At 40.3% G+C, this 72,089-nt stretch overlaps 3 protein-coding genes across 10 annotated transcripts; all 3 read left to right on the forward strand.

The window, feature by feature from the left end:
• Window positions 1-11,121: 11,121 nt before the first annotated feature.
• On the forward strand, window positions 11,122-18,588 carry LOC122033456 (probable protein phosphatase 2C 32). Of its 8 annotated transcripts, none has more exons than XR_006126552.1 (5): window positions 11,122-11,781; window positions 15,121-15,303; window positions 15,643-15,717; window positions 16,843-16,974; window positions 18,058-18,588. XR_006126552.1 is itself a non-coding variant. In XM_042592479.1 (5 exons), exons 1-4 carry the CDS (start codon window positions 11,658-11,660, stop codon window positions 16,864-16,866), a joined length of 375 nt encoding a protein of 124 aa, XP_042448413.1. In that variant the 5' UTR covers window positions 11,122-11,657; the 3' UTR covers window positions 16,867-16,974; window positions 18,058-18,588. The 8 variants fall into 8 exon arrangements, 4 of the variants coding, with proteins under 4 accessions (XP_042448413.1, XP_042448410.1, XP_042448412.1 ...); XR_006126553.1 differs by having other exon boundaries at window positions 16,848-16,974; XR_006126555.1 differs by having other exon boundaries at window positions 16,898-16,974.
• A 3,865-nt stretch (window positions 18,589-22,453) lies between these two features.
• Window positions 22,454-24,109, forward strand: LOC122034504 (cationic peroxidase 1-like). The gene is made up of 4 exons (XM_042593788.1): window positions 22,454-22,732; window positions 22,820-23,011; window positions 23,090-23,255; window positions 23,613-24,109. The coding sequence occupies exons 1-4, from the start codon at window positions 22,502-22,504 to the stop codon at window positions 24,002-24,004; spliced, it is 981 nt and encodes a 326-aa protein (XP_042449722.1). The 5' UTR covers window positions 22,454-22,501; the 3' UTR covers window positions 24,005-24,109.
• A 45,555-nt stretch (window positions 24,110-69,664) lies between these two features.
• Window positions 69,665-70,366, forward strand: LOC122033814 (extensin-like). Its single transcript, XM_042592978.1, has one exon. The coding sequence runs from the start codon at window positions 69,665-69,667 to the stop codon at window positions 70,364-70,366; it is 702 nt and encodes a 233-aa protein (XP_042448912.1).
• Window positions 70,367-72,089: the final 1,723 nt, after the last annotated feature.

The following is a 72,089-nucleotide window of genomic DNA, read 5'->3' on the forward strand; positions in this document are numbered from 1 at the left end:
CGACCTGGAATGCTCTGGGAATTATGCGCCTGTTGTAATTCTGCTTCATTCTTTGCTGATACGCCATCAGCCGGACCGCTGCTTTAGCTCGCGCCTCGTCCACTAGGTCCAGCTCCAGCTGTCTTCGCTCGACATTATCCCCATCGTAGTTCTGGATCCGATCAGACTCGATTCCGACTTCAACTAGGATGACCGCCTCGCCTCCATACACCTAGTGGAACGGTGTTACCCCCGTTCCCTCCTTTGGGGTTGTGCGAATGGCCCATAGCATGTCGGGCAGCTCATCCACCCAACTTCCTCCCATGTGATAGAGCCGAACTCGAAGCATTCGCAGGATCTCCCGATTGGCTACTTTGGCTTGCCCATTGCTCTAAGGATATGCCACGGAACTGAAGTATTGTTCGATGTCGTATCCCTTGCACCATTCTCCGAGCTGCTGACCAACGAATTATTGCCCGTTATCCGAAATAAGCCGACGAGGAATGCCAAATCGATAAATTATATGCTGCCAGATGAACTTTTTGACCATCTGCTCGGTTATTTTGGCCAGTGGTTCGACTTCGACCCACTTAGAGAAATAGTCGACCGCCACTAACAAAAACTTCCGTTGTCCGATCGCCATAAGGAAAGGTCCTACTATATCCATACCCCACTGGTAGAACGGGCAGGACACAGTAGACGCCTTCATCTTCTCCGTTGGCCTATGGGAGAAGCTGTGGAACTTCTGACAGGAAAGGCAAGTAGCGACGGTCCGAGCGGCGTCTTCCTGTAAAGTTGACCAGAAGTATCCGACCAGCAGGATCTTCCTAGCCAACGATCGCCCGCCCAGATGACCTCCACAAGATCCTTGATGTACTTCCTGGAGAATATATTTTGCGTCTTCCGAGCTGACACACTTCAGCAACGGGCGGGAGAACGCCTTTTTGTAAAGCTGATCCCCAATGAGTGTGAACCGACCGACTCTCCTCCTTAGTAGCTGGGCTTCCTCCCGATCGGACGGCGTGGCCTCTGAAAGTAAAAATTCTATTATGGTTGTTCTCCAATCACTCGAGAATGTGAGGCCTTCCATCCGGTCGATGTGTGCCACCAAGGACACCTGCTCAATTGGCTGTTGGATGATGATCGGTGATATTGAGCTGGCGAGCTTGGCTAATTCATCCCCTGACTGGTTCTCGGCTCGGGGGATTTTCTGTATGACAACCTCGATGAAGTTATTTATGAGCTTTTCAAAGGCCTCCACGTAGAGCCGGAGCCTTGCGCTGTTTATCTCGAAGGACCCCGAGAGTTGCTGAGCGACCAATTGGGAGTCAGAGTACAGTATCACTCGGTGGGCTCCCACATGCCGAGCGGCCTGTAGGCCGGCTATGAGGGCCTCATATTCCGCCTTGTTATTTGTTGCCTGGTAATCCAGCCGAACGGACAGAAGCATCCGTTCTTCCTGAGGAGAGAGCAGCAAGATGTCGATCCCACTCCCGAGCCGAGTGGACGACCCATCCACAAATACCTTACACAAAGCTTCGGGTTCAGGATTTTGTACCTCTGTTACAAAATCTGCCAAGGACTGTGCCTTGATCGTCGAGCGGGGTTGATACTGGTTGTCGAATTCACTGAGCTCCGTTGTCCACTTAATGAGCCGCCCGGACGCCTCAGGGTTCAGGAGTACTCTTCCCAGCGGGCTGTTTGTCATAACGATGATAGTATCGCCAAGAAATAAGGACGGATCCTCCATGCGGTTAGTACTAGGGCGAATGCGAGCTTCTCGAGACCAATATAGCGGGACTCAGCATCTTTTAAGATGTGGCTCAAGAAATACACAGGCTGCTCTTCTCCACCTCCCCTCACCAGCGCCGAGCCGACAGCATGCTCAGTTGATGACGGGTATATACAGAGTGGCTCGCCTACATTCGGTTTAGCCAGTACGGGTAATGAATTCAGATAGGCTTTCAACTCCTCGAACGCCCGGTCGCACTCCTGATCCCATTGGAATTTGGTTGCTCAGCGTAAGATCTTGAAAAATGGCAAGCTCCGGTCGGCTGTTTTAGAGATGAATCTCGACAATGCCATTATCCGGCCGGTGAGGCGTTGCACTTCCCTCAAATTCCTGGGAGGCGGCATGTCTTGCAGTGCTTTCACCTTGCTAGGGTTCGCCTCTATGCCCCGCTCGGTCACGATATATACCAAGAAGCGCCCGCCTTTTGCTCCGAACAAACATTTTTGGGGGTTCAGCTTGACTCCATACCTCCTCAATGTTCGGAAGGTTTCCTCTATGTCTGTACAAAGATCTACCTCTCGGAGTGACTTGATTAGTATATCATCCACGTAGACTTCCAGGTTGCGCCCGATCTGCTCCCGGAACACTTTGTTCATTAGCCGCTGGTATGTGGCTCCGGTGTTTTTTAGTCCGAACGACATCACGTTATAACAGTAAGTGTCGTCCGCAGTAACGAAGCTCACTTTGTCTTGATCTTCCCGGGCGAGTGGCACTTGGTGGTAGCCCTGATATGCATCCAGCATGCATATCAGCTCGCATTCAGCAGTAGAGTCTACCAGTTGGTCGATTCAGGGTAGAGGGTAAAAATCCTTCGGGCATGCCTTATTTAGATCCCGAAAATCGATGCAGACTCTCCATTTGTTGCCTGGCTTGGAGACCAACACCACATTGGCAATCCAGCTCAGGAATTGCACCTCCCGTATGTGGCCGGCCTCCAGAAGTTTCTCCACTTCAGCTCGGATGATGACATTCTGTTCGGCACTGAAGTCCCTCTTCCTCTGCTTCACCGGCCGAGTGTCCGCCCGGACGTGGAGTTCATGCTGCGCTATACAAGGCGAGACCCTTGGCAACTCGTGGGTCGACCAGGCGAAGACGTCGCAGTTTTGCTGGAGACATCTGATCAGCTTCTCCTTCTGGCTTGGCTCCAGGTCGGATGCGACGAACGTAGTGGCATCCGGTCGGACAAGGTGGATCTTTACCTCCTCCTTTTCTTCGTAAACTAAAGAAGGTGGCTTTTCGGTTATAGCATTTACCTCGACACGCGGTGCCTTCCGGTCGGCCTCGGCTTCGGATCGGACCATCTCTACATAACAGCGCCGGGCTGCTAGCTGATCACCTCGGACTTCTCCCACCTGATCTTCCACGGGGAATTTGACCTTTTGGCAAAAGGTGGAGACGACCGCTCGGAACTCGTTGAGAGCCGGTCGCCCTAAGATCACATTGTACGCGGAGGGAGCGTCGACTACAATGAAGTTAGCAGTCCGCGTTCTTCTGAGCGGTTCCTCTCCCATCGAGATAGCCAGCCGCACCTGTCCGACCGGCAAAACTTCATTACTGGTGAACCCATAGAGGGGAGTTGTTATCGGCAGCAACTCGGCTCGGTCGATTTGCAATTGGTCGAATGCCTTCCGAAAGATTATGTTGACTGAGCTGTCTGTATCAATAAAGATGCAGTGAATAGTGTAGTTAGCTATTACCGCTCTGATGATGAGGGCGTCATCATGCGGGACTTCGACTCCCTCGAGGTTCCTAAGCCCAAAGCTGATCTCGGACCCATTCGCCCGCTCCTGACTGCAACCCACCGTATGGATCGTAAGCTGCCTTGCATGCGCCTTCCTTTCCCTGTTGGAATCGCCTCCGGTCGGCCCTCCGGCGATGATGTTGATTTCACCCCTCGACGCATTGCCTCTATTCTCCTCCTCCCGAGCGGATGGTCGGGGTCGTTCATGCAATGCCTGAGGAATGACCCTGTGCTGCTGGTTATGTTGCCGCTCGGGAGATCTCCTTTCTGTACGCCGGGCAGGACTTTGGTGTTGATGTCGTCGATTCGACGAAGGTGATCGACGACGATAACTCCTTGGTGTAGGATGAGTGATTGGGGGGAGGCTTCGACAGTCGCGGGTGTTGTGAGTTGCTGACTGATGGAGCGAACAAAACATAGGAGTCCATAACTTCCCTTTCGGTTTAGGCCGATCGGCCACTACTTGTTGGACGGCGTGAGGCCTCTAATGAGGACAGGCTACCTCTGCGCGGGGTCCTCTCGGTGGTTGATAATTGGAAGGCGCTTCCGCTCGGCATGAGCTGGTGGCTCGGATGATACTTCCTTTTTCCTCGCCATCTGAGCTTCCTCGACGTTGATGTACTCGTTGGCCTTGTTCAACATGTGGTCGTAGCTGCGAGGCGGCTTTCTGATGAGCGAATGGAAGAAATCACCGTCCACAAACCCCTGTGTGAACACGTTCATCATAGTTTCTGAAGTGACCGTCGGGATATCCATGGCCACCTGGTTGAAACGCTGGATGTAGGCTCGGAGCGACTCCTTCGAGCCTTGTTTGATGGCGAACAGACTGACGCTAGTCTTCTAGTAGCGCTTGCTGCTCTCGAAGTGATGGAGGAAGGCCGTGCGGAACTCTTTGAAGCTCGTGATGGATCCGTTCGGTAGCCTCCGGAACCATCGTTGCGCCGATCCAGAAAGGGTGGTGAGGAACACTCGGCACTTCACACCATCTGTATAATGATGCAAAGTGGCTGTGTTGTCGAACTTACCCAGATGGTTGTCCGGGTCGGTGGTCCCGTTGTATTCCCCGATCGCCAGGGGCGCATAATGCCTTGGTAGTGGGTCGCGCAGGATGGTCTCAGAGAACTGCCTATTGATCCGCTCGGGGGACGAGTCTGTCCGTGGCGCGTTGCCCTTCCTTGCGTCGTAGAGGGGCGCCTCATCGGACGAAGAGCCCCGGTCGAGGTTGGCTTGCGCGACCTCTGAGGGCGTTTGGAACAGAGCCCTATGGAAAGGTATCGGGGCGGGCGGGGCTTCCACCTGAGTGCCGGTCGGACCTTTGTTCTGGCCCCATATTGAGAGCTGCTCCGACCAGTCATCTGGTGCCGCCTGACGGCCTGACGCCAACGTTGCCTGTTGCGCTATCCGATCGGCTTGAGCCTTCTGCTGTTGCTCGACTATCTTGGCCGCCCGCGCTTGGATGAGCGCGTCTAGTTCTTCGGGAGAGAGTGTCATCATGAGTTGGCGTCCAGCTTCTTCCATCATCTCTGCTCGGATTCAGGAATCTTCCCACAGACGACGCCAATTTGATCCTGTCCGAGCGCTGAGTCGATGGATGCTGGAGATGTGGCGCTCTCCGCTATCCTCTGATGATGGTGTAGACCTCGGACGAACCTGCAAAGAAGCCGAGCCGGGAAGGGTTTCCCGGTGACGACCCTCCGACGCTCAAGTCAGGCAACGAAGAAGAAGAGGAGCAAAGTAACGCTACTGTGGCTACAGTGATGAGAGTCGCATACCTCCGTCGAAATCTGGGGGTCCTTATATAGGACCCCGGGGAGGCGCGGACACGCTTCTCGATGTGCACACGCTTCCCCAAACATACCTCAGTAGGGTTGTGTTAGAAAAATATGTCTGACGTCATTCCGCAATCATCCGAGCATATCCCTGACGTAACGGTGGAAACTTCCACCGTATGATACTTTGTTCGCTCCGGCCGCCAACCATGCTGTTTGTCGGCGGCAGGTGTCTCGAGGATGATGTTACCAATTGTCCCTTTTGTCCCTTTGCGCCTCTTGCCTGTTCCCGGGCTGAGCGGACCGGTCGCTCGACGCTCATGGCCTCCGAGAATGCGCATACCTCAGACCGGACGGGGAAGCCTTGCTCATGTGCTCGGATGAGATTGCACCTTATTGTCCTGTGGCTCGGCCGAGCGGCTTGTCCGCTTGGCCCAGAGACTCTTTTACCTCTTTTGAGCATCGAAAACCCGACCCCTGGTCGGACTGTCTTTCGTCCGGCTTGGGAGACCCCTGGCCTGATGTTCGGCCGGTCCGCCGTTCCGCTCGGCATGACCTCTGTCCGCTCGACACAACCTTGGGGTTGACCCTCTTGACCATTGACCTCCACATGTCATTGACCCGCGCCAACGAAGGTCCCCCGTCCTTACCACTGGATCACTATAGATTTAAATCTATCTAACAAATTTATCTAAAAGTGTTCATAATCTTTTATGTCTCTAACAACGCGGTCTTTAAAAACATAGACCTTAAAACTAAACAAAACATGCTAAACTCTAAACCATAAATGCCCTTATAAACAAGTGAAACCCTAAACCTAAAAACCCTCGTACTAACCTTTGATAGATTATTCATGTAGTCAAGTGTTTTCCTTGTGATTGGTGGCGTTTGGTTTATGGGTTTGGGAATGAGGGAATAGATTCATTCCCAAACCTTGTGTTTGGTTAATGGGAATGGAATCAAGATTTTGGAATGAAACCCAAAAATTTATGTATGGATGAAACCCACCCCCTCCCTTGGGTTTTGATGGAATAAGATTGTAAATTAAGTTTTAGACAAAAATATCCTTTGTATATTTGTTCAATTTTTTTTAATTTCACACTCTCTCATCATATTTTCTCTTTCCTTATTTTATCATCATATTTTCTCTCTCAAGATACTTTCTCTCTCTATATTATCTCCCATCATATACTCTCTCTCCTTATTTTCTCTCTCTTCATTCTCTTCTATCACACTTTCTCTCCTATTACACATTTTCTACTTATTTTTTCATCATATTTTCTCTCTCATCGTACTTTCTCTCTCATCATACTTTCTCTCTCCTCAATCTCTCTCAGCATACTCTCTCTCCTCATTTTCTCTCATCACACTTTCTCTCTCTTTATTTTCTCTAATCACACTTTTTCTCTAAGCATACTTTCTCTCTCATCATATTTTCTCTCATCACACTTTCTCTCTCTTCATTTTTTTCTCTCTCAACCCACTTTCTCTCTTATCATACTTTCTCTCTCCTCACTTTTTCATTTTCTCTCATAATACCTTCTCTCTCTTCATTTTTTCCATCACTCTTTCTCTCTCAACATATTTTCTCTCTTCTCAGTCTCTCATTTTCTCTCATCATACTTTCTCTCTCTTCATTTTTTTCCATTACTCTTTCTCTCTCAACCCACTTTCTCTCTCATCATACTTTCTCTCTCCTCACTCTTTCATTTTCTCTCATAATACTTTCTCTCTCTTCATTTTTTCCCATCACTTTTTCTCTCTCATCATACTTTTTCTCTTCTCAATCTCTCCTATCATGCACTCTCTCCTCATTTTCTCTGATCATACTTTCTCTCTCTTCATTTTTTTCCCACACACTTTCTCTCTCATCATTTTCTCTCATCATATGTTTCTCTCACATTCAACTTTCTCTCCCATCAAATTTTTTCTCTTATTTTCCTGTAAGGGTAAAAAAGGAAATTTAGGTTCATTCCGATTGAAAATATTTAACTAACCAAACATCATTTTTAAGAATGATACCCAAGCTCATACCCATTCCCATTCCATAATACTATGATACTCATTCTCATTCCGATTCCTAGGAGAGAACCAAACGCCACAAATAAGGGAATGAATTCTTGAAATTGGGTAATGACTCATTCCCATGTACCTCCCCTTCAATGAGTCATTACCCTATTTTCATCAATCAAAATATTCCCTTATTCCAAAAATACCCTTAACTTAAAATTAAAATTTTCTCCATTAATATCAAATATCAAAATATATTTACTTATTTTTTCTTTCATATCACTTATCTCTCCTTATTCTCTCTCATCATATTTTCTCTCTCATCATAGTTTCTCTCTCATCATTTTATCACACACTTTCTCTCTCCTTAATCTCTCCTATCACACTTTTTTTCCTTTTTTTCTCATTATATTTTCTCTCTCATCATACTTTTTCTCTCCTCAATCTCTTCCATCGCACTCTCTTCCTTCTTTTTTTCCCTCATCACACTTTCTCTCTCCTCAATCTCTCCCATCACACTCTCTTTTTTCTTTTTCCTCATCACATTTTCTCTCTCATCACACTTTCTCTCTCCTCAATCTCTCCCATCATATTCGCTGTTATCTTTTTCTCTCACCATACTTTCTCTCTCCTCAATCTCTCTCATCACACTCTCTCTCCTCTTTTTTTCTCATTATATTTTCTCTCTCTTCATCCTCTCCAATCATACTTTCTCTCACATCATATTTTCTCTCATCATGCTCTCTCCAATCACACTCTCTTTTTTCATTTTCTCTCATCACACTTTCTCTCTCTTCATTCTTTCTTATCACACTTTCTCTCTCATAATACTTTCTCTCTCATCATTCTCTTTCATCATATTTTTCTCTCACATTCATCTTTCTCTCACATCTAATTTTTTCTCTTATTTTCCTTTAAGGGTAAAAAAGGAAACTTTGATGTATTCCGATAGAAGATATACAACTAACCAAACATTGCTTTTAAGAGTGATATCCATGCTCATACCCAATCTCATTCCACAATACAATAATTCTCATTCTGATTCCTATTCCTAGGAAAGAACGAAACGCCCCCTTAGTATTTATTTCTTTAACTTATCAAAGGGTGAGATTTAGCTCGATAAATCAATAGACCCGATAAGTTGGGAAATGATACTACTTATAGTGTGTGTTGTTGATTATAGAAGGAATCTGTGTCCTAGTTATCTAGGTTGAGAATGTCTCCAAGAGGAGCTCATAAGGATTGTCATGTTAAACCCTGCAGGTGGACTTAGTCCGACATGACGATGAAATTGAGTGGTACTACTCTCTGAGATAGATATTAATTTAGTGAGTTGTCAGTAACTTACTTAATTAGTGGGCATTCGTTATCTTAAACACAGGGAGACTAACACACTCATGATAAGAAGGAGCCCATAATGTAATTTGGGACTGGTGCGGTAGTGCGGTAATAACTCTCTAGTGAAATGAGTTATTATCGATGAACTTGAGTTGTGTGTTCGGGGCGAACACGGGATACTCAAGCTCATCGGAAGGCCAAAACCAATTTCTCCTCAAGGTCCCTGTCGTAGCCTCATTAAAGCCTCAAGTCCATCCAAAGAAAGACCCATCTTGGTATCCAAGAAGGGGGACGACCCAATGCTTGGTGACCAAGCAAGGGTCGGCCACATCCACTTCTATAGGGGCTGACCCTATTGCTTAGTGACCAAGCATGTAGGGGTCGGTCAAGATTAATTCAAATAGGAGGGGCGTTTTGAATTTTTAAAAATCTTCTCTTTGTAGAAAACTACAAGTTTTAAAAGAGAGATTTTAAATTTAAAAGCTTTTCTTTTTTGAATTAGGCCACATATTTTAAAAGAGAATTTAAAAGTTTTAAAATTTTCCTTTTTTAACCATCTTCATGGTTGAAGAAAAAAAAGAAAGAGAAGTTTTAAAATTTAAATTTTCTATCACCATGTTAAAAAAGAAAATTTTATAAGAGAAGTTTTAAATTTTAAAACATGGTTTTAATTTTTTAAAACTTTCCTTTTTTAACTACCACTTTAGGAAATTAAGAGAGAGCTTGTAAAATTTTATAACGCCTTATAAAATTTTATTAAAAATTTTATTTTTCCTTTTTCCCTTGATGAGGTGGCCGGCCACCTTACTTGGTGCCCAAGCAAGGGGCCGACTATAATTAAAATAAAAAAAATTATCACAAAATTAATGTTGGTGATTGATTTAATCAAGAGGAAATAAAAGGAAAAATAAAAAGGGAAAAGGAAAAATAAAAAGGGAAAAGGAAAAATAAAAAGGGAAAAGGAAAAATTAGAGGATGATTTTATTTTTTGTAAAAAGTTTTTCCTTATTTGCCTTGGGCAAGTAATATAAAAGAAGGGGTGAGGAGGCCTCATGAGACACAACTCTTATCCTCTTGCTTGGAGACTCTCTTGGTGTGGCCGACCCTCTCCCTTCTCTTTTCCCTTTTGCTCTCTTCTGCTTGGTGGTGGTGGTGGCTGAATTTTAGAAGAAGGGGAAGAAGCTTTTGGATGGTGTTCATCTTGGAGGATCGTCACCCACACGACGTCCAAGGCGATGCGAGGAATACGGCAGAAGATCTTGAGGTCGTTAGCTTATAAAGAGAAGGTATAACTAGTAGTTTTCTTCCACATCATACTAGTTATTTTCTTTGTAAGAATTCTAAATACAAGAGACAATTAGATCTAGTTTATCGAATTTATTTTTCGAGTTTGTGTTTTCTTCTTTTTCGAATTTGTGATTCGATTGTTCTTTTTGGTTAACCTAGAGTTATTTAAGGAAATTAAATATTAGCTTTCCTTAAAAGGCTTTGTCTAGGCGGTGGTGGTTGCTCCCATATCCAAGAAGGCCATGTGCCTCGCCATGCAGTCTTGGAAGCCAATTTTAAAAATTAATATTTAATGGAATTAATAACATAAGTGGATTTGAATCAATAGTGTTAAATTCCACTTGCAATTCAAATCTAAATCATTAAGAACAGATAAGTTAAATTTGGAATCAATGATATTAAGTTCCGTCTGCGATTCCTAATTTAACTTCTAAAGAACATAATAGATTATTTAAGGAAATGTTCGACACTTGTATAAAAAATTTTGTATAGTGGAACCGATACATTTTTATAGGACTAATCAACAAATGTTGTTTTGCTTCGAATAGACATAGAACTCTTACTTTTTGTACCTATCAAGGAAGAGGAAGGAAGAGAGAAGAAGGGAGATCATCAATAAAAGAGGAGAAGAGAATCCTTTGAGAGTTTGATCAACAACAAGAGAGGGGAAGAACATGAGATTATCGGTAAGAGAGGAAAGGGGCATGAAATTATCAATGAGAGAGGGGAAATTGATATGATCACAGACGACTGCAAGGGAGGTACTACAAAAAAAATTACTAATAGACAACACAACAAAGACAATAATTTTAAGAAAAATTATTGTAAATTTGGTAAAAGATAATGATTTTTGATAAAATTATTATCTTTGATGCAACAATTACCCCAAAAGATATTCTTAACAATAGTTGGAATAACGATGCAATGAACTATTATAAATGAAAATATTTTACAACGCTTGGAATAATAATATATAAATCATTGTCGATGTGCTAATAAAATAATGGTTATAAATCGTTGTTAATAAAATGATAATTGTTGTATTTCTTTTTTCTCTCAAAACTCGTGTGAATGAATAGGATTTCTACTAATTCAAAAAATTTTGGACAGAGATTCTTTTTGGTCCAGAAAATCCTGGACAAGAAGATATGGTCTCCTGTTCTAGTGCATTTATAAATAAATGCACTTCAGCCTTCGACCTCGCTTCACCGCTCTACCATAAAACAAGAAAGAGAGAGATAGAAGAGGAGGATGGAGAAATGCAGAATCTCACGGCGGCCGTTTCTTCTTCCTCTGCCTCTCTGCTGTCGCTGCTGTCTTCGTTCTCAAGTTTGAGAATGAACGGGCAGGCGGTGGCAACACGCCCCGGCGGCTGTGGCAGCGGGCTGAGTTTGTGATGAGGAGGCACCCACCGTCCCTCCTTCCTCCTCCCGCCCCTTAGATGACGACGATAACTACCAACCCTACAACTCCTACTCCTATTTTGTCGACTCTAGAAGGCAACTTCGCTTTCCTACCATCGCCCTCTTTTTTCTTCTTTTCTGAGACTGAAACTTCCACGTGAGGAATCAGGACCAACTAGGCATTGTGTTCTGTTTTGCTGAAATAATGTCCTAAAAAGTGTTGCTTCTCGATCCCGATCTTGCTTGCTTTTTTTTTTTTTTGTGGAGTGCTTGGCTTGGCTCTTGCTACACGTTGAAGGGTGTGGACCAGAGTTTTTGGGCCTGCTAGTTGTAGATCCATGACCATGGAGGAGATCAAGGAGCCGCTGATGGGGGACGAGGAGATGCCTCCGTTACTGGAAGACCAAGAGACTGACGCCAAGCCTCACTACATTGCTCTCTTCGTTGAGTCCCTCCCTTCACGTAAGTAAAACACACATGCTTCTTCAGTACATCAAATAGTGTTTATCTTAGTTTTTTCCCTTTTTATTCTTTTTGTTGATTGTCGATGAGTTCGGATCATGAAGCTTGGCGCCCAAGGCGATTGTTCCTTGTTGCTTGGATGGATTTCCTTATGGTTTGTGATTGTTTGTTTGGCCAAATTTCTTCTCTCTTTTTTGGGAGAAAATAAATTTATTTATTTTTCTTAAAAGAAAAATTAGGAGTTGTTTATCATTCTAATGAATGTTGGATATGGTTCCTGTTTGGATGAGTTGCATCCAGGTTAGATGCGTCGATCCTAGCTAAAAAAAAATCATTATCTTCCTTATTAACTACCAAAAAAATTGAATTTTGAGGCTGTTTTGTGATTTGAATGTCTTTGCTACTTGGTTAAGTTTCCTTGTGCTTGATGAAGCACATTATTTACTGATTTATTACCAGATTAAGTTAAGAGATTAAGGGATCTTCGAAGTGATTTCCCTTGGTTGGGGTGATTATTCTTACTTAAGTGAGTTGCCTCTATGGTTTTGGTCCACTTATTTTTGTCTATTTGATTTTGCATGTCTAAACCAAGAAATCTTATTCTAGATGCTTTGGTGATTTAGAGGTGAATATTTCCTGGATGAGGAATCTTATTATCCTCTGTGCATTGTTTTAAATAACCGTCATTGAGAAATTTTCTATCCTAAATTTATTTTATCTCAATTTTAATGTCAATTTAAAGAGTAGTCTCTGCTACTTCAGTCAAACATTTCTCCTAAAATAAAGAAAATTGGGAGTTTTTAATTAGACAAAGTATCTTGTTACTTTTGGATAGATATCAGCTGTTAGAGTGTATACTGAAAGCCTAAGCTTTGTAAACATTCATTATGAATAAAGAATCACATTTGGTCTAATTATCTGCATTTGTTTGTAGTTGTTCATTTAATTTATATTGTAGATAACATAGTATGTGGTGTCACATACAGAAGATGATGTTATCAGTACCTTATAAATTATAAACAGTAAGCTCACGACCAGAATGGAAAGGAACAAACCATTAGAAGGTCGTAGTGTAATTAGGTATTAGTTTATTTTGACTATATAATTACACTAGTACACTCAGAGTGTATTGAGTAGGACCATTTGAGGTCGTTTCTTTTATACTGACTTTATAAAGGAACAAAGACCTCGGTTATTATGGAAATGTATGCTCTTAATCCTAATATAATAACAAGCACATATATTTGATATTTATTTCTTTAATTTATCAATGGGTGAGATTTAGTTCGATGAATCAATAAGCCCGATAAATTGGGAAATGATATCACTTATAGTGTGTGTTGTTGATTATAGAAGAAAACTGTGTCCTAGAGATACTAGGTTGATAATGTCCCCAAGAGGAGCTCATAAGGATTGTCATGTTAAACCCTGCAGGTGGACTTAGTCCGACATGACGATAAGGTTGAGTGGTACTACTCTTGGACTTAGACACTAATTAAATGAGTTGTCGAACTCACTTAATTAGTGGACATTCGATATCTTAAACACGGAGACTAACACACTCATAATAAGAAGGAGCCCAAAAAAAATGTAATTTGGGATTGGTGCGGTAGTTCAATGATAGTTCTCTAGTGGAATGAATTATCATTGATAAAATTAAGTTGTGTGTTCGGGGCGAACACGGGATGCTTAATTTTATCGGGAGACCAAAACCAATTCCTCCTCTCGATCCCTATCGTAGCCTCTTATTTATAGAGTTCTATACCCACCTATACCTACCTTCTATACCCACAAATAAGGGGCCGGCCTAGGTATATTATTGGGTGGCCGGCCCTAGCTTGAACCCAAGCTAGTAGGGCCGGCCAAATAAAATTAAAAAGAAATTTAATTTTAATTTTTATTATTATGTGGAAGATATATTTTAAAGAGAATTAAAATTAAAATATCTCTCTTGTAAAAGATCTACAAAAGATTAAAGAAAGAGATTAGATCTCTTTCCTTATTTGTAGATTGGAGAGATGTTTTATTTTTTCTTTAAAAAATTATTCACATGTTGATAAAATTAAAATTATAGAAATTTCCTTTTATCAACCATGAAGAGATTTTAAAGAGAAATTTTATTTTTTAAAATTTCCGGAAACAAATTAGGAAGTTTTAATTGTTGATTAAAACTTGTCCTCTTTTGTTATCCAATGATGTGGCCATCTCAAGTTAATTGGGAAATTTTGTTTTATTTTTCAATTAATTCATGTCAAGAAAATTAAGGAAATTTTATTGTAATTAAATTTCCTAATTTACTAGGCAAGGAATATAAAAGAAGGGGTGAGGTGCCTTAAGAGACACAACATCTATTATTCCTCTCCTCTCTTGTTCCTTGGTGTGGCCATCCTCTCCTCTCTTCCTCTTGTGGTGGCCGAACCTCTCCCTTCCTTGGAGCTCTTGTGGTGGCCGGATACTACTCGGAGAAGAAGAAGAAGAAGGAGAAAAAGCTAGCATCTCTTGGAGCTTGGTTAGTGTTTTGATTTTCTTCCTTGGTGAAGCTTCCTCTTTGTTGGCCGAACCTAGCTAGGAGGAGAAGAAGGTGATTGGTGGTTTCTCGTCTCGGAAGATCGTTGCCCACAAAACGTCCGAGGTTAGAAGAGGAATACGGTAGAAGATCAAGAGGTTTTTCTACAAGGTATAACTAGTAATTTCTATTTCCGCATCATGCTAGTTATTTATGGAAATAATACCAAATACAAGAGGCTTACGTTCTAGAATTTCGAATATGTTTTTCGAAGTTGTGTTCTTTTGTTTCTTTCTTTTCCTTGTGATTTGATTGTTCTTTTTGGTTAACCTAAAGTTATTTTAGGAAATTAAATATTAGCTTTCTATTAAAGGTTTTGTCTAGTCGGTGGTGGTTGCTCCCATATCCAAGAAGGTCATGTGCCTCGCCACGTCAGTACTGGGAACCTTTTATGGAAATTAATATTTAATGGAATTAATAACTTAAGGAGACTTGGGTCGAACGTGTTAAGTTCCGCAGGAGATCCAAGTCAAAACCTAAAAGAACAAATAGATTAAGTTTTGGATCAAACGTGTTAAGTTCCGCAGGCGATCCAAAATTTAATTTAAAAGAACACATGGTAGCTAGGAAAAGGTTCAGATCTTTGTACAAAATTTTTGTACAGTGGAACCTATAGGTTTTCCGAGTAGCAACCAACAATCAGCAAAACATACCTCATTCTATAATAGCTTCGATAAATTTGTTAAATAGTTTTTTGTTTCTCTAATTGTTAATTGAATTTGATTGACTATTTGTGAAGGTTAATAATGTAGCGTTTGGTTGCATTAAACCAGTTTTAGAGGTGACTCAAGAGGAATACAAGCACATCATGAACACAAACTTGGAAGCTGATTTCCATTTGAGTCAACTTGCTCATACTCTTCTCAAGGCATCTGGACAGGGCAATATCATCTTCATTTCCTTGATTGCGGGTCTCGAAGGATACTCTTCTTTGTATGTCTATGGATCATCTAAGGGTATGTACATACCTTATTTTTTTTCTTTTAAAAAAATCCATTCTAATATCTAAATGCAATATGAAGCTAGGTATCTAACCAAAATTTGGATTGGTTGTCTTTAGGAGCCATGAACCAACTCACTAAATGTCTCCCTTGTGAGTAGGCTAAGTACCGCTTTAGTTATTTTCTCAAACTATTTTGCGTTTTGTGCCAATCTTTATGGCCTTAATGAACTTTACCTTTTGTGTTTTGCTTGAGAAGTGAGTATTGATTAACTTCTCTAGAAAAATTGTTGTTTGTTGTTACATCTTTTCCTTCCCAAAAATGCGGCTTCATTTCCCTTAAATTCACTTGCAGCTACTCTAAAGCAGTTACAAAAGCTTTCTCCAGAATTTCATTGTGTAAGTTGAGGACCTATCGGATGCAAACATAGTAAGTAGGCATTGATTGGATGGTTCTTTCTTCAGTACACTTAACCTTCAATTTATTTGTAGGGTCATTACTTGCAATACTTAAATGCTCTTTATCATGATGATTATGTTGCTACTTTAGACAACCTGCACTGCTACTTCGACAACATGTATAGATTTGTATGTGCCTTTTGACTTTTGGTTGAATCTAGAGTTGGAGTAAATTCTTCATGGAGTGGTTATAATAATTTGACATTATGTTAATTATTCATCCTCATGTTTGTTTACATGAGAGTGGACGTTGATTTACCTAAGCACACAATAAAGCATGGAAAAGGCTGGGATAGTGCACAAGGCTCAATCATTGCCCTGGAAAGGCTTCATATACACTTTAGAGATATGATATTTTGATATTTGTTCCCAACTAAAAGTCAGAAATCGTGGAAGTTTTATTCAATTGATGAATGGGGTTCATATCAGATCTTTTATTGGTATCATGTTTTCTAGAAGAATAGCATGGCTAAATAATATGCTACACTATCCCTGTTTGTTCTATTGAATGAGACACATTGCTACAATGATATTGTTTTACTTAGAAACTAACTGTCTGTACATTATTATATCATTTTCAAGCCTCCTAATTTTTGTTTTGTTTCCATATATAGATATTTCTACAGTCAAGAACCTTCAAAATCTATTTTTTGGTTTCAGTTATTCTCACTAAATGAAGTATTTCCCCTTAATAATGGATCTTTGATTGATATTGTCTCATCATAGCATCAAATGATTCCCACTGTCATGTTTTTATTTTCATTTTCTTCTGAAAGTTAAGAAAACATATAATATTTTAAACTCAATTTTTCTTGCAGTTGTTAAACCCACATCGTTGTATTCATAATATCTTGTGTTGTCTTTATGTGCATGCTTCATTTTATCAATTTAACATGTATATTCTGTTTTTACAAATTCATCCAACGGGCTTTCCCTTCATTAATTCCATCTTAGTAATTCTTCATGTAATGGGAATCACATTTGGTATAGTTTCATGAATTATATTCTTAATGTGCATTACTATTAACCAATATTTTACAATGGTATCTTTGAAAATAAGAAGCCATGTTTTCTAATTGGATACTTCCCCCTAAAGTGTAGAGATGGAAGGACTTTTTAACAGATCAGCTGCTTCATCCTCTGAATTTTAGGTTGGGAAATATGAAACTGCTTTGCTATGTCTGGGCTTGCGCATAGTCATTTTGGCCATCCTTTGAAAGCTTTGGAGGTAATCTCTTTAAAGTCATTATCCTTTTCTTATTTAAACTTAATGTCATTGTTTTGTACTGGACATTATTCTTCTTATAACAAATGATTAGTTTATTTAACAACTTCCCAATATTGGTATTTTGCATCCAACTTTTTTTCTCTATAAGCTTCTTTTTATGCTCAAGATAAATATATTTCGCTTTTGATTTAAAAAAATTGTTGATTTGGTGGATTCATTTTTTATTTCTTGGCCGTTATTCGAAACTGTTGTAATGGGTTAAAATGGTAAAAGGGTTATTACTGGTATTGATATTTAAGGACATGTCTACTTGAGGGGAAGGGAAGGGGGCGTTTGGAGCTTCTTTCCCCACTTTTGGCTCCATCTAAAAATGGATGGAAGAAGGGAGGATGAGAGGAAAATACCGGATTTAACTATCCATGTCTTGGGGTTGATAAATGAGAGAGGTTGTTTTGTCATTTTTATCTCATTTTCCCGTCTTTCCTTTCTTATCATGTAGACAAACCTTCTCCTTCTCTTTACACCACCACTTTTCCTTTCTTTCCCGGCTTTGTTCACTCAAGTACACACACCTTATGATTGTTAATCTAGATTTGTGTAATATTTGTGTAGATCATTATTTGACCTACAACCCAAGTTTTCTCCCTTATTGCAGAGACATGCATCTGTCACTGAGTTTGGACACAAACTTGTAAACTATTTAATGTGCATAATAAATGAAAACAAGTGTAAGGGGTCCATCGTGGCACAACTTCAAAATATTTGATTGCATTAAGCCTTTAGCAATATATCCTTACAAAAAATATTTGCATATATTTGGAATTGATATGGTGAGCATAGGATATTTTTTATTCTTTGAAATGGATAAGAAGTATGGCATTACATAATATATATTTTTTGCAGAATGGAAAGCCTTTCAAATCCTTTCTTTATAATTGAAATTCAACTTAAATTTGTGACTTTGGATATCTATAAATTTGTTAGTTAAGATTTTCCTAAATTATTCACTAAAGGATGGTTAATTCATTATCTTTGTAGATCTTTGACCTTGAATTTGATTTCTTATTTTTCCAATGTTGCTAGGCTTATTTTAGCCTTTTTGATGACCATGGAGGTAAGGGAGCTGTTGAATTTGCTTCAAAAAAGATGGGAGAGTACATTGTGGGTGAAGTGTTGTCGAGCAACAGGGAAGGCTTCAATGATGTAGATCGAGCTATTTGGGATGGAGACTTGAAAACTGATTTAGAGTTCCTAAAGGAAGGAATGGATGGAGGGGCTTCTTGTTTCACTGCCTTGCTTAGAGGTGGCATTTTGGTAGTGTCTAATGCTGGTGATTGTCGTGCTGTATTGTGCCACTCTGGTAAAGTAGAGGCCCTTACATCTGATCGCTGCCCTTCTCGTGAAGATGAAAGGCAACAAATTGCAAGCACCATAAGTATACTATCTATAAAATTTTGTCTAGATTTGTTCTTATAGTTGTTTCGCAATATCTTTAGAAAATGCTTTTGAAGTAATTACTCAAAAGTAATATTACATTAGCTCAGATTAGGAACTTTATTCCAAATAACATTATTATAATAACAATCTGAATTCAAAAATAAGGGACTTATGTATTTGGTGTTCTTGTATTTATTTTATTATCTATAGTTGAATTTCAATTCTTTCTCTTTAGCATCCAACATTTAACACATTGACATTTGACAAAATGAAAAAATTTTAACTTTTTTTTTTATATATTTATAATTCAGAGGATAATATATTTTGTGTATTAGTGCATGATAGATATAAAACTCATGATTACATAGAATAAATATTATGATTAGTTGTTGCTTCTTAAGTTCCTTAGATTGAAGCATAGTCAAAACAAAGAAGGATCTCGACATAGAGGAAGATCACTGGAGATTGGCATGAGTATTGACATGTTACCATCAGTTTGCTTTCAGAAAATATCTGCTTGCACTTGAAATTTCAGAAGATGAAGAGGATTTGTAAACTTGTAGGATTGTATATAATTGTGTATATATGTTTTGCTAGTTTGTATATATATATATAATGGTTTATTGTATATTATAGAAAATGATTTATTATTCTCTAGTATATTGAGAAACGACAATGGTTAAATGGTTAAAATGATAATATTTTAATACAAATAACAACAGTTAAAAATTGTTGTCTTATAAGACCCATAAAAATCATGAGAAATTGATGTGTTGAAAAAGGTTGGGCGTTCCAAGACATAAGGGTATAATCCATTGTCTTTGCACGAAATAAAACAGTTAAAAATAGTTGTGAAAGACCAAAAAAAATATTGTTAATTGACATGTTGAGAAAGATAGGGGAGCTCAAAGACAACAGTTAAAAATTGTTGTCTCTTCACTTGAAACACAACAGTCTTTCACTGTTATGTTTCAAGTTGAACCATTGTGTTTCAGGAAAAAAAAGACAACGGTTATTTCCTAAAACGACAATGGTTTTTAACCGTTATGTTTAATATAAAAAGATAATGATTTTTAGTCGTTGTCTTTGAGCGCTCCTATATTTCTCAACACTCAATTAACAATAATTTTTTTTATCTTTCAAAATATTTTGTAACTGTTGTCTATTAGTAATTTTGTTCTAGTGAGGATATATAAGGGCACACATTTTTAAGTGATCGATTTGGAAGAGGAAGAGTCTGCTGGGTTTAGAAAAACAAGGTATCAGTGTGTAAGAAGGGTCTATTTTTAAAAAATAAAGTATATAAGTAAGAAAAAATTTAATATAAATAATATTATAATATGATGTCGGGACAACCCAGCATGCCCCCTTAAACTTTAAACGATCATAACTTTTGATTCAAGACTCAGAATATAACGCTGTCTATGGCTATGCGTGTAGAATTTAAAAATCGATATTTATTATTGGGGTACTTGTAATCGCCAATTTTTGGATGCAAATTTCACCGTTTAGACGCTCATCTGAGCTTATGAAGATTTTATTACTATTTTTAATAATTTTTATTTTTATAGTATTTATGATATATTTGGTATTCCTGTTAAGTATGTGTCATAAGTTAGTCTAAAACAATATCCTATTTTATTAATTTTAATTTCTATCAAGAGAATTTTTTTTAGAAAGATCTTTTTCTTTTCTACAAGATTGAATTAAGGTCCATATATTATAATTTATTTTCTTTTTTATCTTAGGATTTAAAGTCTATATAAACACATGTCTAATTGTATGAGAATTTATCTCTTAATTATTAATAAAATTTTATTTTTTTAGCAAATGACGACTGTTCTTATTTCTTTGGGTTTTCTTCTTGTCTTCTCCTTTAATCTTTCTTTTTAGTTAGTCCACAGAATAATTGTTATCACGTCCAATGTTAAAATATTAGGATTCTTTATCTTCAATAAAATAGAGATTCTAGGCATAGGCCTGAGTTGGCCCTGTCCATTGTGACAACTTTTTGCAATTAATTTTGACATCTAGGATGATATTAATAGTTGTACGTAGTTGCTTAATAATTTTATAGTGGTCATGACAACAAGTTCAGATGTGGACACCACATGGCTTAGGTAGGATTCGATCAAAGTGTGGTTAAGCTCGACCAAAGTGAAAATGGTTTCTCGCAACTCATCTAAACTATAATGAGTTTGGACAAAGTGACTAAACCTTCTAAAACTTCGGCTGAAGTCCCTCGTGTCTCTTAGTCGATCGATCAATGTTAAGAAGTTGAGTCAAAAATAGGGGCACAGACACATCCAAATATAATACAACTTGTCCTTGTTTATTTCCCACTTCTCCCTTGATGCCAAAACACATTAGTTGTCGGCACTGATGGCGGAGAGAAAGATATATATATACTCCTAACTTTGATTAAATTATATTACCACCATTGTATTACGATCCGAAATATATGAATTTTTATTTCCAAAATAGTTTTGTTGGATTAAGAATATATCAAAAAAATATTATTTCTCAACACATTTAAGTTAATATTGTCATGCATTCTTTGGCTGCTTACAAGTAGGTAAACGTCCACATGATTAATTTTGGCCAAATTTGACCAATTAGTTTCAGCTGTACGTAGACTTTTGCTTGCAAATGTTATATATATATTTTTTGATTAAGATGAAAAATAATCTAATTAATTATATGCAAAGTAGAATATTATTGATCATGATAAATTCAAATTGTAACAGCTACAATTTATAATTACTATACGTTATTCAACAGAATAATTTTGAATTATAGTAATTATGAAACTGTCACAATGTCAATGTTAGATGAAAAAAATCAAAATCCGTATTGTAATAACTAGTTGTGAAATGCTACAATATATATACAAATTATGATTTCATATTGGTACAACGTGGACTTATCTGTTCATATATATAACTGTACTTAGGGAAGCTAGCTAATCTTGCCAAAGCTCATGAGAATCGAAGTCTCTTCATATATATGGTTTTAATGTGTCTAAGTCTGTTGCACTTCAACACTTTGTTTTATGATCATTTTAAAAGAATTGAAGTCGGTTTCAATGTTATTGGACAATTTGTCAGAGAGTTTGAAAAATTGACTGAATTTAAATTACACCATGCCAAATTAAATTTAACTTATCTGTCGAAATGACCTGAGCTGATAATCTCAGGCTATCAGCGGGGGCTAGTTTCTGTTAAGTGCTGAGTGCAGACTGCACGGTAGTGGAGTGGGTAGATCGGCCGAGTAAACCGAGTGGGCAGATCGACCGAGCGGACAGATCGGTCGAGCGAGTAGATCGGTCGAGCGGACAGATCGGCCAAGCGAGTCATGAGGCAGGAGTAGCCAAATAGTAGAGCTGGAAGAGCGACCGAGCAAGCAGATCGGCCGAGCGAGCAAACCGATAAATCAGGCAGAGCAGTCGAACGCCTTCTCCGTTCACATATATCCAACATGTTGTTGAATAGGATAAATTTGAGTGGTAGCAATTACGATTTTATAGTCATAAAAATATAAATATTAGACAAATCAAATAACTACCAATGTTGTCAAATCCATATTATGATAGATATGTAACCATAGTTACTATAATATTTATAACAATTATAAAATTATAATTGCTACAATGTTTATAATTATTATAATTTCATAACAATTGCAACACTTTATTATATATTCAAACAACTGTTCAACGGATTCAGGATTTCACCGTATGGAAGGAATTAATAATATCGAATAGACTTGAGATTAGCTGTATAATTTTATACGACACGATAGGTAGGACGTCTTTTGATAAAAAAAAAAAAAATGTGTTTGGACCATTGTGCTCTATAAATTAATTAACTAGTTAGTGAGAGTGGACCGTTAGTTGAAATAATGCCGACTTGTTAGGCATTGACTTTCTCTATCATTTAGACAATTCCTGCTTAACATTCTCCTTCTATTTTGATTAATTATATTAATTGCTAATTCTGCCTATAAATAAGAAGCTTTTCAACACCATTTTCTTCATGCCCAGCAGTCGATCCCTGATAATTAAGAGTGGTTAATTAATTAAGCTTAATTAATGGCTCCTTTGTACCCTAATTCTCCTTGCTGCAGTATTCTCCCATTGATAGGAGTTTTCATGGCGGCGGTGGCGTCCATGGCGGCCGCTCAGCTCTCGTCGACCTTCTACGACTCCTCGTGCCCCGACGTCCTCACCACCATCCAGACGGCGGTGCAGGATGCAGTCAACCAAGAGGCCCGCATGGGCGCCTCCCTTCTCCGCCTGCATTTCCACGACTGCTTTGTCAACGCAAGTCAACTGATCATTATATATATATATAATTACGTCTGGATGCATGCATGCATTCATTGATTCATACACGTGGTTTAATTGCAGGGTTGCGACGGGTCGGTGCTGCTGGACGACACCGCCAACTTCACCGGCGAGAAGACTGCGCCGCCCAACAACAACTCCATCCGAGGCTTCGACGTCGTCGACACCATCAAGTCGCAGGTCGAAGCGTTGTGCCCTCAAGTCGTGTCCTGCGCCGACATCCTCGCCGTCGCAGCTCGAGACGCCGTCGTAGCTGTAATATATATATACATGAACGATGATGAGGAATTAATCCATTTCAGTGATCGAATTAATTCTGATATTTGTTTGCAGTTGGGTGGACCTTCGTGGACGGTGCAGTTAGGAAGAAGGGACGCGACGACGGCCAGCTTCAGCACGGCGAGCAGCGATCTCCCTTCACCTCTTTTAAGCCTCAGTGGTCTCATATCAGCCTTCTCCAACAAGGGTCTCAGTACCACTGACATGGTAGCACTCTCAGGTATATATCAAATCAATTAATCAGACACTTAATTCGTACAGCTATTAGTACTATAATTACATTTAATTTTTTTTAATATATTAAAAAATTATTATTTATGTAAGTTTTTTTTTACTTAACTCACTAAAGTTCATCCCTCCCACACCCAAAGTCCAGCAGCCCAACTCTAATTATTGGATTCGTCACTAACTATCAATATTATAAATAAACGTATTTTTGGAAAATAAAAAAATAAAACGTACTTTTGACGATAAATAAAAAAATATATATTCTTGCCTTTTGATTGTTTGACTCATGAATCAATTATTTCTTCATTTTGATATTAAAATTTAAATATATATAATATGTTGGAAATAGGAGGACATACCATAGGGCAAGCGAGGTGTGTAACCTTCAGGAACAGGATCTACAACGAGAACAACATCAACCCATCATTTGCCACCTCCACGCAGGCCAACTGCCCGAGTGTGGCCGGCAACGGCGACGACACACTATCTCCTCTGGACGTTCAGAGCCCGACCATCTTCGACAACTTCTACTTCCAAGGTCTGGTGAACCAAACAGGGCTGCTGCACTCCGACCAGCAACTCTTCAACGGAGGATCCACGGACTCGCTTGTCAGCACCTACTCCACCAACATGGCCGGATTCTTCAATGCCTTCGCGGCTGCGATGGTGAATATGGGGAACATAAGCCCTCTCACTGGGAGTAATGGCGAGATCAGGATCAACTGTAGGACGATCAACTGATTGACGATTGCATCATTGAATTTGTATGGGATTAAAGGTTATCCATGATTCATAATAGTTGAATAAATTGATATATGAACCAAGAAATAAGGAATGATGCCTAAAGGAAGAGTTTTCAAAAAAAGAATGAGCCTTTTATCAATCTTTTAAAATTAAAATGATTTGCTAAATCAATACTTCAACACTTCCCCCAAAGACTTAGGCTCTGTTTACTTAGAAGATGAAAATAAATCACACAAAAATTTTCATCATGTAAAACTTCTCTCAATTTAAAACTATATTCCTTTCCCTTAATTACTTTGGAAAAAATAGGAGTTATTTTTATTTCTTTTATTTGCCTAATGGATATGGAAGGATTTATAAATCTATAGGTGGATTATTTTTTCATCAATTTTGCTTTCGCTCAAATCGGGTGGAAAGCAATCCCTACCTTCAACATTTTAATGTGCACAACTATTTCTCAGAGTAGTCACGACTGACCTCACGTGATCGTGATAGGCAACACCGCACGACGTCCTCTTTGTTTGCAAAAAAGGATGAACTATTTTTTCTACTTAATAGACGGACAGATTTAACAATTCGTATGTCCGCGGATCATTTTTTTGATATTTTTTTCGTTCGTCCAAATCGGATAGAAAATATCTTTCTTTCATCCTTCTCGTATGAGTCACGGTCTAATTAAGTTTTCTCTCACCCTTCTTGTGGTACAGTTCGCAAGCACAAACATGCCTCACACATGCACAGTCATGGACAACCTCCCTAAGTATGAGGTCGCCTCGTGTAGCCACCGACAACATCCCTGCACAAGCGCCAACCTCATGCAGTAGACCTCGCATGGATGCAGATGATGGCCATGCATGAGGTCGCCTTGCCGAGCATGAGTAGCGGCCCTATGCAAGTACTTTAGCCAACCATATGGTGATGTTGTCCTTCATTTTTTTCCATCTCTTTTTTTCTTTATTTTTTTATTCTCTTTTCTTTCCTTTATATTTTTTTCCCGTTTCTCAATCCTTTCCCTAGAGATTTTTTTCCCATCTTGAATTGCTTTCCCTTCTTGTTCCATCTTTTAGCCCCCCAAAACTGACCTCAACAAGTCGTCCCCATGGACTAGGAAGGCAAACCAACCTTGAAAATAATACATCCATAAGAATTAAGAAGAGGAACCTTTTTATATGCAAAATAATGCATTCGTTACAAGCACAAAATGTTCATAGGTTGAACCATATTTTTTTCACTGGCTTAGTTTCAACAAGTGTTGGAAGCTTGAAAAAATGAGTTCAGAACACAACAAAATATGGACACTAATTTCTTTTAGCCAATTGGATACAGAGTGAACAAACAAGATGTACTTCATGTTAGAGAAAATTGGGAGGAGGATAAGAGGATAAAGATGGACAAGTGGAGTATAATAATCTCTCACGCTATAATTAAATCATAAAATATGTAGCTTATTTATAAGCTACCTACATAACTTATTACAATCAACTAATTCCATAATTCACCCCACTAACTCAACTAATTCCATAATTCCATAACTCAACTCCCATAATCCACCCTATACTCGGAAAATCTACTTCAACTATTTATATCAAATAAGGAATACAATATTTTTAAGTCGAAGAAAAATATCCAAATAACATGTCTTACTTTTTCAATAATTCATATTTCTAGCAATGATGAAATATTATTGTCTATCGTTCCTCGCCAGTATGATATGATCAATTACAAATATCTATGATTCTATAAAGGACTAAAAACTCTTTGCTTACGTATCATTGGAAAATGCATTAACATAAATACGACAGTAAGAAGAGGCAATACAAAAGTGTGTAAACTATAAAAACGAGTTAAAGTAGATTGTCCCACACTAGCACTTCCACGTAATAACTCTACCAAAGGCGATCCTATTCCAGGAATAGCTTCGGGTACGCCCGTCACAATTTTGACTACCCAATAACCAATTTGATCCCGAGGTAAGGAATAACCAGTTACACCAAAAGATACGGTCAATACAGCTAAAACCACACCTGTAACCCAAGTTAATTCGCGGGGTTTTTTTAAATCCACCTGTAAGGTACACACGAAATACGTGAAGAATCATCATTAGAACATCATACTAGCCGACCATCGATTAACTGATCGGATTAACCAACCAAAGTTAGCCTCAGTTATTATGTATTGAACAGATGAAAAAGCCTCTGTAACAGTCGGACGGTAGTAAAAAGTCATAGCAAAACCTGTAGTTACTTGTACTAAAAAACAAGTAAGTGTGATCCCCCCTAAACAATAAAATATGTTGACATGAGGAGGAACATATTTACTAGTTATATCATCTGCAATCGCCTGAATCTCGAGACGTTCCTCAAAACAATCATGTACTTTATTGAGATAGGTAACCCACAACCAGGAAACTCCCCTCGGAGAACCGTATATGAGAATTTCATCTCGTACGGCTCAAGCAGAAACATACAAATGTTGATTTCAACAGATATATGATAGAAAGTTAAAAACTTCTTAGCTTAGCCGCTTGATTTACTTCGACACAAAGATACAAAGTAAAAAAAATTGGAAATCTATTCTTTGTATTTTTTCTATGATAAGGCCTAAAAATATCAAGTTGACTCATCCGTCTTTTTTGATGTTGATTATTACAGGCCTCTTGAATCTTCTCTTTCCTGTTTAATTTGATTTCTTGTTTTTTTTTTGTAATGTGTATTGACTCTTATTTAACTATTTATTTATCTTCTTTAACTATTATATATATTTAGTATAGGAATTCACTTGTTGAGATCCCATGAATCAATTGAAACTCCATATTCATACTAGAACAACGATGATTTAATAAAGTCAAGCCTCAAGCCAAGCTAAACTCAAGGGTTCTCTGAGTAAGAACAGTTTCATAATCACTTATTCTTTCATAATTACTTATTCAATGAATGTATGTTATGACTCAACAAAATCTAGATCTAGAAAAGGAGTTGTCCTTCAGTAAAAAAAAGTAAGTCTAAAAGAAGAAAAATCGTTTGATTTAGGAAATATTTATTTGAAATTTTTGGAGTCTGGTTTCGAGGTCCGAATATTAGTTATGAATCATAGTTTTCGTATTTCTTTTCTTGATCTATTCTATATTACATGGATTTCTTGTTCCAGATACTAGAATAATTATCCGACAAAATAGACTCATCTTGAAAGAGATGACAGAACTATTCTCTGTATTATTAATAGGATCAATTATAACAAGTCACACACTCATATTCTAGAGATACCGAAACAAATAAATTCCACGGTCGAACTACCAAAATGGTCTAGAAATCAAAGTTTTAAGTTTAAGTAAAGTCATTTTTTTAACTAATACTTCATAGTTCTTATTAAAGTTAACTCATTGCAATTCCATCCAGTAAAATGGAAGAATTATAAATTTCCAAAATAATAGATAGAAATACTGCAAATAGGGCCATAGTGATCCCCATTAGTGGTGTAATCCCCCAGCCCGGAGCTACTTTACCATATTCCGAATTCAGTGGTTTCAATAAATTCCCTATGGTAGTTCGTCTTGGCCCAGATCTAGAACTATCCTTAAATCCTATTTATTTAATCATTGGTTGAGATCTGTTGACTTTGTATACCATTTCATTGTAGTTGTAAATAAACGATCTTATTATAGATCCATTGTATTGTGATCTTGAAATTGTCTAAAAATGGAAATAGCAACCCTAATCGCCATCTTTATATCTGGTTTACTTGTAAGCTTTACTGGGTACGCCTTATATACCGCTTTTGGGCAACCCTCTCAACAACTAAGAGATCCATTCGAAGAACACGGGGACTAGTTGAAGTAATGAGTCTCCCATATAGGGTAGGGAGACTCATTACTTCAACTGAAATTATAAAAAATTATTTTACTTTTTTAGTTGGAACCTTAGGCGGTTCTCGAAAAAAGATAGTGAAAAAAATTATCCCTAAAGTAGAGACTAAAAGGAATGTATAAACCAATACTTTCATAGATTCGATCGTGGTTTACAATTATAGCTTCCACACCTATTCATTTGGCATCATTTACCATATAGTATAAAATATAAATATAAAGAAAAGGAAAAGAAAAGATAGTGATTCAAGTCAAGATTTCTTTAGTACTCTAACCCTATGTCAAATAAAAAAAAAGATGCGAAAGATACCAGAGCAAGCTTGTATCAGACTACTTGTCTCCTCGTAGTTGGATCTCCTATTTTTTGGAATGCTCCAAATTCCACTTGAACATCCAAATCTGGATCAATACCAGCAAAAACATCTCTGAACAAGGTTCTAGGGTCATGCCAAATGTGTCCGAAAAATAAGAGCAAAGCAAACGTAGAATGACCAAAAGTGAACCAACCCCTTGGACTGCTACGAAAAACGCCATCAGATTTCAAAGTAGCCCGATCTAATTCAAAACTTTCACCTAATTGGGCACGTCTAGCATATTTTTTAACAGTCACAGGATCACTATAACTGACTTCATTGAGTTCGCCACCATAGAACTCAACAGTTACACCTACTTGTTCAACACTATACATTGATTCTACTCTCCTAAAAGGAACATCGGCTCTCACAATTCCTGTCACGCCCCAGAGGAGTCCCTGTCCGAAGAAATTTCGGTAGCATCTCCCCTATACGGCGGACAATCTGAAACTTCTACATAACACACATACCTCAGCCACAGGCGGCTGGAATAATAATAATAAATAAAAATAACCACCACGCAGTTTATATAGATATTCAGCCTCTAGCTGTCACAACCACGCAGTTAATAATAGTAAACAAAAATCATAGTACTCTGACTCGAAATCCACCCTACTCCACTACACTCGTAAAGCTCAAATCCGACGAACTCACCTCTTCTGCCGTCCAGGCAGGCATGTAGTAGAATAAAATCCAAATCATACCAAAAATCCATCAACATCTCAAAATCCATACAAAGTCCAAGTATCCAACAAACCAAGTCTATAACATAGTCAAAAAGGAAACAAACAAAACCAGTAGATCCGTAAGTCTTCGGGTCTTCAGGGGACCAGCAACTAGAACTCTCTCCTGACAGCATCATCCTGAAATATAACAACAATGGAGGCGGGGTGAGTCCAACACTCAGCAGGTACAATTGATATGCAAAGTAAAGAAATAACACCTAGCACTAATCATGCGTACAGTCTCCTGATAAAAATAAAGATAAATGCAAACCGAAGTAGACAGGAGAGAATCTGTACTAACCAAGACCCGGTATAAGGACAAACAGTCCAAAAGGTATAGAAGACCTGTATGCATGTCAAACATAGGTATCCAAACAATATGTAGCATATAAATGCAGCAAACACAATCACAAACAATAAATGCATCATGCATATGATGCCAATGTCATGGTCACCCCTGACGCCAGTCAGCCAACTCATAACAAAAGTGGGACCGAGTGGGTAGAGCTGTGACAATCGTGCACTCTGCATCACTATCCCTGATGAGTGACCGAGTGGATGGGATGCTGTCGGAGTACACACGTACTCCTACCCCAAATCATAAATGGGAGAGCGCAATGCTCTCATCTCCAGGTACGCTATGACGGGGAGGGATCTCTAACGTGCTACACGCTGCGTCACACTACCCATGAGCGGACCAACGGAGCACTGGAAGAGCTAAACTGACGTGCTACCACGCTGTGTCACGCTACCTATGGGCGTCACAACGGAGCACCGAACAGTGATGAAACTGGCAATGTGCTCAACAATAATGGAACAATCTATCGCACAGCATGCGATCTTGCAAATGGTGCATGTCACTAAGCATGGTAATATACTAAACCAACCTCTGGACATATAACAATGGGCACCATAGTGAATAAATCATATCAAGATATACTGATCAATAAGGTATCAAACCTAGGTCCTGAACATGTGAAACATGGTTATATCACTACCCATGAGCATGAAAAATCAGGTACGAGATCAATACGAGATGCAAACAAACAACTAATCAAACAGGTAACATGTATTGGGCAGTGATTAACCGAAACAAATAAGAAACACAATTAATGCAACATGTTAATTTCATTACTAAGCATATCAAAGACAATAAGTCAAAAGTACCCGCCTCCGATAAAAGAAAGGTCCAATACCGACTCCGAGATACTCGTCTCGCGTCAAAGTCCTGCGGTATCAAACAAAATGTCTATTTTAGCTAATTCTATAATATAACAATTAGCCAAACTAATTTCTAATCCCACTAATCAATTAGGATTAATTTCGTTAACCTTAATCCTTCCTTTATTCAATTGATCAAGATCCATATATACAAATAAGTATATCCGACCTAACAAAATAAATTCAAGTGTACACGGTAACCAAAAGAAATAACTTTCTCTACATTTACCTCAATTCACCTCACTGTCGTTTCTTGATCCACAGTCTCAGAGTGTGTTCGCTGTTGGAGCTAAAGAGAATTCACAGAACCAATCTACTAGATTCCTTCCCACTGGTCAGATCAGTTTGCGATCAAGAAACAGAGATAACAATTTCCAGAAATGACCCAAATTTTCCAACTCACCTTACCTAGTACAATGTCGTCCCTGTGGACACACTGCCAGGAGATACAGATGCAGGACAATGCTAACTGGAAGATTTTGTTGCCACAAATCTGTTGTCAACACTAAATCAGTGCCTCTCGTTCCCTTTGCCGGCAACTGGTGGACGAAAAAGGTCGTCCCAATGATGAATCTAGGGCACGGGAGGTGAGACTAAGTGCTTGGCAGAACCTAGTGATCAAATGCTGGTGATGCTAAGGCACGACACAGTGGTGGCAGCCGGCTCTAGGGCTCGGCTGGATCGGCGTCGGTGAAGGGGAGAAGGCGTCGCCTAGGGCACGCGGCTGGAGGCTAGGATACCGGTGGAAGTCGGCTGTAGGGCGGAGGAAGGCCGGCGGCAGCACTAGGTCGGTGGCGGCGAAGCAATCTCGGCGGCGGCACAACCCAATTAGGGCACGGCTGGCGCTGTGGTGGCGGCAGAGAAGAGTAGAAGAGGAGAAGGCTTCGGGTGTGCGGCTCGGGAGGAAGAAATAGAAGGACGAAGAACTGCCGTGGCCGGCGGTTAGGGCTCGGAATCGGCGTCGGCGCGCGGGGGAGGAAGAAACGGCGAGGGGCTCGGGCACGGGGTTTTCAGCGAGGCAGAGAGAGAAAAAAAAAACAAATAAAGAAAATTAAAGAAAAAGGAAATGTAAATATAAACATTTCCTCACTTAAATGGGGTAGCCTAAACAGGCTTTTCCGGGTCCCATTTTTTTATCCCCGTTAACTTGTCCATACGAGCTCCGAAAAATTCTCGAAAAATATCCAAAAATTTCGGAAAATTCCCTTATTAATATTCACCTATTTTCGGTATTTTACATTCTCCCCCACTAATAAAAATTTGGTCCCCAAATTTCATTATCTACCATCAGTAAGTACTAACAACAGATATAGAGTATAAATGTTGAACGATAAATAAATCACATACCTCAAGTGGAAAGATGGGGATATCGAGCTCGGATAGTATCCTCGAGCTCCCAAGTAGCCTCCTCGTCCGAATGATACTGTCATCCTACTTTAACCAGCCGGATAGTCTTGTTCCGCAACTGACGCTCTTTCCGGTCGAGAATCCGTACCGGAACCTCCTCATATGTAATGTCAGGCTGAACTGGAACTGGAATATCTGCCAGCACATGCGTCGGATCGGGCACGTATCTCCGCAGCATAGATACGTGGAATACATCGTGGACGCCTGACAAGGACGGTGGTAGTGCCAGTCGGTAAGCTACCGCTCCGATCCTCTCCAAGATCTCGAAAGGACCAATGTACCGCGGAGCTAGCTTACCTCTGAGGCCAAATCTTTTCACCCCTTTCGTGGGTGAAACTCGCAGAAATACATGGTCGCCAACAGAGAACTCTAGTGGTCTGCGTCTCCGATCAGCATAACTCTTCTGGCGATCCTGCGCCTCTGACATCCTCCGTCTGATAGTACGGACCAACTCTGCATCCTGCTGAACTCTATGAGGTCCCAACAACTGGGCCTCTCCAACCTCATCCCAGAGGACGGGTGTCCGACAAGGTCTACCATACAACGCCTCAAACGGTGCCATTTGGATAGCCGAATGAAAGCTGTTGTTATAGGCAAACTCTACTAACGGCAAATGGTCCTCCCAACTGCCTCTGAAATCCATAACACATGACCTCAGCAGATCCTCTAAAGTCTGAATGGTCCGCTCTGACTGTCCATCTGTCTGTGGATGGAAAGCTGTACTAAAACGGAGCTGTGTGCCCAAGGCCTGCTGCAGACTCTGCCAGAAACGAGACGTGAACCGTGGATCTCTATCCGAAATGATACTCAACGAAACACCATGTAGTCTGATAATCTCCTGACAATACAGATCTGCCAATCGATCCAGAGGATCAGTCCTCCGGATCGCTAAGAAGTGCGCGGATTTGGTTAATCGATCAACGACTACCCAAATCGCGTCATGGCCTCGTCGTGTCCTCGGCAACCCTACCACAAAGTCCATGGTAATGTGATCCCACTTCCACTCAGGAATAGGAATCCGCTGAAGTAACCCTGTAGGTCTCTGGTGCTCAGCCTTCACCTGCTGACAAACAAGACATCTAGCTACGAAATCCGCGATGTCTTTCTTCATGCCGTTCCACCAATAGGAACGCCTCAAGTCTCGATACATACGGGTCCCACCTGGATGGATCGCAAATCGAGAACGGTGAGCCTCCTGAAGTAGCTCCTGTAAGACCGGATGAGACTGAGGTACGCATAATCTGCCTCGGAAGTATATAACACCCTCCTCGTCTCGTGTAAACTCGGTCTGCTGCCCGGAAGATATCTGACTGCCAATGAACTGACAATGTTGATCACCAGCCTGAGCCTCTCGGATCTTCGTCCTAATCGACGACTGAGCAACCATGGTAACCAGAATACCCTGCTTTGTAGATCCCTGCTCCTCAAGGTCTAACTCGGAGAAACCCTGAACCAAGTCTGTGACTGAAACTCGGTGGCAAGCCAAAGTCCCTCTAGACTTCCTGCTGAATGCATCGGCAACCACATTAGCTTTCCCCGGGTGGTAGCTAATGGTACAATCGTAGTCCTTCAGGAACTCCATCCATCTCCTCTGTCGGAGATTAAGCTCCTTCTGAGTGAAAATATATTTGAGACTCTTATGATCAGTGAGAATCTCAAATGTAATACCGTATAAGTGATGGCGCCAAATCTTCAATGCATAAATGATGGCGGCTAACTCCAGGTCATGAACTGGGTAGTTCTTCTCATGCTCCTTCAGCTGACGAGAAGCATAAGAGACTACTCTGCCGTCCTGCATCAGAACGACACCCAAACCCTGTAGAGACGCGTCGGTGTAGAGTACAAATCCATCCTCTCCAGAAGGTAAAACCAAAACTGGAGCAGACACTAATCTCCGCTTCAGCTCCTGAAAGCTGGTCTCGCAATCCTCTGTCCACATGAACTTCACGCCTTTCCTGGTAAGACGTGTCAATGGCATAGCAATACGCGAGAAACCCTCGACAAAACGTCGGTAATATCCAGCCAATCCCAGAAAACTGCGAATCTCCTGAACTGACTTCGGCTGCTCCCAACCGGTGACAGCCTCGATCTTCTGAGGATCAACTGAAATACCTCTGCTAGAGACCACGTGTCCCAGAAAACCAACTGAAGATAGCCAGAACGCACACTTACTGAACTTTGCGTAGCTGATGCCGTCGAAGAATATCCAAAACTGTACGAAGATGCTGTGCATGTTCCTCCTCGGAACGCGAGTAGACCAATATGTCATCAATGAAAACGATAACAAACTGATCCAGATACTCCAGAAAGATGCGGTTCATCAAGTCCATAAACACCGCTGGAGCATTGGTAAGCCCAAATGGCATTACCAAAAACTCATAATGACCGTATCTAGTACGGAACACTGTCTTCTGAATATCTGAGTCTCTGACCCTCAGCTGATGATATCCGGATCGCAGATCAATCTTAGAATACACTGAAGTACCTCTGAGCTGATCAAACAAATCCTCAATCCGTGGTAATGGATATTTATTTCTGACGGTCACTGAATTCAGCTGCCTGTAGTCAATACATAACCTCATGGTACCGTCTTTCTTTTTGATAAATAATACTGGAGAACCCCATGGTGAAACACTAGGGCGTATCAATCCCCTATCCAAAAGCTCCTGGAGTTGAACCTTCAGCTCGTTCAACTCTTTCGGTGCCATACGATACGGAGCTTTCGATGTCGGTGAGGTTCCCGGAATCAGCTCAATAGTGAACTCCACTGGCCTTCTGGGAGGCAAACCAGGAAGCTCCTCAGGAATACATCTGGATACTCTCGGACTACAGAAACGTCGGAGAGCTGCGAATTGCTGCTGTCTTCAGTACTAATCAGAGATAATAGAAAACCATGACAGCCGTGAGACAACAGCTTCTACGCCTGAATCGTCGAAATAATCGAGATGTCGTCATCCCTTATGCCAGTGAAACTCCACGAGGGTTGGTTCGGAGGCCGGAAGGTGACCACCCTCGTCTGGCAATCAATGGTAGCATGATATACTAACAGTCAATCCATGCCAAGAATGATATCAAACTCGATCATCTCCAATACTAGAAGATCTACCGTAAGTGTCATGTTGCCAAAGTCTAACGGGCAACCTCTGACCTCTTGGGTGACGTCTAAAGTATCACCGGACGGTAGGGAGACGGTCAACCGCTGCAGTCTAACAGTAGGTAATCTACCAATCTCCCGCATAAAGGTACGGGATATAAAAGAGTGCGAAATACCAGTATCAATCAAAATATCAGCGGAAAATGCATAAATGAAAATCGTACCGCGGAAAACGGATCCGTCGGCCCGCTGAGCATCCTCTCTGGTAATCGCATGAACACGACCAGTCTCTGGCGAAGGAGGAGGAGGTAACGCTGCCAGCGGCTGCTGCGGCTGGGCAGAAGCCTGCCACTGAGGCGGTGCTGGATAATGAGCCAGAGAAGACTGAGAGGATGATGACTGATACTGTGCAGCTGGCTGAGACTGAGTCTGGTACTGCCCCTGAGTCGGATAATAAGGTCCTGGAACAAAACTCTGGGGTGCTACAGAAGCACTGGAGTACTCCTGTCCAAGCATGCCAAATGCTGCTGCTGAGGGAGCTGCTCCCTGCTGACGCTGTGAGGGTGAGAATCTCCGCCCTCCTCGTCGAGACACTGACTGACTAGACCGTCCCCTCTGCTCTGACCCTCCGGAAGCCGTGTGTTGAGCCTTCAGCTGACAATCTCAACTCTAGTGCCCAGGCAGTTTGCAATAAAAGCAAACTGACTGTTCCAAAGTGCAGGCTGAAGTGATGTGGTCTCTAGAACCACATCGGAAACACTGTATATCGCTGGTGGACTGTTTCCGATCCTGCCGAGGAGACCGGAAACGTCCTGAGGAAGACTGTCTTGACTTCTGAGACCTACGAGATACCCCAGAAGAACTCTGACCTGACCGTCTGCGACTACTCTGATGCTGTCCTGTCGCCTGTGTCTGCTGGATCTGCCTTGACATCTGACCCGTATGCTTCCTTTTCCTGTCCGGATATGCTGTCTGCTGAGCTAACTCTATCATCAAAGCTCGATCCAGTGCATCAGAGTAAGATGTGATCCCTAAATCGGCAAGCCGTACATGCAGATAACCATCCAGTCCCTGAATAAACTGCATCATGCGAGTTCTATCCTCCGCAACTAACTCTGGACAAAACTTACCCAACCGATGGAATTCAGTATTATACTCGGTCACTGAGCGGTTGTTCTGCCTCAGACTCATAAAATCCTGTCGGCGAGCCATCTGATAAGACAGTGGAAAGAAGCGGCTCTCAAAAGCCTCTCTGAACCTGGTCCACGTGACGTTGCGCTCACCAATAATAGAACGCTGAGTAATCCACCAGGCATTAGCTTCATCCCGTAAATGGTAGGCAGCCAGCTCTGCTTTCTCCCACTCGGAGCAAGCCATATAGAAGAAAGTCTGCTCCATAGTCTCTATCCATGACAGAGCCATACTCGGATCGAGATCTCCGCGGAAAAGAGTGAAACGAGTCTTCATCGACTCAGCCAATGCTGGAATCCTAGCTCGTGCAGCGACAATATCAGTGAGCTGTGTCGGGACGGCTGCAGGAACTGGCGGAAACACTGGAGCTGATACTACAGGTGGTACCGCAGAATAAACCGGAGGAGGAACTCCCGGTGCTGCTGTATATACTGAAGCATAAGCCGTCGGTGGTACTGCCGGGTGAACATAAGTGGCCGCAGCTGGAGGTACGGTAGGTAATGGTACCGGATATGGTGCAGCTGCTGCTACTGTAGGCATTGGTGTCGGGTACACTGTAGATCCAAGTGGCGGTGGTACTGAATACGCTGTAGGCTGCGCTGGAGCAGATGTCGGGTACGCCAATGGTACCTCTGATGGTACCGGAACTACTGTAGGGATAGGTACGCTCGGCACAACCGAGGTAGGTACCTCTATAGGAGCCGTCGGGGTCTGAGAGCCCAACACAGCATGCTGAGTCTGTCCCTGACTGACAGGCTCACTAACAGTGGGCATCTCTGGCATATCCAGAGATCCCGTGGTCCTCGCACGTGGTCGTCCAGCACCACGTCTCGCAGCAATACGAGTAGATCGTCTCATATCTGTTAAATTAAATTACAGATATTACTACAAGTATAAAAATCATAAAATAAACATCATACCTATTTGCTGTCTGGAGATGTTCCGTCACTGTCCAGTCCCCAACCTTTGACCTCAAAATTCCGAACGAGAATATCGCCGGAAATCCAAATAAATCAGAAACGGAAATCCGAAACATAACCATATCGAAAATCCGAAAATGCCCAGTTTGACTCGCAAACCTGACTAACCCAAATATCCAGAATACCAACAAAAGGTATCCGATAAATCTCCAGAACACCAAAATCAGGTATCATAACCCGCTCTGATACCAAATAAATTGGTATCAGATAAATCTCGAAAATCCAAAATACAAAAATCCAACAAGTATCGCCAAACTTGGCGCTCTGATACCAAGTAAATAAATTAGTATCAGGTTATTCCAAACATCAAAAATACGAAAACAAAAGATCGTATAACTTGTGCTCTGATACCAAATAAATTGTCACGCCCCAGAGGAGTCTCTGTCCGAAGAAATTTCGGCAACATCTCCCCTGTACGGCGGACAATCTGAAACTTCTACATAACACACATACCTCAGCCACAGGCGGCTGGAATAATAACAATAAATAAAAACAATCACCACGCAGTTTATATAGATATTCAGCCTCTGGCTGTCACAACCACGCAGTTAATAATAGTAAACAAAAATCATAGTACTCTGACTCGAAATCCACCCTACTCCACTACACTCGTAAAGCTCAAATCCGACGAACTCACCTCTTCTGCCGTCCAGGCAGGCATGTAGTAGAATAAAATCCAAATCATACCAAAAATTTATCAACATCTCAAAATCCATACAAAGTCCAAGTATCCAACAAACCAAGTCTATAACATAGTCAAAAAGGAAACAAACAAAACCAGTAGATCCGTAAGTCTTCGGGTCTTCAGGGGACCAGCAACTAGAACTCTCTCCTGACAGCATCATCCTGAAATATAACAACAATGGAGGCGGGGTGAGTCCAACACTCAGCAGGTACAATTGATATGCAAAGTAAAGAAATAACACCTAGCACTAATCATGCGTACAGTCTCCTGATAAAAATAAAGATATATGCAAACCGAAATAGACAGGAGAGAATCTGTATTAACCAGGACCCGGTATAAGGACAAACAGTCCGAAAGGTATAGAAGACCTGTATGCATGTCAAACATAGGTATCCAAACAATATGCAGCATATAAATGCAGCAAACACAATCACAAACAATAAATGCATCATGCATATGATGCCAATGTCATGGTCACCCCTGACGCCAGTCAGCCAACTCATAACAAAAGTGGGACCGAGTGGGTAGAGCTGTGACAACCGTGCACTCTGCATCACTACCCCTGATGAGTGACCGAGTGGACGGGATGCTGTCGGAGTACACACGTACTCCTACCCCAAATCATAAATGGGGGAGCGTAATGCTCTCATCTTCAGGTACGCTATGACGGGGAGGGATCTCTAACATGCTATACGCTGCGTCACACTACCCATGAGCGGACCAACGGAGCACCGGAAGAGCCAAACTGACATGCTACCACGCCGTGTCACGCTACCCATGGGCGTCACAACGGAGCACCGAACAGTGATGAAACTGGCAATGTGCTCAACAATAATGGAACAATCTATCGCACAGCATGCGATCATGCAAATGGTGCATGTCACTAAGCATGGTAATATACTAAACCAACCTCTGGACATATAACAATGGGCACCATAGTGAATAAATCATATCAAGATATACTGATCAATAAGGTATCAAACCTAGGTCCTGAACATGTGAAACATGGTTATATCACTACCCATGAGCATGAAAAATCAGGTACGAGATCAATACGAGATGCAAACAAACAACTAATCAAACAGGTAACATGTATTGGGCAGTGATTAACCGAAACAAATAAGAAACACAATTAATGCAACATGTTAATTTCATTACTAAGCATATCAAAGACAATAAGTCAAAAGTACCCGCCTCCGATAAAAGAAAGGTCCAATACCGACTCCGAGATACTCGTCTCGCGTCAAAGTCCTGCGGTATCAAACAAAATGTCTATTTTAGCTAATTCTATAATATAACAATTAGCCAAACTAATTTCTAATCCCACTAATCAATTAGGATTAATTTCGTTAACCTTAACCCTTCCTTTATTCAATTGATCAAGATCCATATATACAAATATGTATATCCGACCTAACAAAATAAATTCAAGTGTACACGGTAACCAAAAGAAATAACTTTCTCTACATTTACCTCAATTCACCTCACTGTCGTTTCTTGATCCACAGTCTCAGAGTGTGTTCGCTGCTAGAGCTAAAGAGAATTCACAGAACCAATCTACTAGATTCCTTCCCACTGGTCAGATCAGTTTGCGATCAAGAAACAGAGATAACAATTTCTAGAAATGACCCAAATTTTCCAACTCACCTTACCTAGTACAATGTCGTCCCTGTGGACACACTGCCAGGAGATACAGATGCAGGACAATGCTAACCGGAAGATTTTGTTGCCACAAATCTGTTGTCAACACTAAATCAGTGCCTCGATCTCGTTCCCTTTGCCGTCAACTGGTGGACGAAAAAGGTCGTCCCAATGATGAATCTAGGGCACGGGAGGTGAGACTAAGTGCTTGGCAGAACCCAGTGATCAGATGCTGGTGATGCTAAGGCACGACACAGTGGTGGCAGCCGGCTCTAGGGCTCGGCTGGATCAGCGTCGGTGAAGGGGAGAAGGCGTCGCCTAGGGCACGCGGCTGGCGGCAGCACTAGGTCGGTGGCGGCGAAGCAATCTCGGCGGCGACACAACCCAATCAGGGCACGGCTGGCGCTGTGGTGGCGGCAGAGAAGAGGAGAAGAGGAGAAGGCTTCGGGTGTGCGTCTCGGGAGGAAGAAATAGAAGGAGGAAGAACTGCCGTGGCCGGCGGTTAGGGCTCGGAATCGGCGTCGGGCGCGCGGGGGAGGAAGAAACGGCGAGGGGCTCGGGCACAGGGTTTTCAGCGAGGCAGAGAGAGAAAAAAAAAAATAAAATAAAATTAAAGAAAAAGGAAATGTAAATATAAACATTTCCTCACTTAAATTGGGTAGCCTAAACAGGCTTTTCCGGGTCCCATTTTTTTATCCCCGTTAACTTGTCCATACGAGCTCCGAAAAATTCCCGAAAAATATCCAAAAATTTTGGAAAATTCCCTTATTAATATTAACCTATTTTCGGTATTTTACAATTCCGTCTCCATCCACCAAAACCACCGGAAATGTTTCAAAAAAAATAGGCATACGACGTGTAAAAAGCTTGCGCCCTTCTTTATCTCTAAAGACAGGGTGCCCTAACCATCCAACAGCTATTCCATCCCCGTTATCCATTGACCCTGCTCTAAATAATCCCCCTTTTGTCGGATTATTACCAATGTAATCATAAAAAGCTAATTTTTCAGGAATTTTAGACCAAGCTTCCGATAAACTTAGATTTTCGTCTAGTCCGACGTTAACTCTTCGGTATATTTCTTGCTGAAAGTATCCTTGATTCCACTGATAACGAGTGGGACCAAATAATTCGATTGGAGTTATTGCTGAACCATACCACATAGTTCCAACAACAACGAAAGCTGCAAAAAAAACAACAGCGATACCACTGGAAAGTACAGTTTCAATTTTGCCCATACACAATTATTTGTATAGACGTTGAGGCGGACGAACACTAAGATGGAATAAACCCGCTAATATGCCCAATGTACCCACTGCAATATGATGAGAGGCAATTCCTCCAGGAACAAAAGGATCGAAGGCTTCCGCGCCCCATGCAGGACTTACAGGTTGTAACATGAAATGCGCCAAAACCAAAGCAAGCCAATCCTGAGTGAAATAAATGAATTCCAAAGATCTTAGGCAAATCCAAAGAGGGTTTGCCCGTACGTTCATCGCAGAATATTTCTAGGTCCCAATACACCCAATGGCAGATAACTGCGGATTAAGACCTTTGTCTTCATTCATAAATTGTGTGGAGTTTCTTATATTATTTTCATTGTAAAATATTTGATTTCTATTCACAGCATCCCAATTAGGAGAGTTGAAACAAATTAGAATTCTCAATTCTCTACGACGTCTAGGAGATAGAATATTTTTAGGAACAAGGAGATCATAATAATCTGGATTCCCATTCACAAGCATATTTCCGTGTTGTTCAGTAGATTTATTAAAATTCTTCTTATTGACATATTTTTTTTTTGTATTTTATATTTATTTGGTGATTACTCTTTTCGCCATCGATCAATGAAATACTTATGGTTTGATACATAATTAATTTTCCACCCGTTATAAAAGCTAGACGAGTTGATTCGCTAATCAATATTCCTTTTTTAAAAAAGTCTGTAAGAGTTAGATTGTCCTTATTAAGGATTGCATCTAGATCCATCTCTTTTCTTCGAATTAAGGCTAGAGCTATAGAACTTGGATCCATCAATCTAAGTAAGAAACAATATGCCTTGATATTTTTTGTCATTTTATGATTAACCAAGTTGTTCCATCTTAATTGAACAATTAAATATTTATTTAGGAATAAATCTAGTTCTGATTCCTTACTTTTCTTGCATCGTTTTTTCTTTTTACTTTCAAATCTCTCATAATCCTTTTGAAGAGGTTTTTTTTTGTTTTGTTTGCTTGGATCTGACACAAGATTTGTCTTTTCTTCATTTTTTTTCTTGGTTTTTTAATTTTATTAAAATGGAATCTTTGACACTTTTATTTTGACTAATTTTTTTTTCATCTAAATTCTGATTGGAAAGAAGTAATTTGATTGGGATGATCCACGGTTTAATCTTATATGCCTTATATGTATCAAAAGGAAATTTGAATTCCGGGAAAAACCAAAGTTTCAGATTTGATTTTTTTTTTACAAAAAACTCTTTCCCTTTTTCGATTCATTCCCATCAAATCAAAAAAACTTTTTTGATTGGAGTTGTTTTTTTTGTATAAATTTGTTTCTTTTTCTCGATGTTTTGAAAGAAAAAAAAATCTTTTTTTCCAATTTTTTATTTTTATATTAATATTTATTTTTTTAGTCTTAGTATTTTTTTCAAGTTTGGCACCGATATGTACATTTGTAAAGTCGATAATATCGATATCGTTTACATCAATAGTGTTTTTCGGGTAAAAATATAGAATTCTACAATCAAAATATTTCCTATTCAGATTTTTATGCTTATTAAAAACATAATTTTTTTCTATGGAATTATCAATTTCATAAAACAATTTGGTTTCTGTATGTTGAAATTATATGGAATTTTTTTATTCCTTTTTAGTTGTAATTTTGGTTTATAAATGTAAATTACTTTTCCCACCCCCTCTGACAACACACCCCCCCTCTCTCCCCTGTTAAATGACTTTTTTACCCCTCCATTTAAAATAACAAGTTATTTTATTTTTTTCCAATTTTATTTACTTTCTTTAGTTTTATTTTTTAAAATAAATTTTGTTTATTATTTTTTTCATTAATTTTTTTTATTTTTTATTCGTATTTTACTTTCAAATTTTTTATAAATAATAACCCCTAAAATCTATTATTAAAAAAATAAAGATTATATGATATCGAATTCTCTATCTCAATATCATCTGTCCCGTGTCTCACTCATTGCCCCAGCCCATCGTCGGCGGCATCGCCGACGACCTTCGGCCGTCGCCCTGTAACGCCCGAAAATTCTCAAACTTGCATTAGAATTATTCTATGATTTTTCTGGAATTTTTATATATTTTTCCGGAATTTTCCGAGTAGCGGAAATAGCAAAACTAATTAGAAGAATAAAAAAAGGCTTAAGCGGGAATCAAACCCGGGACCTCTCGGATCCGATAACTTTTAGTTAGCCTTAGTAACCGGTGAACCCAACAGGGCCGTGCTGAGAGAAAGGAGAACCAATTATATTTATATTAGAGTTGGATCGGGTTATCCACTTAATATAAATAGGAAAAAACTTAAGTGTGGGTTGGGTTTTTAATTTGGTTCGGCAGCCCTCTCCTCACAAACCTCACGCCACTTTTCTCCAAACCCTCACCGACGCCAACCTCTCTTCCTCCTCTTTCTCTCGGCGCACCAAGGCTAGGCCCCCAAGGCATCTTCCGGCAGCGGCTCCGACACCAGGACGCTCCCCTTCGCGAGAGGAACGTGTTGGCGCAAGAAAACTATCGAAAGGATCGTCTTCTCCGGAAACCTAGCGAATAGAACCGTAAGGAAACTAGCGTACGAGGTAAGAAACCCCTCACCTGCAGTATAAGTAGCTTCCGTTTGATTATATGTCATTAGATTAGTTATATTGCAGATTTTTATCGACGCATAGGGTGAATTCGACCCTCCTCGCAGATTTAGGGGTTTAGTGAGCACTTCTAGATGGGTCGGACACGTATTCCCTCTTCAGTTGGGGTTTTAGACGTTGTCGGGTGCCTAGAAGTGGTCTCCCTAATAGAGAGGAGAGTTCGGGCACGCTAGGTGTTCGATAAAATAGCTAGTTTATCGAAAATGCACCTTCGGCATTTTTAACGGCTCAGTTAGGTGCGTTAGAAGCATTTCTTCAGTACTTTCAGTTTACTACAGCTTATATGGATTAGATATCCAATGGGTGGGCTCCCACAGTCGCCTCTAGGTTTAGATAACCTAGCTCTAGGTTCAGATAACCTAGAAACAACCAAATAAGTAAGTATTAGCTATTCAGTATTTTATTTTCAGTGGCACTGTACTGGATCAGATATCCATGGGTTGGACTCCCACAGTCGTCCCTAGGTTTAGATAACCTAGTTAACCCTACTAAATTCGGGACTTGCAAACCCGGGTCTAGTTAGGGATGCGCGCACAGCAAGTACAGTTGCCGGGCCCAAACAGCATGATTATGTATTTTCACTTATATCTATTAGCTTTCAAAGTTTATTCAGATATGTGACTATAACATCAGAACAGCACTAGTTAGCTCAATTATAGTTTAGTTTCAGTTCAGTTTTCAGCATAGTTTATTCTAGTTGATGCTATGATATGATTATATGCTTAGTTTATGATGCATGCCATGTTTCAGTGTTTATACCATGTTTCAGTATGCCATGCTTTAATGAGCTCAATGCATGTTTTCAAATAGCATGATTTCTAAAGCATATTTGCATAGCTTGCATGTTTTGTGAGGTAGATGGTTTCTTACTAAGCTTTAAGCTTACAGATACTACTTTTCCTTATACTGCAGATAAAGGTAAAGGAAAGATGGACTAGCAGAGGGAGCTGGAGGACAATGCAAAGGATGGTGTGTGTGGCAGGAACTGGAATAAAAGATCCTCTAGGGATGTAGCACCCACTATAGCATTTTACAGTTCATTAGTTATAGTTTTCGTGTTTTATGCACTTTTAAACGTTAGAATGTTTAACTCATGGAAGATTGGTTTAAGTTGTTAGTAATTATGTTAGAATACTAGTTTTTTGTCATTAGAATGTTCCTCATGTAGTGTATAACTTATATGTGAGATTTTGGCACGCCCAAGTGCTGAAATCAGAGTTTCAGGGCTGAAATCATAACTCTAATCGGTGTACAGACCGATCAGAGTGTAGGTTGTGCCGCTGGATCGGTCAGCTGACCGATCCGTGCGCGAACAGAGAGTTGGCATCTGTTTAAGGATCGGTCAACCGACCGATCCATATGCGAACAGTGAGCACCGAAGCTCACTGATCTGTCAGCCGACCGATCAGTGAGCCACTGATCGGTCCCACCGACCGATCAGTGTGCTCCTGGATTGGTCGGTAGACCGATCCAATCGCATACAGAAGCATCTCAGCTCATGGATCGGTCAGCCGACCGATCCAGGGTTTTGTTTCCGTGCCAGTATCAAGTTGGATCGATCACTGGATCGATCCGACAGCCCAATCGATTCATGGATCGATTGAAATGCCTGATTACAGTTAGTAGGACATCAGAGAGGCATAGATTATCTTTCCTAGCATGTGTGCAACTCCTAGGTATACCCAGAACACTAAGTTAAACTTTACAGCATTTAGTTCAGTAAAAACTTCAAATTAGAGCAGTTTTCATTCCGCATTAATAGTCCAGCACAACATAACTATAGCGATCGGCCTCGCAGCCTAGTCTGTAGGAGGCGGGTCGTTACACGCCCCGATTAAAATTATATCCTAGGGGGAAGGTGAATGCGGTCGCCATCGACGTGATCAACCCCGAAATCCGGCCGGATTTGAGTAAACTTTCTTTCGTCGACGATTTGAGTCCCTGCTTAAATTCGATCGAATTTCGACGTTGATCGCCCTGATAGCGACCCCCCGGTTCACCTTCCCATAGGGTATAGTTCTGGTCGGGGCGACGACCAGAGGTCGCTGGTAGTGGGCTTGAGGCGACGAGTAGGATAGGTGGACTGAGAAAATTGGGGACAAAAGATCCAATCTCATATTACAAATATAAAAAAAGTATGACTTTTTTGTCGAGAAAATACTTAAATTTTTTTTTAAAAAAAATGACACAAAGGTAAATAATATGATGGGACTGGGAAGGGAGTGTGCGCGAAAATCTACTACTAAAAAATAAATAAAAGATTATAAATTTATAATAAAAAAATTTAAAATTATAAAAAAACTGATTTAAAAAACAAAACAAAATAAAATGATATATATATATATATATAATTTTTATTTTGATCTATATTTTTATACTATTTAAATTTTTACCAATAATAACTTTTAAAATCTAAGATAAAAAATAAACAAATATTAAAATAAATAATAAAAAAATTATTCAAAAAATAAAACTGATAAAAAATAAAATTAGTTAAAAAAACAAAACTTAAAAAAAATAAAATAAAAAAAAACGTGAATGAGGAATAAGGAAAAAAGGATAGAAGGGTAAATATCATTGTATTTTGTGGTGGGCCCGGGGAGGGGAGGGTGTAAGTGGGGTGGGAAAAGCAGCTCTCTTATAAATAGAGGAATCTTTACTATTCCCATAATATATATATTTATGTGATAAAAGATCATATACATATTGTTTTTTTAATTTTTCTTTTTGATTCGGCCATAAATACACTGTATAGAAATTTTCTTTTTTGTAATGAATTGATCGGTCTTTTTCTTTTTTATATGAAGAAAATTTCATTGATTCTTTATTGTGAATCGTACACTTTTGATTGATTTTTTTCGTCATTTTTTCGCTACTAATACTAATCAAGACCATTTGCTCTGAGATAAATTGTATGCATAATTACCCTTTAACCAGTTTTTTCATTCATTCATTCCAGGCTTCTTTATTTTCTTATACTTATACCTTGATTTAGAGTTAAATATTCATCGGGTTATAGAATAATACCTTATCTTGTCCTTAATAAAAGGATGGGTACCACGATATTGAAGTACAGATCTAAAGTGATGGTTGTTAAGTAATTGGATTTGTGATATTTTGTAAAATATATATGCTTGGGACAAGGAAGATAAATCATAATAAGTATTTGAATTATTACTAGGATTAGAAAAGTCCTTTTCTTTTTCTATAGTCGAAATAAAATTCATTGTATGTTGATCTGTTTCATCAATTCCTTTAGCTTTTTTCATTGCCTTTCGGAATGAAACTCTATTTTTTAATTGTAAAGCCATATATTCCGCAAGAATATTAGGTTGTCCATAGGGTTTTTCCACTTTTGTAATAGTAATATTGAGTCTCCGGTTTACATAATGCAATTTTTTTTTATATATTCTCCTGTAATTCTTCGATGCTTCCTATTTTACCCTCTATTAAGAAATTAGGAAATCCAATATAGATTATGACCTGAATCAAATCGATCCTTTTTTTAATTTCAATCCGTGTAATTCCTTCGAAATTCGAGGATATTCTCCTATTTTTTTTGTACATAGTTCTTAATACAATTCCTTATTTTTTTCATCTTCTTGTAAACTTACAGAATAATTTTTGGTTTCTGAAACCAAAAGGAATGATGGTGTTGAGTTGTATCAAGTCTGAAACCAAGTGGATTTATTTTTTGTCCCATATTTTTCTATTATATTTTTTTCCACCCATATATTATATTTGACTATAAATAATATAATGAATCTAAATCTTAGATTTATCTAATAAAAATTTAGATTTTTCTTTTAATACAATTGTTATATGACAAGTGGGACTTTTTATACCATAACTATATCCTCAAGGTCTTAAATTTTTTATAAAACTACTCTTATTAACTTTAGCTTCACTAATAAATAAATCAGTTTCCATCAAATTCATATTATGACTAGCATTTGCTGCTGCCGAATAAACCAGTTTTAAAATTGGATAACATGCTCGATAAGGCATGAGTTCCAATAACATAAGTGTTTTTTCACATGAACGCCCGTGAATTTGATCAATTACTCTTCGCCCTTTGAAAAAAGACATATTACATATATTTTGAACTAAAATTCTTATTTCTTTATCCGAAATTGAGCTATTTATCATAAGGTTATGATATCTCCTATCAATGAATGTTAAGCACTTTTATTTATTTATTTATTTTTTACGCATAGCAGACATATTTATTTATATTGTATAACATATTTAGATATTTAGATTGTATATATGTATATTAAATACAAATACATAAGTATATAAAGTATAAGAAATTAACTTAACGATGAGATTTATTATCGTTTCTTGCGTGTCTCGTAAAAGACAGAGTAAGTGCAAATTCTCCCAATTTGTGACCCACCATACGATCCGTTATATAAATATGTAAATGTTCCTTTCCATTATGAATAGCGATTGTATGGCCAATCATTGTGGGTATAATGGTAAATGCCCGAGATCAAGTTACTATTATTTCTTTTTCTTCCCTCGTGTTGAGTTTTTCAAATTTTGTCAATAAATGATTAGCTACAAAAGGGTTTTTTTTTAGTGAACGTATCATGTCACAGTGTATTACTCCTTTTTTTTTATTTTAAAGATTAGTATTCTATGTCCAATATCTCGATCTAAGTTAAGTATGGAGGTCAGAATAAATACAATAATGATGAATGGAAAAAAGAGAAAATCAAGGGGCGGATGTAGCCAAGTGGATCAAGGCAACTTTTTGCAATCACTCGTAGCAATTTTGGCATCTACAATGAAATTAATAGTCGGATGCTTAATAATTTTATAGTGGTCATGACAAGTTGAGATTTGAACACCACATGCCTGGGTAGGATTCCATCAAAGTGCATGTGGTTAAGCTCGACCAAAGTGAAAATGGTTTCTCGCAACTCATCTAAACTACAAAAGAGTTTGGACAAAGTGGCTAAACCCTCTAAAGCTTCGGCTGAAGTCCCTCGTGTCTCTTAGTCGATCGATCAATGTTAAGAAGTTGAGTCAAAAATAGGGGCACAGACACATCCAAATATAATACAACTTGTCCTTGTTTATTTCCCACTTCTCCCTTGATGCCAAAACACATTAGTTGTCGGCACTGATGGCGGAGAGAAAGATATATATATACTCCTAACTTTGATTAAATTATATTACCACCGTTGTATTACGATACGAAATATATGAATTTTTATTTCCCAAATAGTTTCGTTGGATTAAGAATATATCGAAGAAATATTATTCTCAACACATTTAAGTTAATATTGTCATGCATTCTGTGGCTGATTATAAGTAGGTAAACATCCACATGATTAAGTTTGGCCAAATTTGACCACGTGACTTCTTCCAATTAGTTCTAGCTGTACGTAGACTTTTCCTTACTAATCACAAAAAAAAAAGAAAATGGAATACTTAATGATCCCGTCCGGAAGCTGAATCGGATGAAGACAGATTTAGATATACTGAAAGTTGACGGAAAGTTGTCGTGGAGTCAGATCCACCTAGCACCCCTTGGAAAGGCTGACACGAGCAGCTGACGACGGAAGATGCCCAGGACAATGACGCTGCGGCTCTGCGCACACTCAAACGAATCCACTAGTCGTTAGAGACCAGAAAACAGGAAAAAAGTCATCGGGTCAGGCCCTCCGACGCTCAAGTCAGGTACTTTTTCCCCAAAAAGCACAGAGAAAGAACGAAAAGTAAAGACTAGTGAGAAATGACGAGTGAGTGTACCTGCATAAGGGACAAAGTATCCCTTTTTATACTGCAATGGAAGTTTCTGGGTCTGAAGAGTGTTAGAGAATGTCGGCTGTCAGGCTTTGTCTGGCGGTGAGTGACACGTGGCACCTTTTCATAGGCTGGCGATGGAATCAAAAGGGGGTAATGAGCCCCGACTGTGAGAATATTCCCTGACACGTTGATGGCTTTTTGACATTTTCTGACGAGCAGTTACGATTCCCTGACTTGTTTGTCCTGTAGTGCCCGAATGCTGGGTCTGTACGCTAGGCTTGCATCCCAACCTGCTTCTGTCCTGGCATCTCGACCTGCTTCTGTCCCCTATCCCTGACTTGCATGTCCCGGCCTGCATGCCGAGTCTGTGTCCCGACCTGCTTCTATCCGCTGTTATCCATGGCTGGCACTTCCCGACCTGCATGCCAGGTCTGTGTCCAGACCTGCCTGTATACCTGTTATCCTTGGTTTGTACGTTCCGACCTGTGCGCCAGGTCTGTGTCCCGACCTGCACGCTAGGTCTGTGTCCCGACCTGCTTCTACCCGCTATTATCCATGGTTGGCACTTTCCGACCTGCACGTCAGGTCTGTGTCCCGACCTGCTTCTATCCGTTGTTATCCATGGCTGGCACTTCCCGATGTGCATGTCAGGCCTGTTTCCCGACCTGCCTCTGTATACCTGTTATCCTTGGTTTGTATGTTCCGACCTGCACGCCATGTCTGTGTCCAGACCTGCTTCTATCCGCTGTTATCCATGGCTAGCACTTCCCGACCTGCACGCCAGGTCTGTGTCCAGACCTGCCTCTACATTCTTATTATCCTTGGCTTGTATGATCCGACCTGCATGCCAGGTCTGTGTCCAGACCTGCTTCTATCCGCTGTTATCCATGGCTAGCACTTCCCGACCTGCACGCCAGGTCTGTGTCCAGACTTGCCTCTGCATTCTTATTATCCTTGGCTTGTATGTCCCGACCTGCACGCCAGGTCTGTGTCCAGACCTGCTTCTATCCGCTGTTATCCATGGCTAGCACTTCCCGACCTGCACGCCAGGTCTGTGTCCAGACCTGCCTCTGCATACTTATTATCCTTGGCTTGTATGTCCCGACCTGCATGCCAGGTCTGTGTCCAGACCTGCTTCTATCCGCTGTTATCCATGGCTAGCACTTTCCGACCTGGCCCGTGGGCCCGGTCCTTGACCGCTATCAGGGCTAGTCCTTGTTCGGCTTATAATCTCATCCTTTGACCGTCCCATCAGCTGAGACTTCGACCCTGTCTACCTTCCTTGTGTTAACTGACCTGGTTCCCGCGTCCTTTGCTGACCTGTCTACCTTCCGCCTTCTGCAGAATTTCCTGTCATCCTAGGAGATGAACAATCTCCTTCTGTGCTTATGTTGACTCCTCAACTTTTGAGCGCACTTTCCTCCTATAAATGTTACACTGTTTTCCAAGCGCCGTTTCGAGTTCCGAGGAAATCCCTTCACCTTCTTCTTCCTTATAAAAAGTTCATGTCTCCTTGCAACAACACCCGTATCTCTATCTCTTCTGTTTCCTTGTGATCCTTTTCTAACCTATGGAGCCCACTAAGCTATCTTCCATACGTCACCAGCCAGCCCTTTGTTAGAGTGTATACTAAAAGCCTAGCTTTTGGTATAAATATTTATCTAGAAATAAGAATCACATTGGTCAAATGTCTACATTTATGATAAATGTAGTTGTTCAATTAATTTATATTGTAGATAACATGGTGTGTGGTGTCACACATAGAGGATCATGTTATCAGTACCTTATAAATTATAAACAGTAGCTCACGACCATAATGGAAAGGAACAAACCATTGAAAGGTCGTAGTGTAATTAGGTATTAGTTTATCTTAACTATATAATTACACTAGTACACTTAGAGTGTATTGATTAGGACCATTAGAGGTCGTTTCTTTTATACTGACTTTATAAAGAAACAAAGACCTCAGTTATTATGGAAGTGTGTGCTCTTAATCCTAATATAATAACAAGCACATATATTTGATATTTATTTCTTTAATTTATCAATGGGTGAGATTTAGTTCGATGAATCAATAAGCCCGATAAGTTGGGAAATGATATCACTTATAGTGTGTGTTGTTGATTATAGAAGGAAACTGTGTCCTAGTGATCTAGGTTGAGAATGTCCCCAAGAGGAGCTCATAAGGATTGTCATGTTAAACCCTGCAGGTGGACTTAGTCCGACATGACGATGAAGTTGAGTGGTACTACTCTTGGAGCTAGATATTAATTAAGTGAGTTGTCAGTAACTTACTTAATTAGTGGACATTTGTTATCTTAAACACAGGGAGACTAACACACTCATAATAAGAAGGAGCCCAAAATATAATTTGGGATTGGTGCGATAGTTCAATAATAGTTCTTTAGTGGAATGAATTATTATTGATGAAATTAAGTTGTGTGTTCGAAGCGAACATAATTTCATCGGGAGACCAAAACCAATTCCTCCTCTCGGTCCCTATCGTAGCCTCTAGTATATAGAGATTTATACCCACTGCATACCCACCTTCTTACCCATCCAATGGGGCCGGCCAAGCTAGCTTGGAACCCAAGCTAGGGCCGGCCAAGACCAAGTGGATGAGTCATGTAGGTGGCCGGCCAAAGCTTGGGTCCCAAGCTTAGGTGGCCGGCCACTAGAATATTAAAAGGATTTTTATTAAAATTATTTCTTATGTGGATATCATGATTTTAAAAGAGAGTTTAAAAATTAAAAATTTCTTTTTATAACTTTCTACAAAAGATTAAGAGAAGAGATTAATCTCTTTCCTTATTTGTAGATTAAAAGGATGGTTTTAATTTTTGGTAAAAACTTTCCTTATTTGTAAATCATCTACATGTTTAAAAGAGAGTTTAAAATTTGAAATCTTTCCTTATTTGTTGATTAAAGGAGGATTTTAAATTTTAAGAAAACTTTCCTTTTTAACCATGTTCATGATTTAAAAGAAAGTTTAAAAATTAATAATTCTCTTTTATTAGTTTCTACAAAAGATTAAGAAAAGATTTGATATCTTTCCTTATTTGTAGATTAAAAGAGATTTTAATTTTTAGAGATAACTTTCTTTTTATCCACATGTTTAAAAGAAAGATTTTAATTAAATTTCCTTTTTTATAAACCAATCATGAAAGGATTAAATTATTGAAGAAATTTTATAAATTTCTGGAGACAAATTAGGAAGTTTTAATTAATTAAAACTCTCCTTGTTTGTAGCTTTGGTGTGGCCGGCCATGTAAATTGAGAAAAGGAAAATTGTTTTTAATTAAATAAATTTTTCCTTTTCATGGCAAAAGAATTAAGGAAGTTTTTAATTAAATTTCCTTATTTGCCAAGACCAAGGATTATAAAAGAGGGGGTAGAGAAGGCTTCATGGTGAACAACCTCTATTATTTCTCTCTCTTTTTTCCTTGGTGTTGTGGCCGGCCAACCTCTCTTCCTCTCTTCCTCTTGGTGGTGGCCGAACCTTCTCTATTTGCTTGGAGCTCTTGTGGTGGCCGGATACTACTTGGAGAAGAAGAAGAAGAAGGAGAGAAAGCTTGTATCCCTTGGAGCCTGGTTGGTGGAAAAAGATCTTCATCTTTTGGAAGCTTTGTGCTTGGCCGAAACTTGAAGAAAGGAGAAGAAGGTGCTTTGGTGGATTCTCATCTCGGAAGATCGTTGCCCACACAACGTCCGAGGTTAGAAGAGGAATACGGTAGAAGATCAAGAGATCTTTCTAAAAGGTATAACTAGCATTTTTTTCTTTCTGCATCATACTAGTTATTTTTGGAAATAATACCAAATACAAGAGGCTTACGATTCTAGTATTTCGAATATGTTTTTCGAAGTTGTGTTCTTTTGTTTTATTTTTCCTTGTGATTTGATTGTTCTTTTCGGTTAACCTAAAGTTATTTTAGGAAATTAAATATTAGATTTCTATAAAAGGTTTTGTCTAGTCGGTGGTGGTTGCTCCCATATCCAAGAAGGCCATGTGCCTCGCCACGTCAGTACTGGGAACCAATTATGGAAATTAATATTTAATGGAATTAATAACTTAAGGTGATTTGGGTCGAACGTGTTAAGTTCCGCAGGAGATCCAAGTCAAAACCTAAAAGAACAAATAGATTAAGTTTTGGATCAAACGTGTTAAGTTCCGCAGGCGATCCAAAATTTAATTTAAAAGAACACATGGTAGCTAGGAAAAGGTTCAGACCTTTGTACAAAATTTTGTACAGTGGAACCTCTAGGCTTTCCGAGTAGCAACCAACAATTGGTATCAGAGCTAGGGTTTTGCCTCTGTGTATTTGGTATTAGTTTAATTATGCACATGTCATACATAATTTAGGCAGGTTAATAGTAGGATGTGCTAACTTTGTGGATGCAGGATCCAACTATTATGGCTTTTAGTTATTATGTGTGTGATTGAACCCTTGGACATGTCAAGGACATTTATCTGTGTGTGCATGATTGTATTAAAATACAGCAGGAACTGTATTTAGTTTTATTAGGATTTTATTTTTGATCTAGATACATGTACATTCCTTTTATGGAATATAGGATCAAAATGTAAAATTCTATTTATGTCGCGGATCGAATCTTGCAAAGCGTGGAACTTTCTAAGGACCAGAGGCGCAGCGGAACTAGGAGCAAGATAGATGCGACAGCTAGACCCGGTGGCGGTGGCCAAATATGGCAGCAGCTTGGGATGACAACACACGGAGGACAACTAGAGATAAAAGCCATAATAGTTGAAAATTAGATTTTCTATTTATTACTTTTATATTGTGTTGTGTGTGCATGTTAGTATACATGACTAGTAGGCTAGCATAGTTAAAATTCCTCATTTATAAATAACTAAGTGGGATAGGGATTTTTAAATAAATCCCATGGTCTCCATTACTGGTTTGTAAGTGATGCAAACAAGCTTGCGCGTTGGCTCTGAGTGCCTTCCTCCATAACGGATGAGCTTGTTTGTGGATCACTAGAACAGACTTCCATTTTTGGATGACTATAGGAAGTTAATTAAGAGCGTGTGATCTTCCCCAACGAAAGGGGCATAATCTTATTAATGAACTTAGTGTCAAGTAATGGTATACACTTAGACACATCTAATAGTATCCTCCCCATCGGAGTCACTGCTATTATTTGTGTGACCAAATGAAACCAACTATTAATTTGTCATAAAACTAGGTTGACAAGATAATAAAATTAAAGGGTTAAAACCCCTCTTACAAATGATTGATTTTGTATACGTCCACACTAACGTGGCATACAAAATTAACGATGTTTGAGATAATTTTATTTGTCATAAAGATACGTTGACAAGATAGTTAATGGGTAAAACCTTCCTTTTACAAATGTTGAATTTGTATACGTCCACACTAACGTGGCATGCAAAATTCACGGTGTTTGAGGTGTTGGTGAATTTAAATAATATTGTTTGAGAAATCAATATTTTATTTTAAATTCAAAAGTTTTGACCAAATATTTGATCAAAGACAGATCAACTATTAATTTTATTCGTCATAAAGTAAAGTTGACGAGATAATAAAATTAATGGATAAAATCTCCTCTTTGATTTTGTATACGTCCACACTATCGTGGCATACAAAATTCATGGGGATTTTAAAGAATTGATCTTGACCAAATATTTTTGTGATTCTTAGGATTTAAATTTTTTGTCAATCCCCTAGTTGTTATACTATAGAAAAGACTTAGTAGTCCCAATTGTAATGATTGGAAATAGGACTTGGACATTAAGGTAGACTGTCTTCTTAGAACTAAGAACAACATAGGTGTATTTAATTCATTAGTTGAAACATGTTTAGTGGTGTTATCTACCAGAACCTTGAATGTAGATACAGATGCCATTAATCATGTCCGCAATTCATTGCAGGGTTCCAGGAAATCCGACAACTAAATGAAAGGTAAATCACCGTCCACATGGGCACTACTGTAAAAGTGGTAGCTGTTGCAGTGGGAGATGTTTATCCTTTGATAAGAATAAAATATGGATTATAAGTAATTGTCTTTACGTACCAAGTTTAGAAAGAACCTGATTTCAGTTTCTAAACTATTATAGAATAGATATTGTGACTATTTTGATAACAAAGTTGTTATCAAGAAAAATAGGGAAGTTATCTATTCTGATGGTTGACAATTTATAATCCAATAACTCCCACGATGTAACAAATGGAAATTAGTAACACATCTTCTAATTTTAAGAAAAAGCAACCTTCGGAATTGAACCAATTATATCTTTGGCATCTAAAGCTAGGTTATATTAACTTAAGTAGGATTCATTGGTAGCTGATGAACTTTTGGGTTCATTAGTAGTGGAAATCTTTCCAACCTACGAGTCTTACTTGGAAGGAAAAATAACCAAGAAGCTTTTAAGTCTAAGGGGTATGGAATCAAAGATATATTGGAATTGGTTCATTCTGATTTGTGTGATCCTATAAGCATCCAGGCAAGAGGTTGTTCAAGTATTTCGTCTATTTTATAGACAACTATTTGAGATACGGATATATTTACTTGATGTGCCGCAAGTCTAAGTGCTTTGATTAGTTCAAAGAGTACGAGGCTGATGTGGAGAAACATCAAAAGTAAAAGTATCAAGACACTACGGTGAGATTGTAGTAGCAAATAGCTCTTGGGAGAATTTAGGAGTCATTTATCAGAAGTAGGGATTCAATCCCAACTAACTGCACCTGGTACACCCCAACAGAATGGTGTAGAAAAAGGAAGGTATAGGACTCTTATGGAAATAAGTAGATTGATGAGTTATTTAGAATATTACCAAAATCATTTTAAGGATATACTCTGGAAACGGAAGTGAATATAGTACCTTCCAAAGTCAGAACTCTCTACTCATATAGAATTGCTGAATAGGCGTAAGCCTATTTCGAAGCATATTCGGATTCGGGTAGTCCAGCACATATGTAGAAGAGAGACAATGATAAGTTGGACAGGAATTCACTTGTTTGTGGGTTATCCTAGTGAAATGAAAGTAGATTTATAGTCTTAAAAATCAGAAGGTCATTGTTAGCATCAATGATCGATTTTTAGAAAAGGACTATGTAATAAACCATGTGCCCATAAGAAAATTTGTTCTTAAGGAAATAATAAAAGACATGTCTAATCTAGTACCAACTGTACAAGATGAGATACCACAAGGAAACTGCAACACGTATCACAAATGATACACAATTACAGAAAGTGCCTTGTTGTAGTGGGAGGGTTGTTAGGCAACCTAAATAGGTTCATGTTTTGGGAGAGTTTTTGGACTCGATCCCTGGAGGACATGAACTTGATCTCCGGTCATATAATGAAGCACTCCAAGATAAAGATGCAGCATCTTGGCAAAGAGTAATGAATAACAGAATTAGAATATTTGTATTCTAATAAAATCTGGAAGCTTGTAGAATCACCAAATGGTGTAAAAGCGTTGGGTGTAAAAAGGTCTATAATAGGGAAAGAGGGATAGACAGGAAGATAGTAACTTTCAAAGCAAGGCTTGATGAAAAAGGAAACATTTTCGCTGGTGGCCATGCTTAAGTCTATCCGGATTCTTTTATCTATTTGGCAAGTGGATGTCAAGACAGCATTCCTTAATGGAAGTCTTGAAGAAAGCATCCATATAAAGCAACCAGAAGGGTTCATTGCAAAGGGCTAAGAGCATCTTGTGTGCAAGCTCAATCAGTCTATGGACTGAGGCAAAGCTTCAAGGCCTTAGAACATCCGGTTTATCAAATTCTATGGATTTAGTAACCGGATAAGTCTTGTGTATACAAAAGGTGTGATAGAATCGTGGTGGTATTTCTTGTACTATACGTAGATAACATTTTTAGTAGTTGGAAACAATATCAAAATATTGTCAGAAGTAAGGGTATGGTTGTCCAAATAATTCGATATAAAGGACTTGGGAGAATGTATATATTCTTGAGATCAAAGTAATAAGTGATCGCAAGAAAAGAATATTTTACTTATCCCAAGCTTCATATATCAGAAAAATCCTTGCTCGTTTTAAGCATGCAAAACTCCAAGAAAGGTTTCTTAACTTTTCAGGATGGAGTAACTTTAGACATCAAAGGAGATAAAGGAAATAAAGGCAGTTCTTTATGCTTCGACTGTCGGAAGCCTAATGTATGCTATGCACGAGATCAGAAATCTATTTTGCCAAGGGCATAGTTAGCAGATATCAAAATAACCCTAGACAAGGACAGTGGATTGCAGCAAAACATATATTGAAGTACCTTAGAGGCACTAGAGAATATATGCTAGCTTACAAGGCAGTTAATTTGGTCCTTGTGGGTTGCATGGATTTTGACTTCCAATCGGATAGGGACAATAATAAGTCAACATCGGGGTTTTGTGTTTACTTTAGGAGGTAAAGTCATAACTATGGAAGAGTGATAAGCATAGGTGTTTTTCTGGACTCCACCATAGAAGTTTAGTATATGGCAAGCCTCTGAGGTAGTCATAAAAGCTGAATGACTCAATAACCTCAAGATAGACTTAGATATGATTTCTGGTTTGTCCAAAGATTATTACAATTTATTGTAATAATATTGGTGCAGTAGCAAACTCGAAGAAATCATAAGTCTATAAAGGCAAGTAAACACAATAGAGCGCAAGTACCACCCAATACGAGAAATCGTATAAACGAGGAGAAGTTGTTGCTGCCTAGAATGCATCAGATGATGATCTATAGATCTTTTCACTAAGGTCCTTAAGGCGAGAGCTTTTGATGGACATGTTGAAGGGTTGGGAATCAGATGAATGGCAGCAGATATGGCAGCTTAGTCTTTTAGTATAAGTGGGAGATTGTTAGAGTGTATACTAAAAGCCTAGCTTTTGGTATAAATATTTATCTAGAAATAAGAATCACATTGGTCAAATGTCTACATTTATGATAAATGTAGTTGTTCAATTAATTTATAATGTAGATAACATGGTGTGTGGTGTCACACACAGAGGATCATGTTATCAGTACCTTATAAATTATAAACAGTAGCTCACGACCATAATGGAAAGGAACAAACCATTGAAAGGTCGTAGTGTAATTAGGTATTAGTTTATCTTAACTATATAATTACACTAGTACACTTAGAGTGTATTGAGTAGGACCATTAGAGGTCGTTTCTTTTATACTGACTTTATAAAGGAACAAAGACCTCAATTATTATGGAAGTGTGTGCTCTTAATCCTAATATAATAACAAGCACATATATTTGATATTTATTTCTTTAATTTATCAATGGGTGAGATTTAGTTCGATAAATCAATAAGCCCGATAAGTTGGGAAATGATATCACTTATAGTGTGTGTTGTTGATTATAGAAGGAAACTGTGTCCTAGTAATCTAGGTTGAGAATGTCCCCAAGAGGAGCTCATAAGGATTGTCATGTTAAACCCTGCAGGTGGACTTAGTCCGACATGACGATGAAGTTGAGTGGTACTACTCTTGGAGCTAGATATTAATTAAGTGAGTTGTCAGTAACTTACTTAATTAGTGGACATTTGTTATCTTAAACACAGGGAGACTAACACACTCATAATAAGAAGGAGCCCAAAATATAATTTGGGATTGGTGCGATAGTTCAATAATAGTTCTTTAGTGGAATGAATTATTATTGATAAAATTAAGTTGTGTGTTCGGGGCGAACACGGGATGCTTAATTTCATCGGGAGACCAAAACCAATTCCTCCTCTCGGTCCCTATCGTAGCCTCTAGTATATAGAGATTTATACCCACCATATACCCACCTTCTTACCCATCCAATGGGGCCGGCCAAGCTAGCTTGGAACCCAAGCTAGGGCCAAGACCAAGTGGATGAGTCATGTAGGTGGCCGGCCAAAGCTTGGGTCCAAGCTTAGGTGGCCGACCACTAGAATATTAAAAGGATTTTTATTAAAATTATTTCTTATGTGGATATCATGATTTTACAAGAGAGTTTAAAAATTAAAAATTTCCTTTTATATCTTTCTACAAAAGATTAAGAGAAGAGATTAATCTCTTTCCTTATTTGTAGATTAAAAGGATGGTTTTAATTTTTGGTAAAAACTTTCCTTATTTGTAAATCATCTACATGTTTAAAGAGAGTTTAAAATTTGAAATCTTTCCTTATTTGTTGATTAAAGGAGGATTTTAAATTTTAAGAAAACTTTCCTTTTAACCATGTTCATGATTTAAAAGAAAGTTTAAAATTAATAATTCTCTTTTATTAGTTTCTACAAAAGATTGAGAAAAGATTTGATATCTTTCCTTATTTGTAGATTAAAAGAGATTTTAATTTTTAGAGATAACTTTCTTTTTATCCACATGTTTAAAAGAAAGATTTTAATTAAATTTCCTTTTTATAAACCAATCATGAAAGGATTAAATTATTGAAGAAATTTTATAAATTTCTGGAGACAAATTAGGAAGTTTTAATTAATTAAAACTCTCCTTGTTTGTAGCTTTGGTGTGGCCGGCCATGTAAATTGAGAAAAGGAAAATTGTTTTTAATTAAATAAATTTTTCCTTTTCATGGCAAAAGAATTAAGGAAGTTTTTAATTAAATTTCCTTATTTGCCAAGACCAAGGATTATAAAAGAGGGGGTAGAGAAGGCTTCATGGTGAACAACCTCTATTATTTCTCTCTCTTTTTTCCTTGGTGTTGTGGCCGGCCAACCTCTCTTCCTCTCTTCCTCTTGGTGGTGGCCGAACCTTCTCTATTTGCTTGGAGCTCTTGTGGTGGCCGGATACTACTTGGAGAAGAAGAAGAAGCAGGAGAAAGCTTGTATCCCTTGGAGCTTGGTTGGAAAGATCTTCATCTTTTGGAAGCTTTGTGCTTGGCCGAAACTTGAAGAAAGGAGAAGAAGGTGCTTTGGTGGATTCTCATCTCGGAAGATCGTTGCCCACACAACGTCCGAGGTTAGAAGAGGAATACGGTAGAAGATCAAGAGGTCTTTCTAAAAGGTATAACTAGCATTTTTTCTTTCCGCAGCACACTAGTTATTTTTGGAAATAATACCAAATACAAGAGGCTTACGATTCTAGTATTTGAATATGTTTTTGAAGTTGTGTTCTTTTGTTTTATTTTTCCTTGTGATTTGATTGTTCTTTTGGTTAACCTAAAGTTATTTTAGGAAATTAAATATTAGATTTCTATAAAAGGTTTTGTCTAGTCGGTGGTGGTTGCTCCCATATCCAAGAAGGCCATGTGCCTCGCCACGTCAGTACTGGGAACCAATTATGGAAATTAATATTTAATGGAATTAATAACTTAAGGTGATTTGGGTCGAACGTGTTAAGTTCCGCAGGAGATCCAAGTCAAAACCTAAAAGAACAAATAGATTAAGTTTTGGATCAAACGTGTTAAGTTCCGCAGGCGATCCAAAATTTAATTTAAAAGAACACATGGTAGCTAGGAAAAGGTTCAGACCTTTGTACAAAATTTTTGTACAGTGGAACCTCTAGGCTTTCCGAGTAGCAACCAACACCCTTAAGGAAAAAGCTCTACGTGATATGACCCTGAACAGGGATCTGCAAACCTCCCTCCGTCAGGAAATGGAGGAGCTCTGGCAAGCGACCAAATATAGAACTCGGGCCGAGATAGCCCTCAAGATGAAAGCTCAAGCAGATTTCCAGAGTCAAATCCATCATATCATGTATTTGAAAATAAAGCATGAGGATGAACTGGCTTTGCTGAAAGAAGAGACCCGGCTAAAGGACGAGACCATCTACTAATTGCGGCACACTCTTGAAAATGTTCGAGAAGAACTGATCCGAGCACAGACCCATTTGGGAGAAAAGGGTCCAGCCTCTGTATCTGGCAGCAATTGAAACCTCTGAAAAATGTACCTTTGATTTTAACGAAACAAAACTTGTCTTCTGTATTCCACTCTTATTGTAGCTCCCCACTATATTGCTCAGGTATAATTGTGTTTTTGTAGAACCCCTGGGTTTCTCTAATATTTCTAGCAAAACATAGCAAAAATAATAAAAATAATCTGCTTACCCCCTTTTCCTCTCACCTAATAACATATGATCCTTTGTCCGTAGCAAATGAGACTCTTGAGATGTGTTTGTGACTTGCGAATGTGCCTGCGAAATTTCATGTTTAGCCAGAACCCTTGAAATATGGCTTACTGATCAGTCCGGCGTGATAACTTGGCCTGCTGCATTTTGTGTCGGAGGATATAAGAAGTACTGACCGAGAAAATCATTGCACCGACCGTGAAGGTCGTTGGGCATGAGAGTCTTGCTCACTTATAACTCGCACTGGGACGAGAGTCTGGGACAGCCAACCGGGAAGGTCGTTGGGCGCGAAAGCCTTGCTCACTTATAACTCGCACTGGGGCGAGATTCTGGGACAGCCGACCGGGAAGGTCGTTGGGCGTGAGAGCCTTGCTCACTTATAACTTGCACTGGGGCGAGAGTCTGGGACAGCCGACCGGGAAGGTCGTTGGGCGTGAGAGCCTTGCTCACTTATAACTCGCACTGGGGCAAGAGTCTGGGACAGCCGACCGAGAAGGTCGTTGGGCGTGAGAACCTTGCTCACTTATAACTCGCACTGGGGCAAGAGTCTGGGACAGCCGACTAGGAAGGTCGTTGGGCGTGAGAGCCTTGCTCACTTATAACTCGCTCTGGGCGATAGTCTGGGACAGCCGACCTGAAAGGTCGTTGGTGTTGGTTGCTACTCGGAAAGCCTAGAGGTTCCACTGTACAAAAATTTTGTACAAAGGTCTGAACCTTTTCCTAGCTACCATGTGTTCTTTTAAATTAAATTTTGGATCGCCTGCGGAACTTAACACGTTTGATCCAAAACTTAATCTATTCGTTCTTTTAGGTTTTGACTTGGGTCTCCTGCGGAACTTAACACGTTCAACCCAAATCACCTTAAGTTATTAATTCCATTAAATATTAATTTCCATAATTGGATCCCAGTACTGACGTGGCGAGGCACATGGCCTTCTTGGATATGGGAGCAACCACCACCGACTAGACAAAACCTTTTATGGAATGCTAATATTTAATTTCCTAAAATAACTTTAGGTTAACCGAAAAGAACAATCAAATCACAAGGAAAAAGAAAACAAAAAAACACAACATCGAAAAACATATTCGAAATACTAGAATCGCATGCCTCTTGTATTTGGTATTATTTCCAAAAATAACTAGTATGATGCGGAAAGAAAAATTACTAGTTATACCTTTTAGAAAGACCTCTTGATCTTCTACCGTATTCCTCTTCTAACCTCGGACGTTGTGTGGGCAACGATCTTCCGAGATGAGAAACCACCAAAGCACCTTCTTCTTCTTTCTTCAAGTTTCGGCCAAGCACTATGCTTCCAAGAGATGAAGATCTTTTTCCACCAATCAAGCTCCAAGGGATGTAAGCTTTCTCTCCTTCTTCTCCAAGCTAAAATCCGGCCACCACTTGATCTTCAATGAGGAAGAAAAGGTCCGGCCACAAGATGGAGAGAAGAGAAAGGAAGGAGGCCGGCCACACCAAGGAAGAAAAGAGGGAGAAAATAATAGAGGTTGTTCACCATGAAGCCTTCTCTACCCCCTCTTTTATAATCCTTGGTCTTGACAAATAAAGAAATTTAATTAAAAACTTCCTTAATTCTTTTGTCATGAAAAGGAAAATTTTATTTTAATTAAAATAATTTTTCTTCTCACTTAAACATGGCCGGCCACTTATTTCCTCAAATCAAGGAGAGTTTTAATTAAACAAGAATTAAAACTTCCTAATTTGTTTCCAGAAATTTATAAAAATTTCTCCAATAATTTTATCCCTTCATGATTGGTTTATAAAAAGGAAATTTAATAAATTAAAATCTTTCTTTTAAACATGTGGATAAAAAGAAAGTTATCTCTAAAAATTAAAATCTCTTTCAATCTACAAATAAGGAAAGATATCAAATCTTTTCTTAATCTTTTGTAGAAACTTATAAAAGAGAATATTTAATTTTTAAACTCTCTTTTAAATCATGAATATGTTTAAAAAGGAAAGTTTTCTTAAAATTTAAAATCCTCCTTTAATCAACAAATAAGGAAAGATTTCAAATTTTAAACTCTCTTTAATCATGTAGATGATTTACAAATAAGGAAAGTTTTACCAAAATTAAAACATCCTTTTAAACTACAAATAAGGAAAGAGATTAATCTCTTCTCTTAATCTTTTGTAGAAAGTTATAAAGGAAATTTTAATTTTTAACTCTCTTTTAAAATCATGATATCCACATAAGAAATAATTTTAATAAAATCCTTTTTAATATTCTAGTGGCCGACCACCTAAGCTTGGGACCCAAGCTTTGGCGACCACCTACATGGCTCATCCACTTGGACTTGGCGGCCTAGCTTGGGTTCCAAGCTAGGTTGGCCGCCCCATTGGATGGGTAAGAAGGTGGGTATGGTGGGTATAAATCTCTATATACTAGAGGCTACGATAGGGACTGAGAGGAGGAATTGGTTTTGGTCTCCCGATGAAATTAAGCATCCGTGTTCGCCCGAACACACAACTTAATTTCATCAATAATAATTCATTCCACTAAAGAACTATTATTGAACTACCGCACCAATCCCAAATTACATTTTGGGCTCCTTCTTATTATGAGTGTGTTAGTCTCCCTGTGTTTAAGATAACAAATGTCCACTAATTAAGTAAGTTACTGACAACTCACTTAATTAATATCTAGCTCCAAGAGTAGTACCACTCAACTTCATCGTCATGTCGGACTAAGTCCACCTGCAGGGTTTAACATGACAATCCTTATGAGCTCCTCTTGGGACATTCTCAACCTAGATCACTAGGACACAGTTTCCTTCTATAATCAACAACACACACTATAAGTGATATCATTTCCCAACTTATCGGGCTTATTGATTCATCGAACTAAATCTCACCCATTGATAAATTAAAGAAATAAATATCAAATATATTTGCTCGTTATTATATTAGGATTAAGAGCACACACTTCCATAATAACTGAGGTCTTTGTTTCTTTATAAAGTCAGTATAAAAGAAACGACCTCTAATGGTCCTACTCAATACACTCTAAGTGTACTAGTGTAATTATATAGTTAAGATAAACTAATACCTAATTACACTACGACCTTCCAATGGTTTGTTCCTTTCCATTATGGTCGTGAGCTACTGTTTATAATTTATAAGGTACTGATAACATGATCCTCTGTGTGTGACACCACACACCATGTTATCTACAATATAAATTAATTGAACAACTACATTTATCATAAATGTAGATATTTGACCAATGTGATTCTTATTTCTAGATAAATGTTTATACCAAAAGCTAGGCTTTTAGTATACACTCTAACAGTTGGGCGTGAGAGCCTTGCTCACTTATAACTCGCACTGGGGCGAGAGTCTGGGACAGCCAACCTGAAAGGTCGTTGGGCGTGAGAGCCTTGCTCACTTATAACTCGCACTGGGGCGAGAGTCTGGGACAGCCGACCGGGAAGGTCGTTGGGCGTGAGAGCCTTGCTCACTTATAACTCGCACTGGGGCAAGAGTCTGGGACAGCCGACCTAAAAGGTCGTTGGGCGTGCGAGTCTTGCTCACTTATAACTCGCACTGGGGCGAGAGTCTGGGACAGCTGACCGGGAATTCTTATGGAAAACCCTTTCGGAGATAGATATTGCTAACCTGGGGGTGAATCCCCGACCAGGATAGATGTTACCGACCTGGGGGTGATCTCCCGACCAGGATAGATGTTGCCGACCTGGGGTGATTTCCCGACCAGGATAGATGTTGCCGACCTGGGGTGATTTCCCGACCAGGGACTATGTAAAGGAACCGCTTCTACTTTGTCTGCAGGCAAAAGATACATAGTATCAGATGTATTGCGAAGATAGAAACATTAAAATCTCACTCAGCCGATGGAAAGGATATCTTATGGCCTCGCCGCATTCAAATTTCTTTCCCGCCACTTTTCTTCGCCGCTTCCCGAGAAAATTACGTGGTAAGTGTTTCCGTACTCCCGCTTCATCTCATGATTTCCTTATCACGTCCATCATTAATACGCTTCCTAGGGGGTCGACACCTGTCCCATGCCTTTATTGCTTATGCAGTATGACGCTGCCGACGCCACTCCTTTTTGTACACGATTTCCCATAAGAGCATGTTCCTCTGCGATCGGACGGCTTTAGGCGCTTCACCCAAAAAGATACTCGACACCTCTTTTCGATATTCCCTAGGAGAACTCCCTTTATAAACCCTAAAGGCAGTCCGCAGTCGTTGCCTTGAGCGTTTCGACTGCCTTCTTCTTCTTGCTGCTTCGCTATCTCTGGTGTATCGGCTCTTCCCTTTCTAGACTCTTCACACTTGATGTTCTTCTTCTTCTCGACTGACTCCTTCTCCAACCTCCCTTACCTTGATAATGGCTGACGGTAAGACCACCCTTTGGTATTCGTGCTTCATTTCTGATATAGATGATCATGACCTATCTGTGATTCGGTCTGACCTGCAACTTAGTGATGCTTATGAACTCAGAGTTCCTACACCCCATGAACACCCCGCCAACCCTCCGGAAGGCTTCATGACCGTTTTTAGAGACCAAATTTTAGGAGGCCTTCGTTTTCCCATCCATCCCTTCATTGCATCCCTGAGCCAATACTTCGGCATCTGCATCTCTCAATTTGCTTCCAACTTCTTTAGAGTCGTATACAGTACTGTCATTCTATGTCGCATATACCAAATTCCACTGATCGTCCAACTATTTCATCATTTTTACTCTTTCAAACGCTCGAAATCGAGAGTGTTTATGGTACAGGCTAAGCCTGGTTATAAATTTTTTTCTGACATGCCTTCTTCCAACAAGGGATGGAAGTCTTGTTTCTTCTTTATTAGATCACCTGACCCCTTGGTCGAGCCAACCCAGTGGTGCTCTGACATCCCTTCCAACCTCCCTGTACATCAGCATCAGCCTTCCTGCAATGCCGCTTCAGAAAAACTTCAAGGCGTGAGCATTTGCTTTTCTGTATTACTGTTGGAAGGCTTTTTGTATTTGTTTGGGCTCGGCCCCGTTCAGGCGGAGATAGGGGCTCCATTAGGTAAGACCCCGTTTTCCCCTTTGCTAATCTTCGCTAACTAAGGTATCTTTCTTTCCCTTTGCAGAGGCTGCCATGCTCCAAGCATATTCTTCAGATGTAAAACGTCAATCTTTCTCCGTTTTGAGAGTTTTAAGTGCGGAGCTTAAGGAGGGCTTGGCGACCTCTTCCCGGTCTGCCCCTTTTGCCTCGCAATCCGTCCCATCCGCCTCAATGTGCTCCCCCAGCACCAGCCCAGGAGAAAGCTTCCTCGGCTTTCCCCTCGAATGTGGCTCCTGTAGAAGACCTGGCCACTGTAGAGCAGGTCGAGGAAGAACAAGCCGTGTCTCCCCCTCCAGCCAAACGTCTACGACTCCAGCGCTAGAGGAAGAAGGTTATTCTAGCGACTCAGGCATCACCTCCACCGCTTCCTTCTGGCCATCGCTCATCCACCGTCTCTCAATCTTCAGGGGCCAAGACTGATGCTCCCGACCGGGAGACGACCCTGGGGCCAGAGGTTCCCATTCTGTCGCCACGAACATCAATCCCAACACCCAATCGGGCTATAACTCCCGAGCAGGCCTCTTTTCCCGCTCAGGCCTCCTCTCACGGGCAGCTACCCCTTCCCTTACTGGACCAGCCCGGGAGTTCAGCAACCCTATCTGCCTCCCTTCCCTTAGCTGCTCCGGACTCTACTCCTCGATATCGGAGGAAAAGTCACAAGAAGTATATCTTTACTGACTCTTGGCGCTTGCCTTCTTCCGCAGAGTCCCACGCCGCCGAAGAAACTACAGAAAAGGCTCCTCCCCCGGTTGCCCTGGTTGAACTAGAGGGCGATTCAGCGATGTCCTGGCGATCAGGCAATCGGAAGTTTTGGAAGAATCCTCCGATGGAGGGCCTGGATCAAGCTGCTCGCCAGATGGTTTCCGTAAGTTTTCTTGTATCAAGGCTCCTCTGCTGGAATCTCTTATAATCTTTCTTCCTATATCTGACACAGGCCTGCTTCGCCAACTTAAGTGCCATTCAATACGCCTATCACTTGCAGAAGGAGAACGAAGTGTTAAAGGCTCATCTCCAGGAATTGGAACTGCCGCTAACTCCCCGCGATCCCCCTAACCCGACTCCCGGGGACTTAGCGAGTTATCTCCGATTGATTGGAGAGTCCGTAGAGTCCGCCCGCAACATTTCTCATGCAGCTTTTGACAAAATTAAGACTTTGGAAGCGGCTCTGAGGACAAGCGAGTCTAGACTAGCTTCTGAAGCGGAAAGGCGCCGCTCGCTGGTAGTTGAGCTGGATGAAAAGGACGCCTGGTTGGCGAGTCTGCAGGAAATCCGGGAGGCTCTTCAGAAGACTTTAACAGATGTTCAGGGTCAACTGGCTTCCAGTTCAGACCAGGAGAAGGCCCTTCACAGCCAGTGGGAAGCCAGCCAAGAGACCCTTAAATCAATGCAAGCCGACCTTTTGAAAGCTCAAGAGAATGTTTCCAGGGTCAACAAGATTTGACTTTGGCCAGAGCTGACACGGAGAAGGCCATAGCTGCTACGGAGAAGGCCCGGGCAGAGTTGACAGATTACCAGGCGGGAGAAGTGGGTCGTCTACGAGCATACAGGCAAGCTTATGTCTCCTCCCCCTTCTTCTTGAGGAAAATCGGAGGTTTAATGAATCTCATGCTATGCTGTGGTGCGGCCGGCGGGGCTCGACAAATGTTTGAGTAAGATCTGCTTCGCGCTGCCCCCTCAGAAGATTTCTTAGATACTTCCCGCCTAATGAACGAGCTCCCGGACGGGGCACTCCCTACCTTCAAAGATGATGACGACTTATTCCTCCTCCTTGAGCCTCCTGCTGACGCTGCTCTTGGCCCCCTGTGCCTCCTGCTGACAATGATCCTTGATGTGGTTCTATATATGTTAACTTTTAATGTAAACATGAAGCTGTCAAACTTTCACTCCCACTGTTTGTTATGTAATTTCATACTTGAATCTGCTTTGGTCCATTGACCCTTCTTATGATATGGTGATATGACATGACCGCTGGCTTTCGATTTTCTATATAGTGTATCAACTTTCTTATAGTATGTTCCTCCTCTTATCAGTTGTCTCGTATATTTTCTGACTGATACGACCCATAACCTTGCGAACGCGGGCTTTGGCCTTCTAGTTTAAGTCTTATCTGACCCCGGTCTGGAATCCCTTTTTTATCCCGACCTGCTTTCCTTACCTTTTTCTGCTGACCGCTCAACTTAGCCTAATAAATCGCCTTGGTCTGCGCTTATATCCCGAACTGCTTAGCTTGTCTTTCTCTGCTGACCGCCCTGGCTCGGCCCTGCCCCCTGATCTGTTCTTTCCCTTGTAATCTAGGTCAGGATAACTTCAGACCAGGTCAGACCGGGAAGTTGAGAGTTAAGCCCAGACCGGGAAAGTGAGGGTACCCCGACTGGGAAAGCGATGACAACTATTGTGTCTTTTCTCGAGATTCGTCTCCTCGTACTTCGCACCGATACTTTTCCAAATATACCCTTGGGCGTTATTTTCAAAGAAAATCCTTCGGTTCTCTTTTGCTCCCACCAATTATTATGAGCCGGTGGATGATATCTGACGAAATTGCCCCTCTGCCCAGCGGCTATAAATAATCTCCTCTAGCCTTGCCTCCAGACTTTTCTCGTCTTCTTCTTCCTTCCCGCTTGAATCCCTTATTGCTCCTGAGTCTTTGCTTTTGCATTAATAGCTTCCCTCTAGATCTTTCCTTCCTGTGTTTCTTTCCTCATGGCATCCCCATCTTTTCTTTCTTCTCTGGCAGCTATGTACTACCCTGGTTCATCCACTTTCAATGAAATGGATCGGGATGACCTGCGATATACCCATGGAGTTGGGGATGACGTACACGTGGTCATCCCTACTGGAGTGCACCAATTCTTCAATCCTCCTGACGGATATTGCACCTTCTTTTCAGAGCAATTTGTGGTTGGACTTTGTCTTCCCCTCCACCCCTTCTTTTCTGACGTGTGTCGCCACTTCAGAATTCCCCTGGGACAACTGATGCTGAATTCCATAAGGATCCTCTGTGGATTTGTAGTGCTTTGTGATGTATGCGAGTTGTCCTAGTCTGCCCATTTATTCCACTGCTTCTTCACCCTCCGGTGCCAGGAAGAGGGCACATTCCGCTTTCAGCCTCATCTTCGAACTGCTTTTTTCTCATCCCTACCGCCTTCTGACCCGAACTGGAGGAATAAACTTTTCTTCATTAGCTTTCCTCATGAGGTGGAGTGGCCCTTGCGATGGCAATCGTTGCTTCCCCCATCACCAGAACTAGGGGAATTTCATCTTGATACCTCTTACATAGAAGCTTCGTCTCGTTTAGCCGGCTGGCAGCTGAACTTGACGCGTCTATTATATGAGGAATTGTTATCCTATTTCCGCCTGAGTTATTTTACTCCTGAGACGCCTCGTTCCTTGGGTAAGCTTTTCTTTCCGTTCTATTACCACTTCATAAGCATTTTGTTTTTCTTAATGTAGCTAACTTCCTACTCTATCTTGTACAGCTGAAGTCTTAACCCGCACTTCGGAGGTTCAGCCTCTTCCTCTGAGTGACATGGAAATAATGAGGCGTGGCCGAGTCATTTTACAACGAAGATCACTACCCCATTCGTCTTCGACCTCTGTAGGTGGGACTTCCCCTTCAAATATCTCACCTCATCCTTCTTGTAGAGGATCTTCCATTGTCCGACTGGCCTCCTTCGCTCGTCCCACTCGTCCCAGGACTGCGAGTCCACCTCGGCCTGCTGGCCCTGTTAGTCCCCGGGCTATGACTACTGTTCATCCCCGACCTGCCGCTACAACCCGGCCAGCCACCCCGACACCTCTTCAATCTATTAATCCTCCCCGACCGATTTATATCCCTGGTCGCGGCCTCGGTCGAAGATTCGCCAATGTCCCCCATGCAAGCCCTACTTTCAGAGAAGCTTTTAAAGCAGCTCGCCAGGCCCGCTCCGCAAATGACCGCCTGAGCCAGGATGCCCCTTCTTCCTCTAGACGCAGGGCTCGACCGCCTTCCGATGATTCTGATTCGGATGGCCAGCCATTGGCTCAGAGACTTCGACGCCGAGCCCCTCGTCTTGTGCCAGACTCGGGCCCTTCCACTATCTCTTCTTCTTCACCTCCTGTTGCAACCACCTCTTCGCCTCTTTTTGCCACTCCTACTACCATCCCGAGCCCGTCCGATGTTCCGCCTAATCCCTTCCCGATTCCAGTTGAGCCTCCGCCAGCTCAACCTTCTCCACCAGCTCAACCTCCTACCTCACAACAACACCAGAACGTCGAGACTGGCCCCTCGCATCGCCCTTCACCGGCTACCTCACCGCCCGAGCAGTCTCCGGTACCCCCCAGCTCCTTCTGGGTCGGCAGCTGGGCCTTCTGGATCAGCTGCAGGACCTTCTGGATCAACTGCAGGGCCTTCACAACCTTCATCACCGGTTCATCATCATTATCGTACTACTACCCCTTCTGAAGCGGGGTTAAGGTCCCGACGAGATGTTCCCACCAGCTCCTTCACCATGAAAGGTCGTTTGGCCACTTTGTGGGAAGAAAGTATACAGCAGATGGAACACTTGTCACCCCTTGCCCAGATGGAGAGATTTTCAGAGTTGTATATCAAAGTAAGTCTCCCTGATCAATTACTACCGTTATTATCATCTCCATTCTTATCAGATGTTTCTTTTATGTCCCAGGCCTGTGCAGAGTCCCTGACAATTAACCAATCTTTCCATGTTGTTCATCATCAAAACAAGATGCTACAGGACAAGGTTACCGAGCTAGAGTTACAATTAAATAACCCTGCGCAGGCTAGTCACACCCTGAGAGCGAAGTATCCTTGTCGATATCTAACCGAGAGCTTAAGAGTCTTAAGGAAGAAAAAAGGCAAGTCGATGTTGTGCACCAACAACGCATAGACCAACAAGCTTTAGATCATCAGCGGGCTATTGATCAGTTGACCCAAAAGCTGAGAGCTGCTGAAACTTTAGCACAGTAGAAGGGCAAGAAATTAAAATCCCAGGAAGCCCAATTAACATCCCAAGCAGCAGAACTATTGACAGATCGGACTGAACTGGCTCAGGCCCGAACCACTACTGAGGGAGTATCTACAGCCCTAGTCATCTATAAAGAAGGAGAGAATGACCGCTGTCAACAGAGTCGCGCTTTATATCTGCGATCACCAGAATTTTGCACACAAGCAGAGCAACGTTTCTCCACTTCTGTTATTTATGGTGCGGTCGGGGCTCTGCGCCAACTTTATGAACAAGGTTACTTGAAGTCAGCCCCTCCTCCTGAATTTTTAGACTATGACCGGATCCTCAAGGAGATTCCGGATGAGATTTTTGCTCCTCTCCAATGATTCTTATTCACTGCTTGTAATTTAAAGACTTTCTGTGAAATACTTCATTTCTTTTCTTAATGCACATCCATTTGCCCTTTGAAGTTTACTTTGCTAACATTTCTTAGTCTATTGAAAGAAATATTAAGATATACAGCTTCCACTAATGACATTTGGTCTGGTCCCAACCTGATATCCTGACCTGTCGAACATCTATCTGCTCAGTTTTTTCTTTTTTTTATATGATTCTTTAAACTCGATATGGCCGCAAGTAATTAGCACTCCAAGGCCTATCTAACCTTTTGCCCTGATTATCCTGCAAGTAGTAAGCTCCGGATACCAACTTCTTGACAACTTTGTAGGGTCCATCCCATTGCGGTGCTAACTTGGCCACATCCCTCACAAGCTTAACTTGCTTCCAAACCAGGTCTCCTTCCCCGAAGAATCAAGGAATCACTCTTCTGTTATAGTTTTGCCTCATTCTTTGTCGATAGGCCTCCAGCCGAGCTGCCGTCCTGTCATGGGTTTCACTAATGATATCCAATTCAGCCAACCGCCGCTCTGCGTTTCCTTCATCGTATAAAGTCCTTCTGACTGATAGCACTCCGATTTCTATGGGTGCAACTGCTTCATTTCCATAGACCAGATGAAATGGTGTCAGACCCGTACTTTCTCGAGGTGTTGTACAATAAGCTCACAGGATGCTTGACAATTCCTCCACCCAGTTACCTCCCACATGATCCAGCTTAACCTTCAGACCTCATACTATTTCTCGGTTGACTACCTCAGTCTGACCATTACTTTGTGGATATGCTACTGAAGTGAAGGCTTGCGTTATGCCAAACCCCTTGTACCAGAC

Source organism: Zingiber officinale, chromosome 11B (assembly GCF_018446385.1).
Source record: "Zingiber officinale cultivar Zhangliang chromosome 11B, Zo_v1.1, whole genome shotgun sequence".
NCBI classification, from domain to species: domain Eukaryota; kingdom Viridiplantae; phylum Streptophyta; class Magnoliopsida; order Zingiberales; family Zingiberaceae; genus Zingiber; species Zingiber officinale.

Coding starts and splice junctions, on each gene's coding strand:
- LOC122033456 (XM_042592476.1), top strand. CDS start 16,924: ATGTCTGGGCTTGCGCATAGTCATTTTGGCCATCCTTTGAAAGCTTTG. Junction 16,975..18,057: donor ATCCTTTGAAAGCTTTGGAG/GTAATCTCTTTA, acceptor CAATGTTGCTAG/GCTTATTTTAGCCTTTTTGA.
- LOC122034504 (XM_042593788.1), top strand. CDS start 22,502: ATGGCTCCTTTGTACCCTAATTCTCCTTGCTGCAGTATTCTCCCATTG. Junction 23,012..23,089: donor CTCGAGACGCCGTCGTAGCT/GTAATATATATA, acceptor ATTTGTTTGCAG/TTGGGTGGACCTTCGTGGAC. Junction 23,256..23,612: donor TGACATGGTAGCACTCTCAG/GTATATATCAAA, acceptor TGTTGGAAATAG/GAGGACATACCATAGGGCAA.
- LOC122033814 (XM_042592978.1), top strand. CDS start 69,665: ATGACTACTGTTCATCCCCGACCTGCCGCTACAACCCGGCCAGCCACC.